This window comes from Neopelma chrysocephalum, unplaced genomic scaffold, assembly GCF_003984885.1.
Source record: "Neopelma chrysocephalum unplaced genomic scaffold, ASM398488v2 Primary Assembly neopelma1_147, whole genome shotgun sequence".
In the NCBI taxonomy this organism is placed as follows: Eukaryota; Metazoa; Chordata; class Aves; order Passeriformes; family Pipridae; genus Neopelma; species Neopelma chrysocephalum.
The window spans coordinates 13,335,160-13,406,602 of NW_020897809.1; the positions used below are offsets into that span (position 1 = coordinate 13,335,160).

At 43.5% G+C, this 71,443-nt stretch overlaps 2 protein-coding genes across 2 annotated transcripts; one reads left to right on the top strand and one right to left on the bottom strand.

Moving 5' to 3' along the window:
• Window positions 1-1,316: 1,316 nt before the first annotated feature.
• LOC113976041 (2-epi-5-epi-valiolone synthase-like) lies at window positions 1,317-6,062 on the bottom strand. The gene is made up of 4 exons (XM_027700796.1): window positions 5,376-6,062; window positions 3,541-3,774; window positions 2,613-2,865; window positions 1,317-1,928 (listed from the first exon to the last, which is right to left on the bottom strand). The coding sequence occupies exons 1-4, from the start codon at window positions 6,060-6,062 to the stop codon at window positions 1,828-1,830; spliced, it is 1,275 nt and encodes a 424-aa protein (XP_027556597.1). The 3' UTR covers window positions 1,317-1,827.
• A 2,433-nt stretch (window positions 6,063-8,495) lies between these two features.
• On the top strand, window positions 8,496-44,413 carry LOC113976048. The gene is made up of 11 exons (XM_027700804.1): window positions 8,496-8,508; window positions 15,101-15,260; window positions 16,895-16,986; window positions 18,024-18,256; window positions 24,766-25,002; window positions 26,348-26,407; window positions 27,610-27,847; window positions 32,120-32,328; window positions 32,851-32,923; window positions 37,989-38,106; window positions 44,218-44,413. Exons 1-11 carry the CDS (start codon window positions 8,496-8,498, stop codon window positions 44,411-44,413), a joined length of 1,629 nt encoding a protein of 542 aa, XP_027556605.1.
• Window positions 44,414-71,443: the final 27,030 nt, after the last annotated feature.

A 71,443-nucleotide genomic window follows, 5' to 3' on the forward strand; every position in this document is an offset into this window, starting at 1 on the left:
CCTCTTGACACCCTCCCTTCAGATATTTATGTACATGGGTCCTCCCTGACTCCTGTTGCACTGTCCCTGTCTGTTCCAGCCAAGGCTGGCAGTGCCAGAGGATCCCTGCGAGTGGCAGCGATGCTCTCCCGACTCGGTGGCTGCAGGAACCGGCTGAATGAACCTTTGTTTGATGGTCTGGAAAAAGGACACAAGTTCACTGATATCCTCAGCTCCAGGCTTATTTAACTTGGGGAATTATGGGATTATTTCTCTGGGAAGTTGTGGCTCTAAGGATGTGCTCCAAAAGCTGCGTGCTCCTTGGTAAGATGGTACCATCTGTGTGAAACCCTGTCCTGAACCTGGAGAGATGCACTGATCTGGAAAAGGGCTGAGGAGGGCTTTTGGTGTATTTTTAGGCACATCCTCTGCAGGCTCAAGTGCAAAAGGGGATTTATTATGCCAGCTCTATGCCTCACTTCTCCAGTCTCTTTCTGTCTCTCAAGCATGTGCAAATGTACCCAGGTACACACTGCAATCATTATTCCAAAAGTTTTTAAATTTTAGTAGCTTTTATTACTTTAGCAAAACAGAAGTCAGCACATCAGCACAAACTGGTGTGGGGAAAAAAACACCAGCGGGGAAAAAAACAAATAATGCTGTAAATAATTCAAAGGCTGTTTGTTCGTTGCAATTCCTTTGATTGGACCTCCAGGGAGAAGGATGGCATTGCCTTTATATTTTTCACCATCAGCATCCAATATATAGTCTGCTCTGAGTCTGCCAGGATCTTGAGACGTGACACTGAGGCTGCTTGAAGATGATAAACTTGCCTGGACTTCTCTAATTTCTCTTGTTTTTCCCCAGCTGGCCTTAATCTAACCAGAAAGGGCTGTGATGGGGAAGGAGCCTCAGACAGATAGGTACAATGAGAACTGTGGCAGATGTTGGGACACTTGGTGGTTCTGCAACACAGCCAGGAGCCCGACTTTTTTCATAGGCACCACTACTGCAAATTGTGCCCTATTTGTCAGTCCAGGGGCTTACAGGGGTTACACAGTGAGACCACTGCATACATTTGGGCAGCAAGAAGGGCCTTGCCAGCATGTCCTCAGTATCTGAGAGTCCCAAGACATAGAACTGCCATGCTGTCAAGATACAGCTCCCATTGTGATTCACAGCAGCAGTATTCACTGATCTGTGGCTAGTGATGGTGCCTGTAATCAGAGTGTGTCATGCAAAGGCTGGCAAATGAGTTTGTTTTTTTGCTGGTTTGAGTGAGCTGAGAAAACAGGAAGAACACCAAGAATAAAAGAATAATGCCAAAACCAGCAAAGGAGATAATATGATCTATATTTTCTATGAAGGGGATAATTTTGCAGAGCATGAAGATTTTGCATGGTGCCATGCCATGGTCTGTGAGCCAGCTATACCCACACCATGGCTGTGAGTCAGCTACACCTACCCCCATCAGGGGTCCAAGCACAAGCAATGGTGGGATACCACTGGGAAGGGCTTTGGCAGCCCCCAGCTTGGATTAACCAAATGAATGAATAATCCTGCTCACATTCCCCAAGAGGAGACATCTTGCTACGAACTACACTACAGGCACTTGGTGGTTTCACTTGTGAGTGATCACTTCTTGAGCATCGATAGATTCCCTTTCAAACAAAGCAATTGAAAAAGGTAAATGGGGTTAGATGCCAAGATTCTTCTTGTTCCATGCTCTGGGGGTGTACACAGTTTCACAGGTGCTTCTCTGTTTGTGTTGTTTAAAATTCAGTTCTGCTCACTAATTTACAGTGGCAAACAGGTGTGGGACAGGACATCAGCTTGGGCTCACGGCAATCAGAGAGCAGCCGGCTCTTCCTCCAGCATCGTCCTGCAGTCCCTGACCCACAGCTTGTATGCTTTCTCCAGGGTCTCTTCACTGGTGTCATTGAATATCTCTGGAAAATAAGAGTTGTAGTTAACAGAACACCCAGAGGAGCTTTTCCTGCCTGCACACACTGACTGAGGGAGACAGTCACTCCTCCAAACAGTTTGTGAGAGTTTGTTGTCTTGTGGGTGTGTAGAGACTGAGCTTCATGGAAGTAGTCTGGATGGATATTGATGCCAGAGTTCACAATCTGGTCCCTTGCGTTGCTTCTGTATTAGGGATTGGTTGGTTTTTATCTTTAAATCTTATAAGTAATAATATTTCATCCCAGATACTGAACAGATACTATTTAGTTTTCAACTATTAGTTCTAGGCACAGTAATACACTAAATTCCTTTTGCCAAGGACTATTTAACTAATCTTTTCAAGTACAGCAAAGGAATTTTTTTCCTTTTTGATCTTGCTTTGTCTGCCAGAGCACTGTGTTTACCTGTTGGTTTGCAAACACCTTTGCAAGGTGAATTGGTTAATTATAGTGCAGTTAATTAAGCCTCAGTCCTTAATGGAGTTCTGGTGGTTACACATGAGACAGATCCCGTCTCTCAATTGGTTTATCAAGACATGAAGAAAAGCACCAGAAAACCCAGAAATGCACAGCTGCAAACCACAAGGCACGTTTTCCAGCATGTCCCTGTGGTGGGATGTCCCCCAAACTCCCACTCTGGCGGCTCCCTGGTGTCCCTCACCGCCGTACCTGCTACGCCGAGGCCGGTGGGCAGAGGCATCCGGGGCTGTCCCCCGCTGTGCTTCAGGCGCTCCCTCAGGGCTGTCTTGATGAGGGCCCAGCTGCAGCCACTGTGCCAGACCGGCAGCTCCAGGCCCCTCATGCACTGGAGGATCTGCTCCCTCTCCTCTGCGGCAATGAGCCCCCGCGCGTGGGCCACGTACGTCATGAACGCCATGTCGACGTTCACAGCCTCCCCGTGCATCAGCGACGGCAAAACCCTCTGGAACACAGCAAAGGTGGGTGGCAGAAAAAAAAAGGTTTGGGCTGACAAAGAGGAAGTAAGTAGGGTTTTTTTCTAAAATTGCACCTGAAAGTTGACGCTTGACTCGCTGCGCTTGCTGGATGTTGGCATCTTGTGGTTTACGGGTTGAGAGGGTGATCAGTTTTACATGTGATTAATTACATCTAAAATCTCCCATAGAGATCCAGGATTTAATTCTCCTTCCACCTAAATTACTGATAGAGCACCACAGGATGGAGGGAAGAGCTCTGAATCTTGTCTCTGAATAAGTCATCCCCCTCATTCCTCTGTGGCAATTTCTCCCCAGTAATATGGGCTATGGTCTCTATGCCTTTGTGCTGTTACAGCTCATGTTGGTGATTTCTTGTGGCTTCACTGAAATCTGGTTATCTCTCTGCTCCAGTAAATTCCCAGTAAGAAGTAACAACTGGCCTGAGGTCTGAATAGGAAACATGGGTGGAGGTGTGGGGGAAATAAGGGAGGAGAAAGGGTCTCTCTGTCCAACAGGACCAGGCTGCTGCGTTGGCTGATCTGGAGTAATGTGCAAATCTGGAGTTTAGCTCAGCTCCTTTTCGCAGAGTTTTCATGCTGCCAATTGAAATTTTAAATTTTTTTATTTAAAATGGATGTTGTAATGTAAAGTCTCTCACTCACCATTTCCAGCTCTGGGCTTATAACATGACCAAAATCAACCAGTCGGTCCAGGTCATCCTCCCAGAGGTTGGGAGCCAGCTCCTCCAGCATGGTTTCAATGGCAATCCTGGTGGTCTGCAGTGCAGCGTCCCCGTGGTCAGCACAGCCACTGCAGGACTGGAACTTGGTGTCCAGAAGGTATTTTCCATGGTTCTTGAGCAGGTCAAACAGCCCTTTGTGTTTCATAAGGGCCATCTAGGACAAAGAACAGAAGAGGTAATTAAGGACAATTGTCTGATGTGCTTTTGGAAACTTGAGTGTTTCAGTAGATTGGATTGTAATATCATGTTATACACTAGCAAAGAAACACCTGCACACGTGGTACATGAAGTTCTGCCTCTGCAACCCGAAAAAATGTTTCTGCAGACACAGTTCCTGGTTAGCTTGGCTGTGTTTGGTGTGTGTCCACCAGGCCTCTAGGGAATGTGACCTGGTGGTGTTGCACATGTTGTCAGCTGTGGCGAGTGAAGGCAGGTGCAAGAGTCAGTGTGGAAATGCCCAGTGGGACTCTGGCAAAATGCCAGAGATTATGGGAGTACTGGTGTGCAAGTTCCCTTGTTACTGGGCAGTTCTGCCCGTGCTGGGAGTTTGCTACGTGCTCCCACATCCCAGCAGATGGTTTGGAACAAGCTTTGGTTATTTGTGTACCTGGAAGGAAACTCGAGACTAGATGGTGGCCACCCCCAGGACAACTCACATCTAATCCTTGGGGTTGCTTTTCAGGCAAGGGAAGGTGGGAAAGCACTGCAATATAGAGCATATGAGGGTTTAGAAGTGATTTACTTGTTAGAAGTACATATTTCCCCCCCCCACCCCTGACTTGGGCATTAGCCCCTCCTGCAGTGGGGAACGGTGACCTGCAGGTTTCCCAGTGCCTGCCAGAAACCTTCAGATATCCTCGGGACTTCCCACTGTGCAAGCACTGAACAATGCTGATGATGAACTCATCTCTAATACACTTTAATAGCTTGAACTCTGCTTTATCAAAAGTTTCCAAAGCTCTCCAGGCATAAAGCCATTTACTGTGCACTTTCCAGGTAATTTTAGGAGTAGAATTTGCCTCACAGGAGATTGATTGACCACACTTGACATACCCGGCGAGGTAGGTGCAAATGATTTTGCAGATTATTAATCTCCAGTATAATGAGCCTCAGATTCTCTGCCAAGAGTTCATTATAGAGTGCTATGGATCAGACTCGACAGGAAGATATTCCTGTGTCTACACCTGGTCGTGAGTTTTGGAGTGCACTCTGCAGGATTAGCCCTAGACATTATGTGTGAGGGATGTTCCAACAAGTTTAGCAGCAGTAAAAAAAATATGAATGTATAAACTCAATGAGAGTTAAAAGTCCCTGTGCAGCCTTGATGGCCCACCTTGGTTTCTCTAACGTTGTTTACACAACACCATGAATGCTGCTGGACGTTTTACCAGCATTTCAATACTTAAAAGGGGCTTATAAGAAAGATAGGAACAGACTTTTTAGTAGGGCCTGTTGTGATAGAACAAGGGGTGATGGTTTAAACTAAAGGAGGGTAGGTTCAGACTAGATATAAGGGAGAATTTTTTCATAATGAAGGTGGTGAAACACTGGAACAGGTTTCCCAGGGAAATGGTAGATGCCCCATCCCCAGAAATATTCAAGGATGTGCTGAATGGGGCTTTGAGCAACCTGATCTAGTGGAAAGTGCCCCTGCTCATTGCAAGGGTATTGGACTTGATGACCTTTAAAGGCCCCTTCCACCCCAAACCTTTCCATGATTTCAGTTTCGAAAGCTGCAGTTGCAAGAGCTCCTACCTTTAAGATTTCCCCGAGGCCGTTGGAGATGTGCCGCCGGGGGATGCTCTGGATGAAGGATCTATCCAGGAAACTGGCTACCGGGGGGGTGTAGCCCCCGAGCTTGTTCTTACACTGCAGGAAATTCACCCCGGTCTTCGCCCCCACGCTGGCGTCAACGTACGAGAGGAGGGTTGTTGGGACCCGAATGTAGGGGGTGCGTCTCCGGTAGAGCGACGCGGCGAGTCCCACGATGTCCAGGCAGACGCCCCCTCCAATGGCAATGATGGGCTCGGTTCGCCTGTCGATGCTGAAGTCTTGGACTTCTTGCAGGATGTTCAAGACCAGGTCCATGGATTTTGTTTCTTCGGTGGTGGGCAGGGCGAGGATTCTGTGCTGAACGTTGTTCTCTTTGAAGTATTCTCTGACTTTGGAGCCGTAAAGTTTGTCAACGACTTCGTCTATGACAATAAAGCGCCTCGGTTTCCTCTTGCTGGTGGTGGCAAGCTCTAGTTGCTGGGGGTCGGTGATGTGACCCCAGAGCAGAGTAGTGTTAGAGGGATCCAGAATATTGTATGTTTCTACCACCTTGTAGCAAAAATAGATGGGAGCTTCAATTGTCCAGGAAATCCCGCATTCAGAGACGCACTCACCTCTGGTAAGGAGCAGAAAACAAGGTTTGAAATCATTATATTTTGTCCTTTGCATGTCTGAACTAGTTTAAGGATGTAACTGGGAGGTGAGGAATGTGGAGTCTCCTGCCCATGCACTGCTAAAGTGTGGGGCTCTGAGGGTGGGACACCCTCCTGGGTGTCAGGGCTCAGCAGCTTTAGTGCTGGAGAAGCTCTTCCATGTCTTAGTGAACAGTCAAATGGCTGAATTCCTACAGGGCATTGGAAAGGTGCAGAGCAAGAAGGGCTGGAGCATGTTTTCCATGCTGGAAGTTGAAAACCCCATAAAAAAAACCCAGCTCAATCATTTTAGCTTCCAAAAAGGGAATGGGAAAGGGAAGAGGTGGCCAAAATTTTCCGAAGTTTTTATGGAGGAAGCATCCTCTGATGGTATATCTGGGTGACAGGAGTTGATTCCTTCCTATCTGTCGACACACAGCCACACATCTCCCTACAAAACTGTGTTTCTAAAATGCTCCTGTTGAACCAGTGGATCTCTACCTCAAAACAGGTATGACAGAAATAGGAAGTGCTCCCAGAGAGGGAAAGAAAATTATTTGAGGGTTGTGAAACTTTTCCAAACTGGAGTTTTCAAGATAAATAAAAGGCAGCATGCAGTATCTATCTAAACCAGTGAAGAACAGAGCCCTACAACCCAATTATTCCTTCTGTGGGATGGGGAGGCAGGGGAAAAACAAGCTGGGAATCAGGAAAGGATGGAAAAAAAAAGGGAGAAGGAAACAGCAAAATGTATTTTATACAAGACCATTTCTTAAGCTGCAGTTGGGTAAAAATGAAAGTTTCTGTGAGCTTTTGTTTTGTTTTTTGAGTGAGCAGCTGGCTCAGATAATCAGATTTCCCTACATGTCCAATTTCTTTTCACATGCCTGAACATTCACTTATATTTCTAAATAGATGCCTCTCTGCTTTCTTTACTAATTGTCTCTAAGTCTATCCTTAATCTTTATAGCTGTTAAAGAAAACCAGTGAGGATTTACACCTTCCAGAAAATCTCTTCTGGGCTTTTAAAATGCAGCATTACAAAAAGCATCATCATGCACATTTTAATGCAGCTACCTTATAGCTGTACCTTAACTGCACGCTCATCCATCTCTGGTGTGTGACCCTTCTAAGAGGCAGGATGGTTTGGAATGTTAGTTGGTGGAGTCAGCTTTGGGTGCTGGATGGCACAACCAGTACCCCTTGCAACCCCCTCTGCTGGGTGAAAATCATAGTGAATTTGAGGCTGAACACTCCCTTGCTGGAGTATATGTCAGCTGAGAATTTTTCTGGGTGTTCTTAGGCCCTAGGTTCATCCTGCTGTTGTCTGAGCTCCAGCAGACTGCTTTTGGGTCTGCTAAAGTCCTGCTCCATCTGCTGCAGCTTTGCCTGAGTGATGGTCGTGCACGGTCGCTGCCCACTGCCAGCGCTGGTAAAGGTTCCTCTGACCTCACTGAGAAAGGGGTTAGACTCGTGCCATTAAAATCTGAGCATGACAAATGCTAGAAAACTTCTGATATGCAAAGCAGGGATGTATTAAGAAATATCTGCATCACAAATGGGGGTCCATGTGCTCATGAAAAGGAGTATTCTGTAATTAAAGGATAATTAACTGGAGAGATGTAATACCAGCAAAGAGCTGTATGTATCCCTGGGGGAAATTTGTCTCTGCTCTGTCTGAAGCAGCATTAGGTGACTTCTGCGTTTGAGAGATGTGTTAAGGGTTTTGCTCCTGTTAGGGGCTGTTTATTTTTTCCAGCTACCCATTTAATTTATCTTCAACCACCTCTATAAACTCGTCTATCTCCCATGCCTGCACATCAGCTTTTGCACACACAGATAGCAGGTGCACAGGTGGCAATAAAAAGCCCAAGTGCAGCACGCAAAAGTCCCTGCATAAGCTTTTCAGAAGTTTGAAGAAACTTCCCAACTACAAAAATGAAGGGTGTTGAAAAAATTCCCTCTGCAGCATGGCCAAGCTGTGCCAAGGAGAACAGCAACTACCTGTCCCTGTTGCAGATGTTCTCAGGGCCACATTCACAGGGTCGTACACATAGGGAGGGTTGGATAGGGCTCTGAGCAACCTGGCCTGGTGGAAGGTGTCCCTACCCATGGTAGCAGGGTTAAACTCAATGACCTTTAAAAGTCCTTTCCAACCTGAACTATTCTGTAATTCTGGAACAGTGGGTTTAAGCCGTAACGGTGCGCAAGATGGTTTTTCCCACCGGGAAGACCACCAAGTTTGGCCAGCCAGAGCCATCCAGCGCAGTCGCCAGCGAACAGCACGGGCTCCTATACTTACATTTTTGCCTCAGAGAGAGTGATCTCGTCCTCACCATTGGAAAAGGTTTCTCCTTTCTTGATGCGGCACCACGTGCTCTTGACTCGCACCAGCTGGAAGTCTGTCTGCCGGGGCTCCTGGGCCATGCTGGCTGGGGCTGCTGGAGCACAGGCCTCCTCCGACACCGGCATGCCTCCAGAGGGTAAAATCTCCCTGTTCAGGGTTCTCCCATCACTGAGTGCCTCTGAGGTTCTTTTTAAAGGCTCCAGGTGACCAGGCATTGGAAGGGGAGGTCTTGTCTCCACGGGAGAGACTAATTACAAAACTGAGATTATCTAATCTGGGATGCATGTGAGGGGTGGCAGGAACGTTTGAAGACACGTGAGTGTACCAGGATGGGGTTGTGTAATCAGTTGGTTTTATAATGCTTAAGATGTATAATAGGAGTGCATATATTAGCTTCCAACATGATGCCCTACAGCAAATTTAAGGTTATGAAAGGCAGTTTGTGCGATTCTCCACATCATTCAGGAACGTCCTTTGCTGAGCAGAGCCTCTGATCTGGCTGCAGCTCTAAGCTGCTCTTATGGGGTGAGACAGGAGCAGATACCAGCTGGGGTATCTGGGGATTGATATGAGCTAGTTAAACCTCTTCTGAGCTCACATTCCTGGGATTCTCTTGAATTGAGGAACAAAATTATATATACATATTTTAGCCTTTATGGTGAGTTTAAAAAAATGATCATAGAGAATTTATCTCCTGAAGGGCTGCCTGGGGCATGAGCTGAGTTTTGATCCCCATATGTCCAAGGGATGCACAATTCACTTTTCCATGTAATCTTCCAGCTGGGGCTTTTGGAGGGCCCCGGGCTCAGCTTGCCACACCAACTGTACCCTTGGTGTACAGTTCTGTGTGCTGAGCACGGGAAGATCTTCCTTTGATTTCACCAGCAGTGCTCAAAGGCAAAAACCTGTCTTTGTCACCTTCTTGGCAATGTTTCTGAAAGCTGTCCTTGTTGAGAAACAAAGATCAAGAAAACCAAAACCAGATGTAAAAGCAGAGGTTGGAAAAAAATGGGTCTTTAAGAACCCATTGGACAAGACCGCTTCATTTCTTAAAAGGCTTGATTGCAGCCAAACTCACTTAGGAACCTTCATCTGTCTCAAAATCACTCTTGGGAATGAGCTAGAAGAATAATCTCCAAAGCCACATAGCCCTGCTTCAGGAAGAGTCTAACTCCTGACTCTAGGTCTCACTTCTGGGTTCATCTCCACATGACAAAGAGCTTTGCCAAGAGGACACTCTTATCCCCATTTTACAGAAGAGGAAAATAGACTCATAGAAGCAAAACAACTTGCCCAAAGTCACCTTCAAAACTAGTGGATGTGGATTAGATGGCATACTAAAGCTCTTAGCCTGTTTACAAAATACTCCTCTGACATTTCACTCCCAATCTAAACACAATTTGGATTGCTTTCTGCAGGAACTGCAATTCTAATGCAGCTTGTTGTTTACTAAATCATAAAATAGAATAATCTCAGGTATACCAGGAGGTCCATACTCTTCATCTTGTTTATTTGTTTTAATTAATAGAAATCCATTCAGCATTGGGACTTATTTTATTTGCTTTTCTTCTACTCTTTCATCCTGTGCATTTACTTATTTTCCACTTATACTTCTGTGCTCTATTCTGGGGGCACTGAAATGTCTTCTGTTTCATTTGAGAAGTTGACAAATTAATTTTCCAAAGTCCATCTGCTTGCCAGCACCAATGACTGCCGTGTTCCTGTACCATCCATCCTGCAGAGGGGCTGCCAAGAGCCTTGTGTGAAGACCTGTCACCTCCCTTGTGCCAGCCCTGGGCTCTCTCCACAATCTTTGCAGGTACATTGGGTTGGTCCTTGACTAAATGAGCTCAGGGTGACACATCTCAGAGGTGAAAGATGCTGTTCATGTTATGGGGGAGTCCATAATTCTCCATTAGCTTCAGTTTGTGCTTCATCTGTGTGAAAAGGAGACGATCGACCTCGGCTCCATCAGATGCTATTTCATGACTTTGCTTTAGTTCCTCACCAGCCTTTTCTGCCCCAAATCTGCTGCAGGCCAGTGAAGGCTTTTGGATACTCTGGATGCCTTCACTGATTCCTCCTAACACCTCCCTTGGCCCGTGCAACCCTGACACCCTTTCTGGGGGTGCAGGTCAACTGGTACCCCAGTGACACAACCTGCCCCAGCCCATGCAGAGACCTGGACCCCAGAGCAGGGGTTGCTCTGGCTGCACGGGGCAGCAGTGACCGTGTAGATAATCTGGGGTTCAGAATCCTGGGACTTTTTTGGCTTCATACCTGGTTGTTCAGCTGGGAGACATGTCTGTGGCATGCAACGAGAAAGTTATGAAACCGCCGATTATCTCCTGGAGAGCCAGCAGCTTCCCAAGGTCAGGATGTGAACTTATGTAAACCAAAGGCGTTAAAAGTCGGCTCTTTTCTTGTTCTTTTTCATGTCAGGTGCTGTTGGATCTCACCTGCTGCCTGTGGTCTGGGTGGGACAGGCGGGTGCAGCTGGGGCGGGTGCAGCCCCCGCCCGGGGCCATCCTCCCCGCGCAGCCTCTCCCCAGCGCTGGGGCTCTGCCCGGGTGATCGCGGGCAAGTCCGTCCCCTCGACGGACCCCTGAGCACCGACCTGCGGCTCTGCGGAGGCAGCAAACCCACCGCAGCACCCTCTGAGGCCGGGGGACAAGAAGGAACATGCATAATCCTGCAGGTAAACTTCCTGTGTGGGGTGGGGAACTCCAGGAGAGATGGTGTGGCAGGAGGGGACACCGCTTGGTGCCCCCGTCCTGGGTCTCCACTTTCCCCATAAAGATGTGACCTGCAGGGTCTGTGGCTTGGCAGAGAGGAGCAGAGGGCAGGTTTGTTGGGGAGAGGAGAGAGGCTGAGCAGGGGAGATGGATCTGCAGGAACGTGGAGTAGAGGGAGGAGGATGCTCCCAGGAGAAGGAGATGGGGTGGGAAGGTGAACACAGTGGCAAGAGAATTTTTGCTATGACTAATTTCTGATGGGTTGGGATGCTTGTTTTATAAATAATTTTTCTCCTTAATGGAGTACTGGAGTGATTCAGCTTTTCTACTTCTTTTTTCTACCAGTAGGATCTGTAGAAAATGTATCAGCTGGTGTATATTTTCCTCGCTTTCCCCTGAAGTTCAGTCAGAGTTTAGCTTGCTGGTTCCTGCCACAGGGCAGCAGCTTCCCCACTCCTCTCCCTCTTCCTCCTTGTGCTTCCCACTCCACCCCTTAGCCACTACCTGTCCCCAAGCCATCACTGCTGACTTTGCTGTGGGCTCTGGCACTAGGGATGCTGAGGCTGAGCTCTGCTTATGACATCCTGCAGTGTTCAATGGCCATGACTTGGGTTTGGCCCACCCTGCCACCCCACCCTTGTCCCCCCCACATGGGCCATGACATGCCTGTGCCCCTGTGCCTTGCCTTTCCTGGGCTTGTGGGTGGTGGGTTTGGAGCCACTGAGCAGCCCCAGATGTGCAACAACCACACTCCCTTCTGCTACAGCTCCATGCATACAGTGGGTGTATCTCACAGCTGGTGTTAATTTGTTTGGGTCAAGCAGTAGCACAGGGTCTCCTAAGAGGCTGCAGTTCTGCATGCAGTGTTCTGGTGGGGTCAGGAAACAGCTCAGGCAGTGCATGGTGGTTTCCATAATGAGGATCTCCTGATAAAATGCCACAGCTGAGGTGTATTTACACACTAAAAGTGGTGAGTATTGTGATAAGCTGTTGTCAATGCCTGAGGTGCCTTGGTGAATATGATGGCTGGAACTGTTCCGGATGATTTTATCAGACTGGATTTCCAAGTGTTTAGCACCGACCAGCTCCTGCCAAAGTGCCTGGCACTGGAGCACCGAGCTGCCTTGGCAGCAAAGTGCTCAGGTGGATCAGGTTCAGTGCTCTGCCCTGGCTAGGAAGGGGAGATCTTCTGGAAGTCATCGCTGGGGCTGCAAAACAGATCTAGAGGCTGGAAGGTGAAATGAGGATAGCCCAAAAATGGGAACCAAGGATCTGGCCCTACATCTTTGAATGTGGCACCTTTGCTTTGGTTTTGCCAAATCCAGACTCTCTTCTTGTGTGCTTGTCTCCTTGCCTCTTCCTGGGCAGCCACTTGCAAATTGTAAAGGGTCTTCCTCTTTTCCCCACCCAAAAAGTGCCATCTAAGAACAAGCTGCAGGGTTTAATTTCACTTCTGAAGCAGCAGGTCCCTCCATGGCAGTGCCTGCCTGCTCAGGGGAGACACTGATGTCCCACACATACAGTCTAGTTTAGTACTTATTACAGTCCAACAGTTTTGCTGGGGTTGTGCAAACTATGCACTAAAACGAATCACTTTTCCTGGAGTAACATTAAAAAAAAAAGAAAAAGTAGTTACATAAAGTTTAGCTCACGTTAGTGCTCAGAGCCTTGGGCTGGGCAGCCAGCCCTGAGCTCTGCTCTGACTTGTCTGGTGCTTGCATAAATGAAGGCAATTCTGACCTCTGCTGTTGGCCCAAGGCATCACCAGGCTGCAAAAAATGCAGCATTCCCTGAAAAGGTTGTGTAATCTTGGATGGAGAGCTGCTCTTGGCATGCCCTGCCATCCCCAGCAGCACCTCTTGGCACTCGCGGTTGGTGTTATAACACAGGTTACGAAACAGCGGGAGGTAAGTCTTGTTTGCAGTTGTGTGTCAGACAACCCTTCTCTGTTACTCATTCAGCAGGATAACATTAAGATTACTAAAATCCGACAGGGATTATAAACGTGTTTTTTCCCCCCTAAATTAACAAAAACCTCAGAGTGCTTGTCAGGGAGGATAAGCAGATCCTGACCTCCAGCATTCTCCAGTGGTGCAGCAGGAGCCTGTGGATACTCCCTCATGTGGTTGTGAATGGAGTGTGTGTCCTCTTCACTCAACATGTAGCTGGACTGAGGGCAGCAACTAACATGGCTTGGGAAGGGAGTGGTTATTCTTGCACTTGCAATTAATTATAGAACTGCTGAATGAGACATAAACTGCCCCTTTGCCATTTGATGGCAAGATATTGGGATGAGATGTAAATCATTGCATCATAGAATAATAGAAAGGGTTGGTTTGAAAAGGATCTTAAAGTTCATCTAGATCCTACCCCCTGCTATGGGCAGGGATACCTTCCACTATCCCAAGTTTCTCCAAGCCCTGTCCAACCTGGCCTTGAACACTTCCAGAGATGGGCCAGCCACAGCTTCTCTGGGCAACCTGTGCCAGGGCCTCACCTCTCTCTGTGTAGAATTTCTTCCTAATGTCTAGTCTTAACCTACCCTCTGCCAGTTTAAAGTCATTGCCCCTTGTTCTGTCACTGCATGCCTTGTAAACAGTCTCTCTTCATCTTCCTTGAAGGCTCTCTTCAGGTACTGGAAGGCTGCAGATGTAAAGCATGTCCTCATTTCACTCACTCCACTCAGTTCTCTGCAGTTTTTCTGTCGTAGGGAATGAAATCCTGCCAAGGGCAATCTGCTCCACCCCAGTTACACTCACAGCCTATTGCCCTGTGTCTCTGACATCTGGTCTTGCAGATGCTTTCATAACCCAACACGTGCTCTTACACTTGAGGAGTGGGGGAGTTTCTATGAACTGTGTCTCTCTCTCTCTGGGGCCATGTCTCCCTGTGGTCCATGGTGGCACTGCTGCCATAAGGGTTTTCTGGGGTCTCAGGGCAAGTTTAGTGCCATAGGCAGCATTGCTTTGGCCCCAGGGCAGGGTGATCTACATCCTGGAGATGTTTCTGCAGCCTTTGAAACACTGATATATTGTAGTGTTGTACCTGTTTCTTTTTACCTGAATAATCAGCTTTTGGCAGGGTCTGGCTCATGAAAAGGTACTGGCAGTTCTGCCATATGGGGCTGGTGGATTCAAGCATAGTGAGGTTTGTTCCTCAAGAAACAGTGAGTTCAGGATGGTGCATCACCACCCAAACTGTTGTGGCAGGCTGAAGGCAGGAGCAGGGTTAGGAGGTTGTGTTCCTGCATGATTGCTACGTGAACCTGCTTAAAATCATTAGTTGAAGACTACCTTTGATTTTGTGCCATCATGGATCTGGCACAATAGTTTTTATCATGAAATGGTTTAGGTTGGAAGGGACCTTAAAGATCCTCTAGTTCCAAGTCCCTTCCCCTAGAGCAGTGTTTGAGTGTTTGTCATTTTGGCTGCACTAGGACAGGTGTAATTTTATTTTAGCATGAGCATCATGGGTTGCTCTACAGACTCTGTGCACAGCAGCCTCCATGGCACAGGCACATATCAGGGACACTTGTGCATCCCATTGACACACAGGTAGTGGAGATCCTCCTTTTCACAAAGCTATATCCAGTGCCTGCATCTCCTGGCTTAGAGGATCTGCCTAGTTTGGGAAGAGCAGTTTGGGAAGAGCTCTATTTTATCCAAGGACAAAGCTACCTAGAGGAGTGGGTTTTGTTTAGTGTTTGATGTTTGTCTCAGAGCTTCAAAAGCAAAATTCACGTTTTTAAAAGGTTCTTATCCTTGATCAGCTGTGCTGATCCCCCAAAAAGGGAGAATGCGTGTGACAAAAATCTGTTAGAAGTACACTATTTTTTCCATTTGAAAAGGTTTCCATGATTGTTTTCATAATAATTAAAAAACCTGTATTTTCTATTTTAAAAAAAGTGTACTTGTTTTTTTGTACTCTAAATTCCTCTTCCGCTGATTTGAGCAGTCCCAAAATCATTATTCTTCCTGTTATTTTCCATTTCAGAAACCCCTGCTGGACACATTGCTGAGAACCTTCTCAAAGCCAAAGAAATAGCCCTCAATGACTCCCGTGTACCTGAGCAGCTCAGGAATTACTTACAAAAAGCTCTTGATGTTGCTCTTGGACTAGACCCTTACCTGGATGCAATGGCAACTTCTAAGAGGTACCGACTCTCCTTTGTAACCCTGTGCTTTTATTTGGGAGTGTGTGAATCTGTTCTCAGATTTTCTGTTCAGAACATGCCATAAACATGGGAGGAAGAAGAATGAGAGTTCTAACTGCACCCAAATATAGAGCAAAGTGTGCATGGATGTGTGTGTCTGTGTGCACATATGGCCTAGAGGAGAGGAGGTGAGAACAAGAACTCCTAACTCTAAATTTTGGGAGATATTCTCCCAGCTGACTGTTAACTATGGCAATGTCTTTGTTTGACCATATCCTGGGGAACACCAGCACACAGGAAGCTGAAAGACTGAGCCCCTCAGTCAAATTGGTGCTGGGATAAATAAAGAATAAGGAAAACCTGCACCTCTGGATCCGCCCTCTAATAACAGCCTTTATATGCAGCTTTTATCTCCAAGCACTCAACAAACATTAATTAATCTGCTAACTAAATTACTCTAGTAACTAAACTAATTAATTAAACTAATTTAAGGTATCATTAATTCAGAAGTCCAACTGATACCCTCATTATTCTTTTTTGAGCTACAGTATATTACCTAGCCATGTGGGGTCTGCTAAACAATTCCCATCTATCAGTGCACATTTTGATATGTGGAAAAAGCCAGTTCTGTCTAAAATTGACAATGTGTAAACTGTTCCAGGCTGTGGATTATGGGAAAGCTGAGTGTTCGTTCTGTTGCTGAAATAATAGCTGATAGTTGTTTGACTTACACTTGCTGTAGGATAATAGCTATACATTATCTTATTAAAGTTGTTAAAGCATTTGTGAGGGGCAGAAAAGAGGTTATATGAAATGTTCTACTCTTTAAGTCTTGGATTATCTGAGTGTGGCTGACACGGGTTATGAATTCTTTCTCATTTTACTGAGGAGTAGGGAGGGGGAAGCTGGAGGGAAAAAAAAAAAGCTGAAATGTCTCTAAATTCTGGCCTGCAGAATAATCACCATCCATTTCTGATGGTTACTTTCTTTAGATAGGGTAATCAAACCTGTCTGGAGGCTATGGACTTCTTCCAGTCATCTGTTGCCTTCCCTGTGTAATAGGTAGCATCTCACTTCATCCAGATACATTGTCAGAGGCCTGGCTTCTGTAAAATAGCATCTGGAGACACCCTGTTTTCTCAGTAGTTTGTGTGGAAAACCATGTTTTTTCCATCTTGCAAAACAATTTAGATTTTACGTCTTTTCCCCTATTCTGTAATGAAACTTCTTTTTTTTGGCTGAAAAAAAAAATCATTGTAGAACTGAACAAAACCTGGCCAGGGTAACTAGGGTAATTTACTCCAAACCAGCAGACAGATAGAGACCTGTCTAGGACTGGCTGGAAATGGGAAGAATCTGGGATTGAACAGTGGGGAATGCTTTCCTTTGGTCCCATAGCCCCTTCTTCCCAAGTCCCTGTGGCTGGGGTGGCTGCCAGCATTGAGATGGGCTTATTGCCAAGCCAGGTCCTCTTAGGACTGGAATTTAGGATATTTGTAATGCTTCTGGGCTAATTTTTCATGGCCGTGCACAGCTAGAGCTTTTCCAGGCATTCCCTTTTAGTTCCTGCTTTTTATGCAGGACTCTCAGATTTCAGTTGTTACCGTAATGTTGAAATTTATTTCTTTTTCCAGAAAAACTTCACCTGACCACGTCCCAGGGGATGCTGAAGGAGCTGGAAGCAGAGTTAAGCTGCAGGAAGCACGTACCTCTGGCTCACTGAATGGCAAGTTGGTCAACTGAGAGGATAAAATTGCACCAGATTGGTGTAAAGTTTATCACTGACATTGAAGCTATAATTCTTTACTTTGTCTGAAGTGAGGAGAGGTTGAATGCCATGGAAATGCTCAGAAAACATGGGAAATTGCTAAAAAATAAAGATATGAGCCTCCTGTAGGCTTTGATCTTCCTTTGGCATGAGTTTTCCCTGTCCCATTCCTCCTGTGCCCTTGTACTCACACACACAAGTCCACGCACACGCTTGTGAGTGCTTTAATTCACAGTGCCAGCCCCATCTCTTAGTGAGCAGCAAAAACATCATTAGTCTTGTTGGAAGGGAAAGGATGGGAAAAATCATTTTGGTTGGATTTGGAGGTGTCTGTTAGGGGTTTATGTGCTTTTTGTGGTGGAGGTGGCCCGTGACCAAACACTTGTACCTTTACAAGTAGCAATACCCAGGCTTGTATCCCCATATAAAGCCTATTACACTGAATCTCTTCCCAGATTCATTCTTCCCAGATGTTCCCATCTTTGGAGTAATATATCATCCCAGTGAAGTACTCTTATAATGTATTACACTAATACATTGTTCGAAGGACACCACTGATGATAAATTTCTTAAATGATGGTGCTGTCTGGGGATAATGACTCTAAGAGCAAATGCAAGGTAATGTAGTGATTTTTTTTTTTTTTAACTGGATTCCAGAAAGAATATGGAGCCATCTCAAAGCCATTTTCATATGGGGGGAATGTTAAAATATGCAATATTTCAAGCACTATTTAACAAGCACTTGAACAATAGCAGCATTAATGATAAAGGTTCTACATTTAAAACCAGTCCCTTTATTCTGTTGTCTTTTAGCTGCATTTTAGATGAAATTTTGTCAGATTCTGTTGTTAAACCCTTACTTGAAAGTGTTTTAAGATTAGGGGTTTTTTTCATTTTTAATGATCACTTAAAAGGCACATCTAATTTTCATTGTGAACAGGGTACCCTCTTTCCTATGGCTTTATTTTTAATTTTTCTTTCTTGTCTTTCCACAGGCCAAATTTTTAGGATGCTCGTTCATATGATCAGAGCCAGGAAGATTTTATTAATTGGCAAGCTTAAAGGTTACAGTATCCTTGCTATCGCTGAGGAATTGCCAGACGATGGCAAAATTCTCGCGTGTGCGGAAGCGCCGTATCTCGGAGTGAACAGCCAGGAAGCATTTGATTATTCTTCAGATGGCAAAAAGATAAGCATGCGAGTGGGACCAGTGGCAGACACCTTGGAGGTAAAGTCAGTTTGGAAGGGGAGTTTGGGAGCTCTTGCGCAGAGCACATTAAATAGTTTCTGGAAGGTTCTATTTCCCGCACGCAAAAAGCTGGATGGTGGCCCCGGTTTGCTTGCAACTATGTGAACACATGGTTGCACTGAGGTTATTTCTTATTCGCAGTGTACGATGGGACAGCTCTATCATAAAGGATAGGTTTTTTTTCTTTTTAACTAAAATCCTGCAGCTTTCTGATCAGAGGAATCACGAGCTCTCAACGTAGGTCGATAGGCTTCAATGGCAGTTTTGCTTGATGTCGGTTGTTTCGGATCTCTAATTCCAAATATGACAAACAGGAAGAGTGTATCTGTACCCTGCTGAGCCAGCTCTTGAGAAAGACAGCTTGCTCCCAATGTTCACCAGAATCAAGAAAGCCTTGGAGAAGTTTCTAATTCAGCCACAACTTCTCATTATTTTCCCCCACTGCAAACTCTGTGGGAAATTAAACCCTAATTTCTCACTTCCAGAGCAATGTGATGAGCTTGACACAAATAAGGCATTAGCTGTATTTGTTTCATTCTGACTAGTGACTTTGTCCCAAGAAAGAGAAAAGCTTATGATTGCCAGTAACTCACATTTAATTCCCATTTGATTCTATTTTCAATCTGGTTGTGTCAGTGTGAGCTTGATTGTAACTTTACTTGCATTAACAGGTACCATATTTATTTCTAAAATGAAATGACCAGGAGCTTTCTGACCTTTGGCTCTCATGACCTCCAAGTTTGATAAGAAAGAAACAAAGAGCTTTGCCAAGTATATGAATAACGAAATGTTACAGATCACCTGCAATGTGCAGCATTTAAAATCCCAGCTCCCCGCAGTGAGTGTGAAATTAATTGAATTGCTGTTGCTCTCTAGTGCCCATTCTGTGCAACTGACTTACTGTGACTGAATTAAAATATCTAGAGGCAGGCAGAATACATGCTGTGTAGAGATTAAAGAAGGGAGCAAAGACATGAAAATTAAATCCTTAAAACAGAATGTTGCAATTGATTTTATATCCTCCAATTGCAACATGAAGGCACATCCTGACCCTGGTTCTGCAGGTGCTCAGGACTTCAAATACCTCTCAGAGCTGTTGGGAACAGAGATTCTTGTGTTTGGCAGGAGAGAGATCCCAGCATGGGGATACCTCTCTGTGCAGGATTTCTGCACTGGGCTCTGAACTTTTTTTGCTCAGTGTGGCAGATGTTTTGTCATTGGTATCAGGACAATCAGGATTGTCCTACAGGTCTAATCCACAATGGGTGTAAATGCTGAAGCAATAATGTGGTGGCCTCTCTGGTACCTTGGCATTCTGGGCTTTTTGAGGTTTGCCTGGTTGGAGTTGGGCAGCCACGCGGGAACACAGCTGGATGTGCAGAAGAGGCTCAGGCTGTGAACAGTGTGCTGTCTTTTCCCTCCCAGATGGCTGCTTTAGTTTGGAGACACAGCAGGCTTCCTCTCCTGCCCCATGGACATGCTGAAAGGCAGGAGGACAAGGCAGTCACAGGCGGGAGGTGGGTGAGAGATGTCACCTCTCACAGCTCAGCTTCATGGAGGAGTTGGAGAACAACATTTCTGTCCCCCATGGTCTGCAGGGAGGCTGATCTAGAGCAGAGCTGGCTAGTGTTTGTTGAAGAGCACCATGAGAGTCTGGAGAGCTAGAACAAGCTCTGGCAAGGATTGTCTTTGTTGCCTACGGTGTCTGCAGCCCGAGGTTTCATTCTTGTCCCTTTGGAGAAATTAGAGAGCAGAGGTGATCACCCACCACTTGCTCTTTGGAGGTGTCTGCTGCAGTTTTCTTGCTGTGGTGATGATGGCTGAGTTTTGCTTCCAGTCTGAGTGCAACAGGGCAGGATCTCTGCTTATCTGCTGCTCCTCAAATTTTCACAATGTTAAGGCAGCACATTCGTCCATAACAGCACCTTGACCAGGCTCTGAAGATGAAGAACATCTCTCTTGATGCTCCTTTGTCTCATCCCACAGCACTGGAGGAGTCAGCCAGTTCCCCTGCCTCCTGTCCCAAATCACAGCCAGCTGCAAAATATCTGAGATTTTGACCAGTCAAGGGATGCTAAGTATCAGACAGGACCCACAGAGCTCAAGTAGACACTGGGGTTCATTTGGCACCTGAGAGTACAATGATAAAAACCCACCTTTCCCACATGTGAGGGATAGACACTGCTGAGCTAGGTGAGGTCTCCACCAAAGCATGTATCTCACATAAATAATGGCACATGCCTCTGTGCCCAATGGCCTCAATAATTTCTACCTAATATTTTGAAGTGTGGACTGAGGGGAAATTTTTCTTGAGTTCAGTCTCAGGTGCTGGTGCTCTTAGTGGGAATTAGCTACCTTTTCAATGTGTGCTGGGCCAGCATTTAAAAACATTTCCCAACAAGGTCCTTAAGTCTAAACTCTGTTGTGCTGTGCCTGGATAACGTGCCTTGCCATGCATCCGCAGCCAGCAAGAGCCTGATCCTGCACAAAGAGCTTCCTTCAATCCCCAGTGGACTTTTCCTTGAACAAAGGCTGCAGGATTGAGTCCGGACAGAATGCAAACTACCAGGAAATTATTCCCATCCATGATTTTAATCCTTCCATTTTAAATTGAAAATGTACCACAAAAAATAACACCGTGTTTGCAGCCGATTCTGCTGATGGCAGGGCGTTGTGTAAGCATGTCGGGGTTTGCTTTCTTCTTTTTTCCCTCCTTTTAGCAGACAGAATAGGTGAAGAGGTTGAGCTGCAGATCTCATTTCTCCTGTTTTGCTGCTTGTGAAGTCTGCCAACAGAATCCACCTTGACAAAGTCAAGGACTCTGCGTTTAATGTTGAACTGAGTGAATAAATTATGCATGAAATTGTGTCGGAGTCTCTAGTGTGCTCTAGAATTGCTCCTTTTGATATGAAAGGTTAATTCAGAAAGGAGTCCAAAATAGCTGGAAATTGTGGGGATAAGTGGATAGTATTCACTGTTGTGAGCTGTTATTACTAGAAATTGCATTCCCTCTCTGGCTTCCCCAGAGATTTCGCCTTGCCGGTGAATATAAACTGTACTCAATAGAATAGCATTTAGGAGTAACAAGAGTGTATGTCCACATACAGTAAAATATTCTAATGGTGTTTTAAAAGGAAGCTGTACTTTTTCATGTATTCTGTGTGCCCTAAGGATGGATTGCTATTACATTTAGGTCAAGAACAAGGCATAGGGAAGGTAATAAGTTTTGAGTACATCTTTATTACAAATATGCTGACTGTATGATCCATATCAAAGGAACTGGGCAGTCATTTTTTTCCTGATTGAGTTTGTATGTGCCTTATGTTGTCTCTGAGAAGGACTCCAATCAGGTTTTCTCTGAGCTTTGGCAGAAGATTCATTCATGTTTTTATTCAGGATGTCCTCTCCCTGGCCTTTTGCTGTATCTGTCAGCAGTGCTGCTGTGCCCTTTCTCGTGGTCTCTTTTGGTGTATCTCCTCTATGGAATGCAGTGTTACTCTTTTTTTAATCCAAAAGGAAGTTAATGACTCACTGTAATCAAAAGCATTAATTTTAGCCAAGTTTGCTCTGAATTAAAACTCTTATTGCCATCTGTTACCATCTACGATGACTCCATAGCAAGGAGCAGGGATTGCACTGTAAACACTCAGGAAATTAGTTTCAGCAGGATATTTTGCAGGCAGATTATTTCCTTCTGGATCTCATCTTTCCTCGCAGTTGGAATTGTCTGGGTTCTGCCTCTCTCCAAGCAAAGGACAATGGAATCTTCAGCTTGCTGTGAGGTCCCAGGCAGGGCCTGGCCCAGACTGTGCTGGGAGGGCAAGGATTGTCAATCCATCTTCTTAAGCCCCCTCATCCATATGGGACAGCAGGGAGTTGTCCTTTTCATCACTGCACCCATCTTTCCAGTGCCTGGCTCTGCAGTCAGAGCTACCAGTAGAGCAGTTTTTTACCTTTCTGGCTGTCTGGGTTCAGCAGCAGGTGCTGCCAGTGAGGAAACCCTCTCCAGTGTGGGGCCCTGGCCACAGTTACCACCTGTCTGAGTGATCCCTGCTCTGCTAGCCAAGGAGCTCCAGGAAACAGGGGACTTTCCCCTTCCTGTGGCTGTTTCTCTCCTGCTCTAGAGGCAAAGCTGGTTCAGGGAATTTCATGGATTCCTCTTGGAGTCCTGGAACTGTTTCCAGCTAAATATGGAAAACTCAGCAGCAATTTTGAAGCTGTGGAAACAAGAAGCTCAAATGATGGCAGGTCCCAGCACAAACTCAGGCAGTTCCTTACAGGTGTCAGATACTGGGTATTTAGAAGAAATGAAAGGTGCCCAAGTGACCTTCGTGGCTGGTCATTCAGGGCTTGATGAACTGGCAGAAGAGAAATGTCTTAGAAACCGTGGCCTTGCACACCCAGGCAGGGCAAGGACAAGGCAGGCGTGTGCTGGATACATATCCAACCCAGGCACCCTCCAGGGATGGAAGCTGTGGAGTTAAAAGGCGGTTTATCTGTGTCAGAAGACAGATAAGAAGGAGATAAGCTGTCAGCAGGTAGGCAGTATGGAAGGAGGGTTGAAATGAGAAGTCCAGCTAATATCCAAAGAGCTACATATGGACCTAATGAAGCCAATGCATAAAAGTGAGATTCTTTTTCATTAGGGAGCCATACCACAGAGCAGTAGTAACATATGTTCAGCAATGGTCACATCTGCTTCTGAATGTCTGCCCCCCACCTCCTCCACCCAGGAAGGTTACAAGTCAGAAAGTAGTGATAAGTCACGATAATTACTCGAGTTTGGCTTTGGCTCTTCTCCCTGGGGAATGAGACCTCTAATCTCTCTTCCTGATGGGCTCCTTGACCCAGCTTTCATCTTCTGACCCTTCCTGAAGTATCTACATTGGACAGACTGACTGAGGTGCAACCTGATAGAAGGTGGTCTTCCACAGTAGCAAAAATGTTCCTGTTGCTTTCCTCCAATATGGCTCAAGAGGGAACCAGGGCAAAATTTTCTTTCTGCTAGTGAAATGAAAAGATGAATCCCAGGAAACCAGATGTCCCAGTTTCTGCTACATTTATTATAAACCAACATATATTTGGCCTTAAGGTCTTCTTTTATTATAGTATAGCATCAAAAAGTGTCCTAAATGTGGACTCATGAATGCTTTTGGCAGAGTTTCTCTGCTATTAAGTATCTGCAGTTAAATGTGACTATCCAAGCTTAATTCCCTCACCACTAACCAGCTCACAATGACACCAGTTTGCACAGTAGAGGAACTCAGAGCTTCGATAATCCACTTCCTGCTATTTTCTTGTCTGAACCACACACTCCCCACCTCAGAAAGGCTCCTGAAATCTCTGTTTGGGAACCATCAACCTCACTCCCCAAAACAAACCAGTCTTCACATTCTGTTGCCATTTGTTGTTGATGCTTCTGCTGGTACGTCTCAGGGGATCGCTCATCACTCATTGTGCACAGTGTCTCCAAACACAAAAGGGAAATCTGGATGCAAAAAGTACCATTAAAAGTTGTGATGGAAACAGTGAGTTCTGGAAAACATAATTGTTTCTCTTTTCACTTGAAATGCCAAGACTTGAAAGCATTTCTGCTTGCCGAGATAGGTGGATGAGCTGTTGTTTCATTGCAACGCACACAGATGCAGTTAAATAGTCCCAGATGGAATCTGAAATATTCCATAGCAGCCTCTTGGGCAGCAAGTGCATTAACTGCCACAGGAGAAGGCTGTAAAGGCTCCCATCTGGTCATCCATCAACACTTTTATACATTATCATCAGCAGCCTGCTTGGAGGGAAGGTGTGCCACATTTCTGAAAATCCAATTAGATGATAGCAGTCAGTTCTCTTTTATCCTCTCTGTTGCTGAGCCATCCAAAGCATTTTTTTAGATTAAAGAAACATCATTTTCCTTCATAGGGTCTGTGCTGCTTTATCTCTATTGTGACCTGTTCTTTTATGTGCTTTATAATTCTATTATTAATTAGGATTTCAACCCTTTTCCTGCTACTGAAGTGGGACTCACTAGTTTGCAATTCCCAGATCTGCCTTATGCCTCTTTTTTTCGCCGGAGTGATATAATTGCCACTCTTCAATTTGTTGATAGTTGCTCTTTTGAGAAGAGATAAGTTACCGTGGCCTGTCAGTGGCAGGTTTTGATGCCAGTCCTCTCCGTTACCCTGATGGATCAATTTGCTTTGACTTGAGGTATGCAGATGTTTCTGTTGTGACTCTCAACACCTCAAGCTGGGATGAGACATCCTCTTTTATATCCTGATTTTCTTTGAGAAGTTCAGGGATTTGTTGCTGTAGAATTGTTTGCAAAGCATGGAAAAACTCTCAAGATCTCCAGAAGTAATTCTAGCAGTGTTACTTTAAAAGAAAAAATTTCCCTCTGGTTTGGGCTTTATATAAAGGATATTTTAATGGCAAGACTTTAACTTTCGGGTAAATAATTAGTGTTTTCTCCAACATAATTTTTTTTCCAGGCATTACATGCTGAGGACGAGCACTTTGATATAGTCTTTATTGATGCTGATCAAAGGAATGCTGTTCACTACTACAGCTTTGTCATGGATAACCACTTGCTGAGAATGGATGCAGTGATCTGTGTAGAGAATACACTCATGAAAGGACAAGTCTACCTGGAGAATGTATCAGATGAAAATGTACTAGCTGTCAGAAAATTAAATTCAGTGATTAATTCAGATCCTCGTGTTGAGCAGGTTAGTGCAATGCCATTGGTTAAGGTGCCCGTGGTGCTGTGTCTATGGATTTTGCAAAGCACTCTTCAAAATGTTTCTTTTGTTGGTGCCATTATCCAGAGGACCTAAAATGAACTCAGATTTTATTGTCATTCACCTCACTTGAGCTCTAGGTATGAGTTTCTACATTCAGGGACAGTCCCTACTCTGTCTACATCTTACAGAGTGTTAAAGGCAAGATAAAAGGGGAGCACTTAAGAGTGAATAATCAGCTCTACAGCACAACCAAGGAACCGCCGCTCTGCTTTAAAGGCTCTGGGGGCTGTAGGGCACCACCAGCACAACAGGAGTCAACAAAGTCCTACTCCAGCAGGAAAGAAAAAAAAGAAAAGAAGTAATAGGATGCACAAACAATATACTGTGGTTTCAGAGGCAACATTAAACACGTATCCTTCAGGGCTTTAAAAGCAGGTGTGAGTGGTGCTACCCCAGGACAGCAGCCACCGGTTCACCCTCATTCCATGGCTGCACCGGGATGGCTGGATCCCTGTCTGCCCTCCTGCACTGTAAGGCTGGGCTCGTGGTGGGACAGGGCAGGTCTGCCACCTCCCACACTCCCCCCTGCCACAGCTCTCCACGGCACAGAGGTGTGCAGCTCGTGCCCAAAGTGTTTTGGGGTCTCATAGGCTAAAGGTCTTTCTCTACCTGTAGGTCAGACACCTCTGAAGGTACCTCCTGTGGTTCTGTATTTATTCTATCATCAACACAACTAATAGACAATGTTCCAGGAGCATCAGCTTTTGTTTGTAGATGGGGGAAAGATTAATCACAATTTTCCGTGCCCTGAATCTCACTGTTAGTCATTCAATGTAAACAGCATGTGGATTCCACATCTGATTTTCTAACACTGTGATAGTGGTGTTGAATTTACAAAACTGAGTGCAGGTTTCCTCATGATGATGCATGTCCTGCACCCTCATCTGTGGGTGAAGGACAGAAGTTCTATCAAATGCTGAAGAACACCGAATTATTGCTATTGTGGTTTACTGTAATATTGGACTGTCCTCATGACAGCCTTATCCAGGCAGTGGAAATCCAGCAACCTCAGCAGCTGGTACAGATTTAGAAACTAGAGAAATAAAATTGTGATTTTTTTTCCTGTCATTTGTGGAGGTAATGAGTTTGAAAGAGGCACGTGAGCAAATAGAAATGCCTGACACATTTGTGTTGGAAGGAAGTTCACGTAAGAATAGGAATAGAAGAAGAGCTACTATGGCCTGAGGACTGTCCTTCATATCAGTGGAATCTGGGTGACAGAAAGCCAAGTACAAAGCAGTTGAGAACTGTGTGTGCATTATATTTGCAGGTAATTTTACCTGTGCAGAGTGGACTGAGCATCATTCGAAGGATCCCTGTACCTCCAGATGCAGTGATTGAATCCAAGGTGGGTATTTACTCTCTGTGAGTACTTCTGGGAAACTTTTGACTCTGCTGAGGACAAGGACAATATAATTTTCAGGGTTCAGTGGCAAGAACCCAAACACATAGTGCTGTTCATCATGGACATATCAGCTTAGGGCTTGGCATTTTTTAACCTCACTTGTCCAGGTTACACTAAATGCTGATTCCTTGCAAAGTCTTTTGGGTCAGCTGGTCCTGTGATGAATCTCCAAAGTGCCTGGCATGCTGCTCACTCGGTGTGTGTGCCTGTTGCTCTCCCATCCTTCCCATGCAGGGGAGTGTGGGCAGATGGAGCTGGGGCCCAGCTGTAGTAATGAACCCATACAATATTTCTGAAGTAGCTCTTTTTTTGCCCAAAGGCAGCACACGATGCCCTCTTATGCTCTCTGAGCTGAGTATTTTCATGACCATAGATTTTGCTTGTCCTATGGAGAAAACAGGGATTTTATCTTTCTCCATTTTATGTAGTGGGCATCATCCAGCTGTAATGAAATTCCCATCTGGAATCATAATGACCTAACTCAGCAAATGCAGACTCAAGCAGCCTGATTGTTTTGCAGTTTCTGAGTGCTCCCAAAGTTACACCCACTGGTAATTCCTGGCATTTCAAACTCAGTATTTTAAACATCTTGTATTTTCCATTTTGATTCCAGTTAGGGGGAAATGATGTATGGCAGCTGATCAGATGACAGCTTGGTTTAAGTTATTGGCTGATAATCTTTATTTGTGCACCAGCCTTGTGAAGATATTTTGATTGCACTCTGCTTGAGCAAAATCCTGACTTTGGAATGTTGTTCTGTGTCTTCCTGGAGCCAGCTGAGCCTGAGGCAGGATTGGGCTCTGGGGGTAAAATAGCTGGAAGACTTAATCAGTCAACTTCTAAGCAATATTCCTGATCCATCTCCCTGGGAAGCCAGGCTGGGAAATGCCATACCCTACTGTCATGCAAGTGGAGTGGTCAGAGCATCTCCCCAAAGCACAGCCCTTCTGCTTCGTTGTCTGGCATTTAATGCTCCTTTCGAGACTAATATTATCTTCAATTAGTCATATGTTTTGTGTTAATTAATGGGCAAGAAGACGTGGATCCCTGTTCACGCTCCTGCCTCGTTCTCACAGGCAAAGTCCTTCAGGGCTCTCACTTAGTGAGCTCTGCCCCTTATTGTGCAGTGTGTGTATGTTTTGTTTCAGAAAGAAGTGGTGAGGGATGATGTCTTCTGGGGCCACAACAGGCGGCGCATCCTGGACCGGCTGCGTTTGGATGGCAAGGTGGCCTATGTCACCGGCGGAGGGCAGGGCATTGGCAGAGCCTTTGCTCATGCCCTGGGGGAAGCCGGTGCCAAAGTGGCTGTTGTGGATCTGGTCCTTGCCAAGGCAGAGGCGGTGGTGTGTGAGCTCAGCCTCAAAGGTAAGCATGGGACTGACCTGTCATGAGCACCGTAATGGGCGGCTTTCCTTCTTCAAACCTGACCCGTTCTCTGCAGTGGAATTACCTTCCACCCAGCTCTGATAGGGAATAGATTAGAGCAGAAAGTGTTCATGCCATGGTCATGAAGCTTCTCCTGCCCTGGCGGTGTTGTCTCAGCAGTCATCCGTATGACACCGTCTGCAAGAGTTATTTATTAAGATAAACTTAACTAGAGGCAAAGTGACCCAAATAAAATTCCTTGCCAAGGGTGCCCAAAGGAAACACAGCAGTGAGCCATGACTGACAGGGACAGAGAAGGGTCACCCCTTGCGAGTGAGATCTGCATAACCAGCGTTGAACAAATAGAGATGGTGTTTCTCAGAGTAAATCGTGCAGCACCTCAGGCTTCACTAAGGACAAATGACAGACATGGACTACAAACTCACTTACCCCTTCCCTGGCACCTCATCCATACCTAATGTCTGGACCATGAGCCAAAACACCAAAACAAGGTAGATGTGTGGTCAGTCTGAATCTCTCATTGCACCCTCAAATTGAAGCAAAGTCATTTTTGAAACCCTCTTTCGAACATACTTGCAAGGTCAGATATAGGAACAAAATATTAATAGATGTAATAACTAAAATCCCCAAGAAGAGGTAGCATCCTCTGCAAGCCAATTCTGTTGTAAAAACAGAAAATGTAACATAAAATTCACTTTCCCCCTATAGTCGTGATAAACTGCAATTATAAAGGGGAAAAAGAAAACTGGCAATATAATTTTAATGATAAAAGAAAGGAAATATTACTCATTTTATAATTTCTTTTGTGAGGTTGTACCTGAGCCTTCTTCAAAGTTCAGTACTTCATTGTCTCTAAATGTAGAGCTTTACCCAGGAAATTTTCATATTCCCATTTTGGATAAAGTCAGCTGTATTTTTTTCCATTCTGACTTCCAAAAGGGATTGGGCCATTAGAAACCATATTCTCCAGCAAAACCAGCCCCTGCAGATGCATTTGTATCACCCAGTCTCAGCAAGGGCAAGGAATGGTACATTTCTGGTTTTGATACCATCCTGAGTCTCCCCAGAGAACTTCTAAAACAAAATATCCCTGTCTGCACGATCCCAGCTCTGGTAAGCAGGAGACGCTTTACGCTGAGCATCAGTGCAATGGTTAAAGCTCTGATCTCAAATAACGAGCTAGAATAGAAAGTGTTCAGTTCCTATTACAAATTCTTGAGTCATCCAGTCCCTCCCCTCCTGAAGCTTGTCATTCCCTTATGCACCAAAGCCATATGGCCTTGGCACAAAGTAGCTTTGCCCTACACGTTAACTTGCCTTTTGGACGTTTTTTCCCCGTGAGATCCTGCATATCAAGCAGAGCTATTCAGATAGAAATGGGCTACTTGACAGAGCCATGAGACTTTGGATGCCAACAGCCTATTGGAAAACTAACTTAACTTATCTCCAGGGCATTTTTTCAGTAGGAGCTTGATCATCCATCCTTCAATGGCTGCCCTACATCTCTGCTCCTTCAGCGGTGGGTTGCAAGCCTGGAGGAGGTGGGGGGGGGGTGTTCCAAAATGCAGTCGGAGAGGTCATGAGGCATAGCAAATATTATTGCAGTCTAAAGTAAAGAAAATCTCACTTCTCACTCTTCACACATCTTTATCCTTTGAGGTCAAATACTATCTATCAACTTGACCAGTGCAGCTGGTCAGGGCACATCTATTCCATCTCATGACAGTTTTTGAGGTTTCAAATTTATTGTCATTCCCTGTTGGAACAAAACCCAAACTTTGTAATGCTTTTGTGAAAGGGAATTATAACCAAATGCCCGTTTTTGGAAAGGATCTGAAAAGGTCAGGTTTTCAATCTCTTTCTCTCCAGAGGTAACTAGAGAGTCTAGCCTGGACCTCAGAAGCTTTCCCTTTAAAACTTTTGTTGAAATCGATGTATTTCCATGAAACATTTTGGCTTCAAAGAAGTAACGTGCTCAGTTGGAAATAAATTTTGACAAAAAGGTTCAGCTAGCTTTACTCTGAAAATATTCACATGAGTAAATTGAAGACATCATAATATTAATACATATTTTCCCTGCTATAATAAGGACAAAGGAGCTGTGACTTTTTTTTTTTTTCCCTTCTAGGGTTGTAGAAATCTCTAAATCAAAGTTGGAAATGCAGTGCCCCAAGTCATTCCCATACTGATACTTTTTCAAAACATTTTGCTTAGATTGCTTAGAGCTGTTCTGCTTCTTATACCAAGGAGTCCTTTACTGCCTTTTGGGATGGTGCCATCATTTCATGATGAGTTTTAAACATCAGAACCTCTGTGATCTCAGTTTTAGCTTTGTTAGACAGCTCGGGTGTATGTCCCTTGGCTACAGGGGTCTTTGTTTAGAGATCCTGTGTGAATACCTTTTTCAACAGTTGCTAATGGAACCTGACAGGAGAACCAAAAATGATGAAACACAACCAAAAAATCCTAAGGGTTACCTTCCACAACACACACCTCTGTCTTCAGGGGGAATCGCTGCCTCTACCCTAAGGGAAGAATTAGTCTGATGGGATTTTTAAAATGTGCATTTTCACTGTAAACTATGCAAATGTCTTGTGCAATGTCACTCCTGATCTTCCTGTCTATATGCAAGGTGTTACTTCCATTTATACCGAGAGACCAGAGATGAGTCCTGTGGCAGGGGGACGTGTACATGTCCCCTGCAGAAGGGCACCTAGGGTGGATTTGACATATTGGTGTCTCTGCACCACAGAGCAACTGGGCTCCACTCCTGCCCCTCTCATCACAAAACTGCCTCCACAAGCATCACAAACCAGACTGAGGACTGTGGAGAGGCACTGGCTCTGTCGTGCATGCAGCAACACAGTCATGTGTTCTGTTTCTTATCTCTGGCTCTGTCTATAGAGTTGAAGCTATTTTTCCACAGTTTATTTATTATTTTTAATAGGTTGTTTGGGGAGACAGTGGAGAGACAGAAAGTGGGTTGTTTCCCCTCTCTGTCTGAGTGCAGGGACATCAGCTGAATTGATTAAGGTCAAATGTGGGACTCTGGTTTGAAGTGAGTGTGTCTTCACTGCTTCTTCGCCAGACACTCACGCGTGGCACCTTTTGTCTTGTTTTTATGAACTATCTTATAAGATGAAGTCGTAAATGGGGTGAGAGTTGGAGGGCAGGTGAAGAGTCTCTCTGTTACCATTAGTAACACGCTTGCACCCGTTTTGTCTGTAAATTGAGAAAGAAAGATTGCAGCAACTCCCTGTGCGTTACACATCTAGATAACAATTAGGAGGAGCAACGGGGGCTGTCTGGCTATTCTTATTCTTTCAGCGTATTTAGCATAAAACCTGCGATAAAATAAGAGGTCTGCCAGTGGCTGCCTCCCTCCTCCTGAGTTAAACCCATTTCACCACAGCCCTTACTGGTGTAGCCTTGTTTGGCTTTCTGGATGGGTATAATCCCATTCACATCAGATGCCTCAGCAGGCTGTTTATGTTGTTTAATAACAAGGGTATATAAAGCTGATTTTTAAAATAAATTAAATGAAATTGTTTATGGATCAGCACTGGTGCAAAAGTCAACAGCTGGATTTTTTGAGGAAAAAATCACTATGGCATGTTTCAAATCTGGTAAATCTCTTAACTTCTGACTGTTTGCACTATTCTGGCAGTGTGATTTGCAATAAATAAGGCCAGGCAATGTGACTACCATACCTATGCACCTGAAGGTATTCCCAGTTAGCTCTCCCACCTAAAACTGGTTTGGTTTTGTCTGAGGCTTCCAGCTGTCTGGATGCTGTAGTTCATCCAGAGAGCACTTCTGGGACAAATTAATTTGATTTCTGGAGCATCTCAGGGGGACATGGCATAAAAAAAGCATCTGTAGAGCTGCTGATGGATGGGAAAGCTGCAGTTGAGGGTTTGGACAGAAGATGGTGCAGTGTTCCAAGCTTCGTCCTGCTGGAGTGGCAGCCTTCGCTCCCGCACCTGGGCTTTAGGTTGGTCTCCAACAGGCAAACCTCGCACCAGTCAGCAACTTTATAATAACACTATTGCAGTAACAAACTCACGCTTTGCTACAATTTGTGCAGCAGTGAATGAAGGTGGAATTTGTAGGCAATACATTTATATATAAAAAATACATCTATATATAAAATGTCTCTATATATGCATTGATAAATAGTCATAAAATAGATTTTTTTTTTCTTTCCATGCAAATTCCTGTGCTGACTCCATCGCTCTGATGTTAACACAGGGATTAAAAGCCTTGCCCTGGCAGTGGATGTAAGCAAGCCCGAGGATGTGCAAAGGATGGTGGATGCAATTGTGGCTCGCTGGGGAACGGTTCACATCGCGTGCAACAATGCAGGAATCAATCTGAACTCTGCAAGTGAAGAGACTTCTCTAGAGGAATGGGACAAAACTTTTAATGTTAATTTGCGAGGATTATTTTTGTGCTGTCAAGTAAGTGTGATATGCTGCACTGTTTGGTTTTGCAGATGGGTAATAATTTTTTAAGTACTTACTTGATCAAGACTTAATAACACTTTATTACTAATTATCCTAATAAAATTGGTCCTAGTTTGGCTGGAGTTAAGGAAAGACTTGCAGATTTCAATTACAGATTTTGGTCAATATTTCCAAAAGCAGCTGGTACTTACCTGCCCAAACCCATGCATTTGAGAATGGCCAAAATTTTTTGAAGGGTCATTATTTGACACATCCTGAAAACCAAAAAGCTTTGTGGAGGCAGTCCCAAAATTACTGATTATTTTGAAAAAATATTGCCAAGAGCAAAGAGGTGTGAAATGGCAAAGGGATTTTTCCTGCATCAGCCATTTTTATACTAAGTTTTTAGATCAAGTGCTTAAAAAAAATGTGTTAGCACATCAACTCTTCTGAAAAGTGAAGACTAATTTATTATCATGTCATTATTAGCACAATCACAGAAAGGGTCACTGGTCTTTCCTTTAATTTCTGTCACAGGCTGCAGGCTGCATTATGCTGAATCAAGGATATGGGAAGATAATTAACACAGCATCTATGGCAAGTTTAATAGGTGAGTGATGAGAGCTAACAGTTGTGCTTCAGAATCCATATTTTAATTACTACCGATGCTATTTGAATCAATTAAACCTGTATTGGGAAGGAGTAAATCACTGACATTTCGTATTAGAGGAAATGTACTACAAAATTTTTATTGATATCATTTTTCAACATTTATCTGTCCTCAATGTTTTAGAGCACTTATTACTTTTTATAGAAGAGGTGGAATCACCTTCTGTGACTCCATTGCATGGATGGCATGGGAAAGGTGCTGGTAATCCTCCCTACTGTTCCAGGCAAACTCCTTGATGTGTGGGAAGCCGAGCCCCCGAGGTGTTTAAAAGGCACCCAAAAGATTTAGTGCCAGTTTTTGCCCCAGTACCCACGGGTTTTATAACTTGCTGTTACCAACAGGTGCCTGCACCAGCGCTGCTGAATCAGCAGTGTCATCAAAAGCACCAATAAACCATTGTAACATATGGAATGAAATCCCTACTGCTGAGCTAATCTGGAAGGCAGTTACATGCTGGTGAGCTGAAGCCCATGTAACAAAAATTGATCAATTACACGAATTAAGCATAGCCCTTTAGGAATTTATTTTATTGGTCTGGACATCTGTTGCAGTATTGTCCAAATCCAAAAATCAAATGGTGCCTTGGGTTGCCAAGTTAGGCAAGAAAATCTAGTAGCTATAAAAGTACAACTGAAAACCCCTGTATTAATATCATGTCCATCTGCTGAATGTTACATAAGTATGCAGTCTTTATATTTTCCTTTGGAATAACGTTTATTTTTACTGTGCCCAGTTTGACATTCTATGACATTCTGCTCAGTTTATTGCGCAGTAACTTTAAATGTTTCTTCAAAAATCCATTTACAATGTTGTTGTTAATATTTTTTCAAGTGTCTTTACCAGCTGTTTTACTTTTGCTTAAACACAGGCACCATCCCTCTGCCCCAGCTTTGTAAAGTTACAAAATCTCACAAAGAAAAGTAGTTTTGAAAAGAATGTAGGGTTTTAAATTTCAAATACACCAGGCTTTCCTGCTCTGCACTGTGCAGTCGGGCTCTGGTCTGTGCTTGGCTGTCACCATCCACATCACTATCACCAAGCAAAATTTCCTGGGAGGTATTCCACTCTGGAGAAAGTTAGGAAGCTCTGGGAATTGGCACCAACTAGGGATCAGTTGGTTTGGCACACTGCTCCCAGTCTCACTGCAGCCCAGCAATGGTCTCCACTGCTTAAGAAGAGGCTTTTTCCAACTTTTCTGTCGGGCCTTGGCACAGCTCTGCTGAGCTGGAAGGTGATGCCATTCCACCACTGCATCCATCCCAGCCCCATTTTGGGACTGCATCTCCTTGGCTGGTGAGCCAAGCCCAGAGATTCACCTGGGGATCACATTTGAGGGAGTACTGGTCTGGAACAGGAATGAATGTTGGAAAGCAGCCCTGAGAGCAGCCTGGAAGGGTCATCCCAAGATGCATTTAAATGTCAGTAAAAGTCAATGTGTGCTAGGCCAAAAGTTAAGAGACGAAGAGATGTGTTTACCTTCTGAACCTGTTTGAATCTTGGCATTGAAAAAATCTAGTAGTTATGAAACTACAACTGAAAACCACGATGTTCATATCATGTCCATCTGCTGAATGTTAAATAAATATGTTGGTTGGTTGGTTATTTAAGTATGTTGGCCAACTGGCATAGTATGAAATGTTTCTAGAAATAGTTAGGGGATATTTTTTTTGTTGTTGTTGTAGGTTGAGTCCTTCCTCAGAGATACAGGAAAATGAGGAGACACTTAGCAGGATAAGGAGGTTTTTGTTTGTGATTTTTCCAGATTCACTGCTCAGAATCAGTTTTAATTAATTGAAGATGAGCCGCATACATTTTGCATATGTGCATTTTGATTCTGGTATTTCACTGGAGTTATTCCAGGCGTACGCTCCAGCAGCGGCGGTGAGGCTGCTGCAGCTCGGCGGTTCACACAGGTGTAACTCAGAGCTGTGATTTTTACAGTGAATATCTTTGGTGGTAAGTGGTCTGCTCTGCTCTGTCTGTGTGCACCTCTCATTAGCATTACGTAGCTGCTTCAAGGTCAGTCTGGGAGCCTGATGCGCTGAACGAGGTTGCAAAACCAGAGCGTCAGGTTGTTGTGGTTTACACCCCACAGCCCTTTGCTTGCTCCCCCGTAGGATGGGGGAGATAATCTGGGAAAAGAGTTAAAACCTGTGGGTTGAGATAAAGGTGGTCTATTAGGACAGAAAAGGAAGGGAAAATAATAATAAGGATAAAAGAATATGCAAAACAGGTGATGCACAATGCAGTTTCTCACTGCCCACTGACCAATACCCAGTCAGTCTCCCCAGCCAACTCCCCCTAATTTTGTTGTTCAGCATGATGCCATATGATCTGGAATATCCCTCTGGCCAGCTGGAGTCAGTCATCCTGGCTGTGTCCCCTCCCAGTTTCTTGTACCACCCCCCAACCTCCTCGCTGGCAGGGCAGCACAAGAACTGAAAAGGCCTTGATTTAGAGCAACAACTAAACCATCAGTGTGTTATCAACATCATTCCCACCCTAAATCCAAAAATTTGCAGCTACTGGGAAGAAGATTAACTCTATCCCAGCCCAAACCAGGACACAGGTGTTTAAAACGTAATGCAGCTGATGTTGGCAGAATTATATCTGGGTCCTCCTGTCATCTCAGTCTTGAACAGGAGTGTGTGCCCTCACTTCCCAGAAGCCTTAACCATTCAGATTTTTTTGGTGACACTGCTGGAGGCATAGCTTCATTCACAAGCTCTAGCCCTGTTTTGTATGAGTTTGAAGGGTTGCAGATTTGCTCTTCTGTCTGTAAGAGACCGCTGTAGGTAAGGGGAGAGGAGGCGGTGCAGGGTGCTGAGCTGCAGAAAGCCCATCCAGTGCCAGAGCCTTGCAGCACCTGTTGGCTTCTTCTTCAGCTTTTCTAATAGAGAGGGGCCAAGTGTCTCAGAAGGAGGAGTTACCTTGCTTAGATATTCTTACAAAGACAAAAGCATTTACAAGGAAGGACTCCTGAAAATCCTGTGTCAGCACCCACCCCATATCAGAAGCTGGTTCTCATAGCTTGCAGCAACTTGTTCTCACCCACATGCAGAGCTGGTGCCAGAACTCCCATCCTCTTAGCAAACACCAAATGATTTATCACAGAGAGACATGTTTGGAAAGTTTAGCAAAGAACTGCTTTTGGGAGGTTACAAGGTTAACTACCGAAGTTGTATGTAACTTGGAGCTGGTGCATGGCAATTAATCAAGAAATTACATTCCACATCTTTTTGAGAGCCCCCACATGTGTCAGGGGGCAACAGGCACACACGGAGGGTAAAGCAGTTCTGCTGGTCAAAATGCAAAGTATTTCATATTGAACAAAAAAGGAACACAGAATAAATGCTGGCAGAGGAGGGCCATGGTGTGTAATGCTCTTTGTAGCAAGGAAAACGCCTCTGAATTCTGAGCAAACCTTCAGCACATGCAGAAAAAACCAAAACACTAATTATTGCTCCCATCACGTGTGCTTTAAATCTATTCACAAACATCTATGTTGAAGGCAAAGGTCCTTATTCACATGCTCAGTAATTTGCAGCAGGGCTTTAGGCTCTTCCAGAGTTCACATAACTCAGTTATCATCTTCTTTCCACCCTTTACATTGACATATGCAAACCCAATAGTTTTAGTCAATAAAAGCAAGTGGGTGTGTTGGGATGCCATGGGTGGGAGTGATCTAGAGCTGATGCATCAACTTAGTTTATTAAGACCAATTTAATGCCATCTACCAGTGCTGCTTGTGTGCTTTTATGCTGTGAGTTGGGGTTTGCCTGCTGAACCTTACACAATCCCAATGATTACCTTTCTTCCAGGGTTCAGTATTATCCAACCCCACAGGCTGGAATTGCCTGCCTTTGTGACTACTGATTTTTAGCCCTGATTTTCCCCTCTCTCCCTCCATGAGAGTCAGCAACTCAGTGACACTTAGCACTGATATGGAGCTAATTATGGATTGGTGCTTTGCACTGGATTTGTTTAATGAAGTCCTAATGGCAGCCAAAAAAGTCCAAGGAGAGACACTTTGTGAGTGTAAATCCCAACAGCTGGGCTGACTTGGTTTGACTCCCATGGGTTTAAAGCACTTTACACCCACTGGGGATTTATCCTTAAGTAGCTTTCAGGGAGCTGGTGAGGGGCAGAGCCAGCGAGCACACAGCACTAGCAACCTTGAACATTGCAATTAGCAAGCCGATCATTTTCTGTCTCTGACTGACATGTGACACCTCTGAAACATTTTCAAAAGCTTCAGATTTTGAAAGTGGTGGGTGTTCTGAATTTTTGGGATGCACCTGTGATCACATCCACACAAACACCAGTTAGATAATGTGATGTATTTGCTTCAGACTATGGATAATTTAAAAATTAGGGAGAATAATTTGTTCCGAGAGGCTATATATAATATGTTATATAAAATCTATTATGCACTTATATCATATTATATAGTATAATGTCATATCAAACAATTTAATATGTTGCATTACATTATATCATACCATATAATGTACTATATAAAAAATAAATAATATTTGTATATTATAACAGACAGGACACATAATATAGTATTAATTATATAATATATTATCATTATATGATACTATATTAGTATTACAGTGCACAAGTATATAAACATATATATGTGTATAATATATGAATGTGTATGATTATTGATCTTTCTTGGGAGCAGCCAGGTATTGCATATCTATGTTTAATACATTGGGTTTGGCTTTGCCCCAAAATGGGACCTTTTATATTTCTTTATTTATTTCTATTTTTGTGATTTTTTTTCAGTAGCCCAGTTGCTGAGGCACAAATTTTAGATGGCAAAATACATATTTAGAGTTTTGTGTTGTGAGTGGCTAAATTCTTGCTCTTCCCTACCTACCAACGGGGAAAAATGTCAAATAGTTCATCTCAATGCAGGCAATTGTCTGTGTAGCGCCTGAGCTGTCTTAATTTGGGAAGAATAAATGATTTTCTCTTTCTGAACCCCTTGCAGTCCCACACCCACAAAAGCAGTTGGCGTACAACGTCTCCAAAGCCGGGGTCGTAAAATTAACACAGACGTTGGGAACCGAGTGGGTTGACAGAGGAGTAAAAGTCAACTGCATTTCCCCGTAAGTAAAACACAGCCTCATTCTGGAGCTACAAAGGGAATGAAATGTTCCACAAAGCTCATATGAACACTATCTCAGCAAATAAAGTTTCTAATTAGCAGGTGGATTGCATCCCTTTTTATGTTGTCTTTTCCTTAACAAAGGTTTAAATACTTAGAACCAAGCCTGCTCTGTTGCTGTGTATACTCAGGGATTTAAGGAGAGGTTTTAGCATTTGATAATAGGTTTTCCAATAATGTGAAGGGTAGTTTTTAGCATTTCTCTTCTAGATGAAATATTTCCTTAGTCTGCCCAAGCCTTCTGTGGTTAAAGAAAAGGTTTTTGACACTTAATAGACAATACTTCTTTCCCCTTTTCACTTAAGGCAAATATATAGGTGCTTTAAAAGCTACATTGTATTGCTGTAATTGAGCTACTGTTCAACTCTGACAATCACAGAAGGACAGGTGTAGTTTTGTACATATGTATGTGTTTATTACAAATTAAACTTTCCTTATTTTTAGAGACTTCAAGCTCTGTGTTTTATGGTATTTATTCACAAAGGAAAGTTTTCTTACTAGACATACTTCGTGTCTTCCTGTTTCTCACACACATACCCAACCCAGTCATTTTATTAAACAATTAACAGTGCATGATAGTGCTGAGCAGAAACCCAAGTGGGTAGCGTTAATTGGAAGCGGTCAAATTCCATAGACCATTGAAGTCAATCAGACTAAGTAAGAAGGGCAGGATTTTAACCCAGGAGTTAAATTGTAATAATGAAGATAATAATGTACATCAAATTAGGGAAAACAAATTACATATTTTAATCCATAAAGTGGAGTAAAAAAAAAAATAAAAGCACAGAGCTCAACGGCAAGTGCTTCTGTTTTTACTGCTGGTCTGCTCTCCCCTCGCTTGTGCTAGCTGTCTTCCTTATGATTATTTATTACTAATTATACCAGTGACTCCAGCCATCACTCCATGTGATCCACAGATTCTTTCAACAGCATCTTACTTCCTAATGGGATTTTCCCCATGCCAATGCTAGCAGCACTGTTATAGTGTTCCCACAACTAGTGCTAGTGAATTTACACTGGCTTTCGGGAGCCGGAGGAGATGAAGGGATTAGGGAAGCTCAGCAGGACCTGGCAGGAATTGTATCTGAAAACACACAGGTAATCTGTACCAACAGAAGTGGGATAGTAGAGCCACATTCACAGCAATTACAGATGAGAAGGCTCTTAGAGGAGGAATTACCCATTTTGAGGGGGCTTACATAAATTAAAAAAATAGATACCAAATATCAAAATGCCTTGTTTTGTACGATTTGGGAGCATACACTCATACTTGAAGAAGTTATGTCTCTGGAGGCAGTTGTGAGAGCATGGAGAAAAAATAATCATGTTTCTCTTTCTACTTTTCAAACCAAAACAGGGTTGCATTTTTGATCATCCCTACCTGTCTTAAACTCTAGCTCTGAGCTCAAAATCCTACAACAGGAAGGGGTGTTTCTTTGTGGAGGAATAGCCAGGCAGGGTACACAGAGGACAAATGTTTTGCTGACTCTGAGGTCCCCTGTTCTGGACAGAGCAGTTTCCCCTAATGCAGCTGGGAACCTGGACTGATCCACCCCAGAGCTGGACAGTTTTCCTCCTGGTAATTCAAAGTTCTGACTGAGCCCCTCATGACAGGGCTGTCCTGGGGAGCTCTGAGCAGCGTTCAGAGGAAGGAGCCTGTAGTGGTTCATAGAGCTCAGATACCTCATCACCATGAGCAAGAGCCACATATACTTCAGAGTGAATAACTACTCATGTTTACCTTTCTACCCATGTGAGATGTGAAACTGCATTTCAGTGCAGATTTGGACCCATTCCCAGAACTGTGGACCCTACCAGTGTCATTGTCTCTTGACGTGACTCACCAAGGCACAGGGACATCTTCAACCCACTTGATCTGGGTACCCAACGCTGGGCAGGAGCCACAGGGCAATAGCACATGTGTCAATGCCATTGTAGTTGAAACATCTTCCAAAAGCACAAGTCTTGCTGAACATGGATGTCCAACCTAGCACATAGTCATCTTATAATGGGAGAGGATTTTGAGGAGCATGAGGAACACAGATGTAGATATAGGGCATGATGGTATCCCAAGATCATCTCTGGATAAGTAAAATAGAATCTGTGTCCTTAAGTACTTTGCCCCTCCCACTCACGATTGCAGTAATGTTTCAAGGCTCTCTGTCTGAAGGTCCAAATGCTCCAGTCTGGCTTTAGACATTATTTCACCATGCAAACCTTCTGGCCTTTTCCCCCTCTTCCTATCTGGTCACTTTTTATCAACTTAATTTCTTAATGAGTGCATAAAACTTATGCAGAGCAATGCATAAAAGTTAGCAATGCATAAAATGTTATGGCAGAGTTCTTAGGATGATTTATTGCATTTATAAAATTGAAGATTCAGGCTTCTCTTGTTAGCCAAGCAAGCCTGAGGAGAAGGTGGATGAGACTCCCTGGATGTTTTGGCTGACTTATCCTGTTGCTATCGTGGAAACTGTGTTCAGTCCTTCTGCCCATCCAGTGCCATTGCCTGTAACCTGCTGAACAGCTGATGCCAACAAAATTACTAAGGTGCTGGAGTCTTTCTGGAAGGGATGTGAGGGTCAGGCTGCAGAGGGAACATGGCTGTGAATAGGGACCTTTACAGAGCACTGACTGCTGGCTGCTGCTCAGCTGCCCCCACGTGTTTTAGTCTCCCAGCACATGTGAAGTGTGTTGAGTGTGATGGAGGAGGGGACTTTGGAGGGTGTCTGGTTTTTGGCAAGTGCAGCATTGGAACACTTCATTTTTCAGCCATTACACTGAATCAGTGTCTATTTTTTGTGGGTAATTGCTGCTTCTTTCTTGATTTGCAAGACATAAAATGCCATAATGTGATGACCTTCCAGATGGGCAGCTGGAAGTTGATCTTGAGGTCGACTTGCAGCCAGGCCAGCTTGTTGGAAACCCAGTGAAACTCAGCAGTCCTGAGGGATGAGCCATGTTCCCCACTGATGGGCTGCAGGGATTTGGGTTGGAGGTGCCATGGGCAAAGAGGGTTTGTGTGCCCTGTGTCCTGCCCTGCTCCTCTGGGGCAGCATGAAGGCAGCTGAACGATGCTGTAGCAGTCTTGTAGCATGGTGGGTATGAGCAGTCAGAGAGCAGGTAGGGCAGGATCACTGCAGGTTTTGGGTACACCCCATCAGGGGGGACGGAGAGACAGAGCTGGCAGGAGAAGGAGCACCCCAGCATCACCTGAAGGCATCCCAATTAGGCAGCATTACTATCCCCATTAAGCAGCAGTCGTTGCTGGTAAGTATCTTTGGACTTAAATCTTAATTCCTTGGGAGATGTCCCAATTAAGTGGATCTTGTGATTAAACACTTCCTGATTAAGTGGAGTGTACTTAACTCATTCAAATTAATAACTCATCTGAAAGAAATCAAGTTACACACAGATGGAATCTTTTTTTGCTCTCATTTGGGGATTGAGTGCACGTAACAATTCCAGTTAAGTATCTGGTAAGTGATATTTTTCCTAATGTGTCTCTCGAAGTGGAAATGTTTTAGGCAATTGTTTTTTTTTTTTTTGGCGGTCTTTTTTTTTCCCTTAATGTCTCAAATTGTCCTGTGTATCAATAATGAAATATTGATGCTCATATCTAATGTTAAGGAACCAGCAGTTTGATATTACATTGACGTGCAACAGAAAGTACTGATAGGCTCAGCACTGCATACGAGATGAGGTAGGGAATTAATGCATTGGCAGTTGTCTTTGCTGGAACTGGTTAGAAGCCAACTAAAATCTGCCTAAAAGGGTTCGACAACATTAAATTGCCCAACTTGGCACCAAAGCTTTCCCAGAAGATGTGTAGTATCAATGACATGCCTAATATTTATAGTGCCATCAGTATGTGTGTTTGCAACTTTTAAGTTTTGCGCTATATTTTTTTCTCATTTCTATAATAAAAATTTGTGATGAAGTTTGGTTACACATCTAAATTTTTGCTTCTTGAAGTGAACATAAAGAAAGGTCCAGCGGCAGCCACAATGCAGCAATTCGCAGGCTGCAGTGATCAGACCAAAGATCATTTTTCTGAACAGATTGAAAAATGTCCTCTTTTTAGCAAAATCTGTTGTGCTGGAGGACTGTGTCTTACTCCCTAATCTGCATTCCCTTGGGGTTAAAATATATCTGTAAATGGAAAAAAACCAACCCCAAAATCATATGGATCTTATTCTGGTCTCTGATACTGTAAAGCCAGAATGATGATGATGGGGATGGTTTTGTAAGCACAGTGAGAGGCACGTATGGAAAAGGAGTCCAATATATTTCATGTCCGCTGCTCAAAGCACGTTTCTCTCTGAAGAAAACCAGTTCTCGAGGAGTTTGGAAAAGCAAGGAGGGAGAGCAGGAGGCTGTGCTTAAAGGAAATAAGTCCACAGTTCTATACTGGAATGTGCTTGGTTTTGTTACGTTGCCAGAACTTAAACAAGCTGCATTGCTCAGTGTTTCTGAACTGTTCTGCTCTTTACTGACAATTACAATAAAAAATAAAGCTGATATTTAAATCCTGCCTGATTAGTGCAAACAGAAATGTTTGGGGGAAAATCTGAATTAGTTCCACTTCGTAACAGAGTAAATAGGAGATTTCAGCCTTCATTTAAAACAAAAGGTAGATCTCATACCCAGAATCCAGTCTGTCTCAAAAAATTATTTCCTTGGAAGTCTAAATTGGGATGCCAATGAAGTTTCAGAACAAAACGGGTATTTTTATACTTTGTTCATTTCATATTTATCACTAGCTTGTTTGCTAATTTTCATTTGCAAGAGGCAATTCTTCCAGCTAACTGGCTGCCTCAATGGGCCACTGATTTCTTTGAAGTGACAGTCTGTAAATATGCATAAAAAAGAGATGCAATTAGCGTGTGTGTGGTTCAGTGCAGCCTGATTTCATTGGCAAGTTTACCCACAGTGTTGATAAGCTACATTATCTAGAAAATTGGCCGCTGAAAAACAGCACCTCTGATTGCCAGCAAAGGTTCCAGATAACAGGGTGCTGAAGAGAAATATAATTGAGGTTGAATATGTTAACCAAGGTGTCACATGCTCCTTAGAAGCGCTAATTTATCAGCATGTTGGAATTTTTATTAACATTTGGAATGCATTTCTACCACACTAATGAAGTGGAATTGGCAGTTCAGGTTTTAGTTATTGTCATTTCTGAGAAGTTAAATGTAATTTCTCGTTAGACACAGTTATGTAAATATATTTGTTCAGGGGCTGAAAAAATTATACATTTTGCAAAATACAAATATGTTGTTAAGGAGGAGTATGACAAATCAGTCGCAGTTAAAGTCAGAAAAACCAGCCAAATGTTCGCCCTGCATTGTGCTTCCTGCAGCATCACTCATTTTTAGGGCACCTGAAAAAAATGAACTCAGCAGAGTTTTAATACGTGGTGGAGTCACTCATTGATGTAAAAGAGGCAAAACAGGTAAATCAGTGTGATTTGTTGGGGTGTTGGTTTAAGGGGATCACACTGGTTGTGCTGTGCTTATCCCTGCCTCTCCTTCTTTGTGTGGAGAGGGTCTGGTGCCCGGAAGGGTGCTGGCTTTTGTTTCCCTCATTTTTTGACATATGGAAAGTTGGTCTGTTTTCAGTTTCTGGGCTGTACACAAACGCTGTGTGACATTATGCTACAGAGTGATGAGAAGAGAAATTAGTAGAGGGACGACGGTTCCCAAGAGCCGTGACAGACCCTACTCAAGATGCTTTCGGTTCCGATGCCATGCTTGTTTTCTAGAAAAAAAGATTAAACCGGTGACCTTAAAGTAAGGGGCTTCTGCTATTAGCTAAGCAGATAGTACCTGTGCACTTACTTTAAAGGACACCTCTAAGCTGCCCCTCAGCAGTGAAAGGCAATGATAGGAAAGTTTGCATCATGACTTTCAGCAGAGGCAGAGCAGGTCTGATGTGCTCATCTCATCTCCTTTGTGTTATGCCACAGTTTTCCTTCTGAATTAACATCTCAAACACCTCTAAGTGCTGCCTTTTCTTCTTCCTAAACTCTTGGTGCGTGCGCTCCTTGCAGGGGCATCGTGGACACTCCGCTCATCCGCTCCAAGGAGCTGCGGCCGCTGCTGCAGCGCTGGATGGGCGACATTCCCGCCGGGAGGCTGGCTCAGACCACCGACCTGCAGGCTGCCGTCGTCTACCTCGCCTCTGAAGCCTCTGACTACATGACAGGCCACAATCTGGTCATCGAGGGCGGACAGAGCCTGTGGTGAGGGGCATCCTCCAGCCTCCCCTCTCAGAGACACACAGGTCACTTTGGAAAGTGCGTATTAGAGTTTAGCCTAGGCCCAGCTTTGGCTTGTGTGACTAAGTAGCCATCTAATATGAAATTATTGTTTTCTTCTTTTGGGTGTTAATTTGGAGACTTGTATAATGCAGAGGGAAAAAAAGGCAATCTTTCAGTTCCAGCATTTTCATGTTTTTCACTATGCAGTCACACTTCTGTTAAATTAGTATTTAATGATATAAAGGCACATTTACTGCAGTGAGATTTGGCTATTATTTAGTTTAACGGGGGGCATTTTTAAAGCAATCAATATTAGCTGGTCTGTGTAGTTTATTGTTCTTAGGCAATTTTTTTTGTATTCAAGTTGTTCCAGTGACATCTGTGCGTGGTGAAAAACAGTTGGATGTAGTGTTAAAAAAAATAAATTAGTTCATTACATTTGAACCTGAACATTGCCATTTTATATTTACTGGTGTTCTTTAGTTTTTGACAGTGTTTTTATACAAACACCCACATAAATGCCCCTGAAAGAACCGTACTGCTCTTAATAGAGAATCAGGGTCGGTAATTATAATGGCTGTAATCCAAAGCCCATTGAGGTAAGTGGGGACTGCTCATATACTTTAAGTTAAACGCATGTTTAAGTGTTAATACAACTGGGTCTTTGTTTTTCTTGATAGACAGATGTAAGCAAAGGTTGTCTTCCATATAATTTTTTTCCTGCTGTAAAATTCTGAAGACGAGACTTGAGTGTAAATCAAGGCCAGCTCAGATGATATTGATACAGTTGTGTTGGCTGAAGACCTCATTTTGGTGATAGTGTTGGGTTCATTGCTTATAGGCAATAAAATGTGGCACAACAACCCCACTGCTTTGATATCAGTCTGGATATACACAGACTTCCATCCTGAGGGCCCTTAAGCATAACCTAAGGAGAATTTACGGGAAGAAATTCACTTGCAAATCCTCGTGTCATTTGTTTTGCATTTGGCAGCTCTTTGTTACCATAACATAAATAATTGTGGATGGATGTCATTACTTTGATTAAGTGCTACGAGCCCATGCATTGGCTGGCCATTATTGTGGTGAATTGCTATAATGGCTTCAGACTTGACATTCACTGCCACGTTCTAAGGTATGCGCCTCGCTGACGTACTATCATCGTTATCGTGGATAAAGTGCAAGAAGATACTTGTCTTCATTAAATTTTCTATTAGACCATTGATAATTAATACGTATCTCATGTTTCATCTCGAGCCGTTTTTTCTGGGGAATGTTGCTGTTAAGCGACTCAGGGCTAGAGCTTTTTGGCTTGAAATCCTTGCCTTGTGTGCATGATCTAATTTATTGACAATGCTCTGCAAACTCACAGGCTTAAGGAGAGCTCGATTTTGGATAAATCTTCAAGAAAAACAATTAAGGATTTAAACATTTTATTATTTTTTCTGGGCTCACAAAACCTTTTCTCTCCTAGCTCCCACACTTGCATCATTTTGTGTCATGCTCTGGAGGGCTCGGTGGAGTTCTCACATCCCTCTGGCTGGCTTTTCACCCAGAGGTTAATGTGCAAACATTGGTGAACTCATCTGGAGCTCTTTCAAGGGATCCTAGAGGGGCTTGTATACTATTGTTTGGACTGCTGGTGAACAGTTTGTTGCAACTCCTACCTAAAGTGTAAAATAATGAACTTTAGTTAATTTGAAACACAAACTGCAGTTGGCACAGGAACTGTGACCAGTGTTTTCACTTTCTCAGTAGAAAGACAAAGGACTCAACAGACTGCTGGGGCTGAACAGACTACTGAGGCTGAATTCCCATTCCCTGTCTGGAGATGGTTGCAGTTCAGCACCAAAAGGCGCTGGCAGGGCATTGCAGGAAGCTGAAGTTCATTGCTCTGGTGCCGACTGGTTTTGAGAAGAATCCTTTCAGCCAGCAAGGGTCATGCTGTGACTTCCACAAGCTTCAAGTTAAAAACAAAACCCAGACAGAAAAAAAACACCTAGACTTAAAAAAACCAACCTCATATATCAAAATTATCTCCCAAGTAAGCAGCCTCTGGTGTTTGGACTAGAGTGTGTCTCACCCCATTCTGTTTGCCCCAAGGCTCTGCCTTTGAAGGGCTGAGCGGGCAGAGCAGAGGAGTGAGTTTACCTGCACAGGCTGATGTGTTTGAAGACATTGCCACGTGCCCACGTTGGCCCTGGCTCTGCCCCATGCTGGCCCAGAGAGGCTGATGGAAGGGGCCATCTCTCCCTTCATTACACAGGAGGGACTCGGGACTAAGCAGCCCAAGGGAATAGAGCACTTGCTGCCAGGTCCCTGGGATGATGGGCCGATACTCCCCAGCACTTTTGGCTTTCATGGCATCCTCCCTTTGGCCAAAGAAACAGATCCTGGAGGAGAGCAGGTGTCAGGAGGGAAGCGTCTCTCCCCCTGCATGTGTGAGCTGGCCTGTCTCCTCCTAAGGACACACTTTCATCTCTCTCCTCCACACTCCTGTTGAATCATAAAAGGGTTTGTGTTGGAAGGGACCTTAAAGATGATCTAGTTCTAACTCCCCTGCCATGCCTTCCCCTACACCAGGTTACTCAAAGCCCCATCCATCCTGGCCTTGAACCCAGGGGTTCATCCATCTGGGAGCTCCAGCAATGGCACTGTGGCTCTTCATGGTCTCAAATGTAATTTTCTGAGGGAAATGAGTGATTTCCACTCAAGGGCAGGGCTGTGCCTGTGCTGTGGTGCTTCAGTCTGATAAGGACCAAACTTGGCATTTGGGTTGGGATCTTTGAGGTGGCTACTCCCTGGGTGTGGGGGTCCCTGCATGCTGCCTTGTGCTGAGAGGGAGCCTCATTGATACAGCCATGGAGTCTCTTCTGGAGACACCACCCTAAAGCAAGTGGAAGATGCAATTTCCATTTGTGAGGGGAAAGCAATGCTCACAGATTTGTGTATATCAGTGTGTGTAAGTATCTGAAGGGAGGGTACCAGAGGATGGATCCAGGCTCTTCTTGATGGTGCCAAGCAATAGGACAAGAGGCAAGGGGCAGTAACTGATGCACAGAAAGTTCCACCTGAACATGGGGAAGAACTTCTATCCTTTGCAGTGACCAAGCACTGGAACAGAGACCAGAAGGGTGTGGAGTCTTTCTCACTGGGGATATTCCAGAACCATCTGGATACAATTCTGTGCCACGTGCTCTGGGATGACCCTGCTGTAGCAGGGAGCTTAGACCAGAAGACAGACTGTGGTCCCTTCCAACCAGAACCACACTGTGATTCTGTGAAGCAGGATGTGAGAAAAGACTTTTCCCCTCTTAGCACTGAAGATCTCAGAAAAGAACAGGAAATACTCGTGGGGAAAAAAAAAAAAGGAAATATTTTTGGGGAAAAAAGCAGCTTTTTGGGGAATGCGGATGAAGCTGAGGAATGGCAGCATCTGTGACGAGCGAGGTCGTTCAGGGCAGCATCGTGCACTCGGCCCTGGCGGAGCGGGGGGATGCTGTGAGGTGCCGTGCGGGCGGAGGCGCCGTTCCCGGCGGTACCTCTAGGAGGAAACCTCAACCTGTGTTGTGTCTGCGGGAGACGGGCTTCCCGGCTCTGCTATTCAACTTTTATATCGCAGCTAAGTTAGTACTTTTGATATTTCTAAGTTTTTTTTTTTTTTTAAACATTTATGTAGAACACCACATAATTGCAGAAAAGATAATAGTCACATACCCTAGGGCTTGGTGTACACTTATGTTAAAAGTACAGCTTTTATTGGCAACTAAAGTAATAACCTTTCCATGTCAAATTGCTTTAAATTAAACTTAAAAAAAAAATGCTGGCTGATACCCACACTTAGTAATTGTCAAACATTAGCATAATGTGGAATACTAAAGCTGCTTAAATCTTGGGTTTAAAAATAATTATTTACTTAGGTAAATTCTCTATTCAAAAGCATAATATTAGATTTTTTTTGACACAGTCTCCTCGATGTATATGTTAAAATGCAGACCTGAGCTTGACATGGAAGTAGGGCTGAATGTTACTGTGGCCTCTGAGAGAAAAAGGGGGATTTTATACCTTTAGCTCATCCTTCCATCATTGGTCACCCTGAAATAAATGTTTTAGGGTGACACCTCTGAAGGCAGAGGTGCTGTGGGTGACACCTGGTGACCCAAGGACAGTGACCTGCTGTACTTGCTGATTGTACCCTGTCCTGCAGCCCTGGAGTGCTGGAAGACATCTGGGAGACATCTGGGAGACGGGTGTCTCAGGTATGTGGGTGTGCAAGGCCAAGGGCAGCTGGTCAGCGAAGTGTTTCATACAGGTACATTTTACGTTTCTGTTTCAGCACAGAACTGGAGCACATGTGGTGGGAACCATTTAAATTTCCAGGGCGAAGCAGGAGAGGAAATAATACACTGTGAGATGGGGCTCTCAGGGCTCGCTGCCGCACGTGAAGGAAACTGAACCTACCAGATGCTGTGAGGACACAAGTCCTCATGGTTTTCTGCTTTTAGAGAGGCCCAAGCTCTGACATGCCCAGCTTGAGGACTCCATCCCCTTGCTAGGACTTCCCTGTGAAGTCCACCATGGCACTGAGTCTACCAGTGCTTCCTCAGAAACATGCCAATATTTTATTGGAAGTTCAGCAAAACCTATTTTGGGACATTTTCTTCAAGAAATCAGCAGTGCCCTTATTAGGGCAAAAGGTATTTTGTCAAATTCCTGCACCTTTGGAGAGCAAAGTTAGAAGGGGACTGGCTTTCTCCCTCCTTTAGGGAGCAAGAAGATCTGGGAGGCTCTTGTTGCATTTCTGGCAACTTTCTGGAGGAAAAAAATGGAGCAGTAGCACCTGGTAACAAGAAAGTTATGAACTTCAAGAGAGAGAGTTTAGCAGTTGTTGGGAGGGGAAACACAAGGAGCTGAGGAAAACTGTGTCATTTTCCCAACCTGCCTAATATCATGTGTGTTTTAGACTGTTTAGGCTGTAATTATGGATCTGATTATATATTAATTTCCACACTATTTCAATTCTTTAAAGGGGGGAAGTAAAGTAGATGCTCTTCCTTGGAGAGCCCCAGTTCAGTCCTACAGAATATGCCTTCTCACCACAACAGGTTGGAATTCTTCAAACAACAGTGAGTGTTTGCTGCTGGATTCTCACCTACCTGCTGTCTCTTCTCCATTCAGCACCTCTTTCCTCTTTCTCTAGCGCTCTCCTTTCCCCACCTGTCCTACCTGACCCCTTTCCCCTGCTCTGCTGCCAGCGCTGCTGTTGTTGCCCAATTGTACCAAGCGAATGAAGAAGACTGGAGAGGGACTAAGCAGAGTGCAGGTTACCCAGAAATGCCAAGGCCTGGATTTAACCTTCATTTATTTGCACCCCAAATGACTCCATCATCATCCGTGGAGCTTCTGGCAGCAGGACTTCATCGGCCGCAGCAAACACAGGAAGGCTCTTGTCAATGGGTGAGTACAAGTAACTCCCACCTCACTCCCTTCCCATTTGAATACACAAAGATATTCTTGAATATGTGCTGGGCATGGGGACAATATTCCCTCCCCTGGGAGACGTCCTTTGGGACACAACCCCGTGCTGCAGCTGCAAGTGCTCTCTGCCATGCCCTATTTGCTCCCCTCTCACCAGCGTATCTTGCTGTGTAAAGACACACTTTGTGTCTTTAGGAAGCCTCATTAATTCACGAGATACATATTTTTTTTCTCGACAGTTTGTAACAGCTTCTTAAATGTGTAAACTGGCATTTTCAGATTTGTATTAAAATACCGACAAAGAGATTTATGTTTCCATAGGCTACTTCCTGTGTCTGGAAGACTGACACTACCTTACATGTACAGATATTGCATAAATGATATGTTAATGCATGAGGGAAGCCATTCACTTGAAACTGTTCAGAATGATTAAGGGCTTTAATTACAGCCCTGATCGAAACAAGGCTTTTGGTAAATAGCAAAATGGCAAATGCTATGCTATGCCACTACAAGCCTCTCTTGATGACGGTGTGGTTTATCTCCATTGCTTCTCTTATATCATTCATCCAATTCTGATGTTCAAATCCCACCTAAGAAATGGTAACAGGCTTTACTTCAATGCTTACCTTTGAATAAGGTGTTGGAAGTGTTGATTTACTTTTGATAAAGCTGCACAGTGCCTATGCTGTAACAGAGGAATTAGCTCTGGAACTAGGCTCATCACTATATATGACTTTTTCCAGGTCTCAGATAGATGTACTCAGCATCTTGCATGAAACCACGTCAATGCCTTTCAGCAGGATTTCTCAGGGCACTGTGATGTTTGGGAGATCAGTTTTCTCCTCCTTTGCAGGGGACTGTTGCCTCTGGTGGCAGAAACGTTGGTTATATTTAGAGCCTCCAAGCAGCACCACACAGAACACAAGCTTCAGTGAACTTCAGCATCTTTCTGTCCAAGCATTTCACATGCTCCTGAATCTTCTGCACAAGAATTTTTTTTCTTTATTTCTAATTTTAAACAGATCTTTCACTGCAGAAATGTTGGGAAGACTCTTCTGAGTGCTAGAAATGGCTTGAGTGGGTCGCAAGTGCTAGGGAGTCATCTTCCCTCCCTCTCTCCTCCGGTACTTTCTGGAGTTAGTCTAGTAGTCCTGAATGAAGAAGCAAATCTTCTCTCTTCCGAAGCTCCTCATAAATGTGCTTGCAGTTAATATGAGTCCTTTTATATTCTCTCCCTTCAAATTCTTTGGATTAAAACAAATACCGTCTGGTTCTTTTAGCTCTTTTGATTATGTATTCAGAACTATTGTGTATCCTGGAAAATGAATTCTTTTCAGTTTTCACTTTTCTTGACAACAAGCTGAAAAATTTCCCCAAATGAAAATTTTCTGCAAAAGTCTTGGTTTGTTCCAAGACCCATTTTTCAAATAAGTAACGTTTTGATGAAAAAATGCCAACCTGTTCTACTTAACAACTGTTCATAGAACTGACGAGAGAAAAACAAGGAATTGGAGAAAAAAATTACCGAGTCTTTTATGTAGAGTTAATCTTTGAATATTCCTGTTGTTTCGGTAACAGGCAAGATGTTGGTGCAAGTAGATGAATATTTAAACATTAGAGTTGACACTGACTTATCTTCTCAATAACATATTGATCTTGTTCTTTCTATAAAGATTATTCTGGACTTCCCAGAGAGTCGAGGAGCAGCTTAGTGAAGTCACAGGCTGGATGTTTACGCAGGTATTTCCTTAGAGGTTGGTTATACAATCTGTGCACAGAATAAACCCCCACAGATGCACCTTAAATGCAAAATCAGTCCATGTTTCTGTCTTTTTATCACCACAAGTGTGTGTGATTAGGTAGAAACGTTGGTGTTGTGATGCAGTCTTGGCTCAGTATCTGTTATTCATTGGATTTAAAATGACCAATAGCTTTTCTCTTTTCCAAGACATCTGGATGCTGATTTAGGCTGTCCTTCCCAGGGAAATTGATGTTTTTCAAGCATCAAAATGATGCCCGAGAAGAGAGAAACTCTTCCCGTGGACACTTATAAATCTGTGTCCATGCTTTTGAGAAGTCTCTGCAGGGTGCTGTGCTCACAAGGGTGTCCCAGTGCGAGAGCTGACACCAGGTGAGAGGATGACTGCCAGGCAACCGTCACTGCTACAAAATCTAACGGCCGTGGAAGTGTCCCCCTTGGATTAATACAGGATCTGTGTTGTGTTAGTGGCACCAAATGAATTTTGCAGTGGATGAAGATGTAGGGAAAGAGAGGTTCTAAAATGAAAAACATATTTATTGCAGTAGGATATATGCTAGTGTCTTTCAAGAGAACTTTTTTAAAAAATGAACTGTACTAGGAAGGAAAAAACATAAGTACATAATAAATTATGACTCAGAGCAAAACTCTCATTGACTTTTAGAGGAAGGCAGGATTTAATTTTCACTGTAGTTATTAAGAAGTGCCTCTCGCTGACATGAAGAAGAAAGGCAGAGAACACTGATCTGTGGGACAGTGGAGAGTTGTTAATGCCATTAATATTTAAAGTATGTTTGTAGTTATTCTTATAAATAGCTGCTTTTTGCAAGCCTTGCAAAGTCATGCAAGTGCTCCAAGAGACTAAAAACCTTCAAAGAATAATTTGTCAGCTTCACATTTCTCAGCCTCTCTCTCTTACAGTTCTCACTGTCATGCAAGGGGGCTTATTCCAAGAGATGTTCGGGACAATTGCAGTTTTGGAATGTTGAAATTATTTTTGCATGGGAGGTGCTCCCCATGAGGTTGGAGGTGTCCCTTCTTGGTGGGGTGGGTATCTCCTCTCCCCCTTAGTACTCTGGGGAACAAGTGGGTAGGTTTTCTGAAGCTGGGTGGTGTGGACTTCCTCAGCATGCAGAAATGGGTGTACTTCCTGAACGTCAGCTTCGGGCAATAGGAGAGGCTTTATGTCACAGGATCACTCTAAATATAGTTCACCAAATTGTCTTCCTCATCTGGGTTCCATACAGACATTTTTAGGTTTCAGTACAATTAGGTTTACCCCTAAGTTGAGCTCCAGCCTTGAATGAACCCTATATTTGGAGTCGATCTGGAGATGTATGATACAATTTTTGATAATACAAGGACCTGAAATTTGGACAGTGCCAGAGTAAATGCATATATTGATCCAGGGTTGTTTTAAATTAAACTGGGTTCCCTTAAAATATTCATGAACTGGAAGGGGTCAGTTAAAAGCTTCAAACTGTGAGATTTATAACAGACTTATCAAAGCAGATGCGTTTTGCATCATTTCTAACTTTTGACTGGTGAGAAGTTTAGATTTTTTTATAAATACATATACATTTTCTCTAGCAAATGTGTGTGTATATTTATATAGATATAATTTTTTTTTCAAATACATCCCCATATGCACCCTCACTCTCAGAACATTTTGCTTTTACTCTCCCGGCGTTTCAGTAACTTGCCTCAGCTGTGCGCTGTGTTGCCTTCCAAATGCAATGCATCATAAATTCATGATGGTTTGCCAAGTAAAAGAGGGCATTGAGCTTCTTTATGAAGAGGATATTTTTGCAAACTGGACCTCATCTACATCCCAATGGAATTTTCTGATGCTTCCCTATTACTCCCGTACAAAACTTTTAGGGAGTTATAGATCAGACATCAAAAACAGTAATTAAAGTCCAACTTACTCCTCTTCAATATCTGTCTATCCTTTTCATTAGGGAGCAGAGACATACCCTTCCTCTCCTATAACAGTCAGTTTAATGACCAGCAGTGCTTCTGCTTCTCAGATTTCCAAACCTTCTGGGTTGGAGGATATTGCTTGTGCTGCTGTGTGTCCTGTTAGGTGTATGTTATCTAAGTTCCCCACCACACAGATGGATATTCCAAAATATTGCCACATATACAATTAAGTGCAAAATAGCAGCTACCAGGTGACCAGTTTGGTTTTGTGCTTGAGGCCTGGATTCCAGTAATGGATGTAGGCTGGTACCTGTTTGCTGAGAGGAGTCACAAGGGACTGGGAAATTCTTAAATGTCTAAAGTAAGCCTGGTCTCTTTTAGGGGTGTAATTTTTTTCAAGCATATTTTGAAAGCTCACAGAGTGAAATAGACCTAAATAGGCCCAGTTTGATACTGTAAGTCATGGCATTGCTGCACTGTTTGTACATGTTTGCACGTGGCATTTGCAGCACTGTTTGTACCAGGTACTGTACACTACACATACATGTCCTGCTCCCATGTAATTTCCTCTCCTCAGCTCATACCACCCCAGATCACCACCTGAAAACCTACTGAAAACAATAAGCATGAGAACACAGCACAATTGTCCTGTCAAACACCTCTCCTGATTTTTTGGTTGGTGTTGTTTTGTTAGTTTGGTATTGGGTGTTGGCAGGACCTCACTGCAATGACTCTAATCAGACACCCAGATGCTTCAGCTGATTTTGAGTTGGAGGAAGTTTCTAAAAAGCCTGGAGAAAGGAGAAACCTGCCCATAGCAATTGGTAGGCCTTGTTCCTGGAAGTGCTTCAGTGCCTTATGGAAAAAAAGCCACCCTGGGAAAGCAATGCAGGTTTTGCAGATCTGGCCTCACACATAGGAAGGGTTTGGCTGTGTAAAGATGTCATAGATCACTAAAACCAACTTTTAACTTTGGGAATGAGGCTGGGAAAACTCTGTGCAATGCAACAGTCTAAAGTGTTATCTGCATTGGTCTCAGAAGGAGGCACATGATGCTTTCCAGAGATCCTGGGTCTCCCTGCTTCAGGAGCCAAGAGAACTGTTAGCACTGACAGATGAGAGCTCACACAGAGTACAGCCGAGGATTTTTCATTAGTCTGTGGCCTCTGCTTTAATGACCTCTGATTTAATGTCCTCAGGAGCAGAGAAACTCCTGAAGCTCTTGCTGGGATGATGGGCCTTTGCAGAGATTTGGCTCTTTACTGCTATTCAAGCCTTGGAGGGGTAATTATGCTACAACTGACTCACAAGCAAGAGAAAGCTTGTAGGCTTTCAGCTGTCTTTAATTTTACATTAGACAAAAAGTGATAAAGAACTTGTTTTCTGTAATCTATGGATTTAACTTTGAATAGCAGGTGGTAAATGTTCCAACAAATATGTATATATATATCAAATCTGTGAGTGCCCAAATATTTACATCTTCAGCCAAACAAAGGCTGGAGACTCACGTTGCCTGAGGGGAAGATTGTTTTAGAGAAACAGGTTGAAAGGAAATCAAGAGTGGGAATTACATATCTTCTTTCAGAGATGAGGGGTTGTGGTAGGGAGGAATCACGTTCCTGATAGATCTCTGGCTTAGAGAGATAAGCCGGCTTGTGAAAAGGGGTGTCCCGTTGTCTTTTGGGCCACGGTCTTGTTTCTTTGAGTACTGTGCACATTTGAATTAAAGTCTGTACAAGAAGCACGCCAACATTAGTCAAAGTTCGTACCAACTTTCCCAGCATGGGCTGTCAATCTGGTTATGTGGCAAGAGGACGTGATCTGTAGCTGACGTATCTGTGTTAGATGGCAACACTAGTAAGTCTATCAGTTCTCCATTGCTGGGGTGGGAATCCGTAGGAACATCAGTGGATTTAATGATGGCCCATGAGCCCCAGAAGTCTGGGAATTCTCACATTTGTGATGTAAAACCCAACAATAGGGAGACATGAGATTTTTGCTTTTCTCTGTGGTCTGCCATTTACAATCTAAGAATGGCTACAATGATGATGCGTTGAGTTTACCAGATGGCTGCTAAGCAGAGCTAAAACTTCTCTGCACAGTGAAATTTGTACAGGTGTCCAGTCTCTTCTTGAACCTCACAAGTTTGTAGGTTTCAAGGACTTTCTGCTGCACTCGAAGAAATTGGGAAAATATGAGTAACCATCAGTTTTTAATTTCCCATTTTTAATGTTCCCCTTATGTTCTGACTCAGGGAGAACGAAAGCCCTAGTCGATCTCTATTACCCACTTCTCTTGTATGCCCTTTTCTTTAAGATAAACAATCCCAGTCCTTTTCCAGCTCTTCACATAAGGATTTTTGCACAGCTTTGATTATTCTATCACTCACTTACAAACTACTTCTGAGTAATTCAGGTGTTCTAGCCCATAATACAGGTTCTGATCCATACACTGGAACTGTAATTCACCAAGTTTTGTGGTTTCTTCTCCAAAAGACTGTTCATCAATTGCATATGCAGAAGTTCAGTTGGACTTAGAGAACTCAGAGGTGTATTTTATTCCTGAAAACTCAATTTTTTTTGGGTAGTGTTGCATGTCTCTGTTACCAGATTGTTGCTGCAGAGGACAAAATTTTGTGTGTGTCTGTGCACTGGTGGGAATTCTTAATCTCCAAGAAGGTTTACTGGAGTGTCAAGAAAAATACCACTAATATATGAGGCACAAGGTTTAAAGACTGCCTTTGGCCTTTGTTTGTGGGCTATTTACAAGGAGCTGGAACAGACTCACACTGCATTGCCTGAGCAGTGCAAAAACGAGGCAAGTGCAGGATAAATGCCAGGACGAACAGGTACACTTTGCTATGCCTTGGATGTGTTCAGTGACAGATGCTGAAGCTTGGGGGTTTGCATGGGTATGTGTCACCTGTCATGAGCTGCAGATAGATCCAGGCCTTTTTTAAAGAGTTAGGGAAATGCAGGCAAGCACAGTACTCAAAGGCAGAAGGTGAAAAACAGTGAAGAATGTCACCTCTCCTCGCATCAAGGCTGATGTAGCCTCTCCTGTACATCAACACACTAAATTTCTCTTGTCCAGACTTCCATCACCTTTTGTCTCCTCTGCTGTTGCACCTTTTAGTGCTGGACACAAGCTGCTGATTTTCCTATTCAAGGCTCCTATTGGTCTGTCCTGATCTATGAGTTCATCAGTGGAATTCCATGATTCCACCAGTAGATAGAGATGGGGCTTTTTTTGCCAATTTGATATAATAATATAGAGGCTTCCTTGTATGTTGGTTGAACACTCTGTAACAATGTACAAGTCTCCTTTTCTTCTTCTGGCTCCTTCCCTTGCTTCCATGCTTGCAAAAATAGTTATGGCTGGAATTTAGGGTTACCCACTCATTTCCATCCAGGAATTATTGACACAACCCTTACAGTACTGAAACCTGGTGTTTCTTGACCAGTATACCTGAGGTAATAAGGAATGTATCAGTAATCCAGACATAAATTTAGGAGTTTGCATCATATAAAAGTAAACTTGGACTTCATTTACTGGCCATGTCACATGGGCAGGATTCTGAATAGCTTGGTAGAAAAAAAAGAGTGGATTGAAAAATGAAATGATTAATTATTGTACATCTCTGAAGTACAGCGAGTAGAAAAAAACCTGTGAAGTTAAAGGGACATTGATTTTTTTTTTTTTTTTGGAATGAGATTCCACTGTATCTGTAACTTCATGAAAAGAAAGATAAAAACATTGTGGAATTCAGCTTTTCAGTTTTCTATATTTTACCATATGATTGAGTTTAAATGTATTGGTGTATTGGATATGTTTTTTCCATTTAAAAAGCTCTTGTAAATGAACTATTTATTTACATGAAAGAAAAGGATTCCCAGTGCAGCCCACAATACTTCTCCCTCCAAGCCTGCCTTGAAAGAAAGTTGCCTTTTCATATTTGGCTCTAGCTTTCAAAGTCCTTAAAATTAAAAAAAAAAAAAGTATTCTTAAAACTAAATAAAACATATATATCAGTATTACTGGCTGAATGAATAAGCACTTCCCCTGAACAGACCTATTTGAATGGCTACTCAATGTTTTGTAAGAAAAGTATATTAAAAAGTTGAAACAGCCTGCTGAATGAAGGTGAGGAGAGAAACAAAATATAAAATGTGTCATGTTAAAAAAGAGCCCCTTATCCAAGAAGATCTTGGTAAAACTTTAAATGGAAAAGTGACACTCATCAAACGATTTCTATATCATCTGCACTGAATAATTTACTTTTGGGTGAGATTCACTAACATCATTGCAGAGGAAGTGTAATTGAAAATTATGAAAGCTATATCTTTATTGTGTATTACAGCACATGCCTTTGATATGGCGTTATGTCTGCCACAGCGGGAAGTGTTTTTCAGAAAAAGTCAAATCTCTGGGACAGATTCTCAGTGGTGTAAATCAGTGTTACTGACAGCATCTCATGTGAGCAAGCTTCTGCCTGCTTCTTACATGGCTAGACCTAGGGAGGAGCTCTGCTATTTTGTTTATTTATAATGGACAGCTCCAACCGATTTTAAAATTTCAGGGTCTTCTGCTCAAAATTTATATAAATATCTATTTTTTCCCAGTGAATTTAAGTAAGCCTCGTTAATGATCATTATACAATGTCACAGGTCCCTGTGGCACCATGTACATCCTCGATCTAAGCAGCCTGTTATTCAAGGTCTTGACCGTGCACCGGCTTTGATAGCACAGACACTTCAGCTTCAAAAGGTGCTTCAGAAGTAGAGTCTGAGTAGGAGCCAGTCTGAATACAGAACTGATGTCTAAATCAATGCAGATATGCTGTTTAAGGACTTGCTAAATGTCTTTTACAGTGTACATGTCAAGTCCAATGTACTTCTTTAGTTCCTTCAAGAGCATCTGAATGGCTAAGGCTCCATCCCCAAGTGATTTAGAGAAATCCCCCCCCTTGCCAAGGGCTGGCAGGAAGGGGCAATGTTGGTTTAAAGCACTTAAATGATGTTTGAGCAAAGTATTTTAGCCTGGCTCTGTGTGCCTGGGTGAGCTCCGGCTGGGCAGAGCCCCAGTGCCCCGGGAGAGTGCCACCAGCTCCTCCAAGCTCAGCTGTTTCCCAAATGACTTGTGCTGGTGGAGAAAGTCTGCCCAAAGTAGAACACCATGAGTGACATTAGCATTCGGAGAGCATCTGTTCACCCATCCCCAGTTAGCGTATGACTGTCAAACTGAGACACACGTCTATTCCCAATCCAACTCCTTAACCCCTGCTTTGCCTAACCCACTGCCACGTCTCCCAGGGCTGTTTCTCATGGGAGAGGCAGGCCAGTGCTGCGCTGATCCACAGGCACATGAATTAATTATGAAGGCCTGACTACCTTATTAGAAAGTATCTTGCTTGCCATTGCAAAGAGAGTGTGCCTGACCCCCCTGTGAACAGCTCTTTGATGTACCATATATCTGCCTTTCTTGGCCATACACCCTATGCTGTTCAGGGTTGTGTTTTTACTGTTCTGAAGGAAAGGTGGGAATGTTGGCAGCCTTGAGGTATTAAACATCATGAGCGAAAATCTGTGAGGGTGGTGTAAGAAGCTGGACTCAATGAGGTGCAGATTTCTTCCTGACTTCTTCAGGTGAGCCTTGGCTAAAGAAAGGCCAGCAAGCCCTCTCTTAGTCCACGTGAAACAGTGCCTGAAATGGCCCAGAAAGCAGAATAGAACACCAGCATTTCCAGGAGTTACTGGTACTTCTTCACAAAGGGCAGTGGCACAAACCATTTTTTTTAAAATGCAGGTTTCCATGTCTCCTTCGTGCAACTTCCTTTTCCATGGCTGAAAGAAACCCTAATCTGTCCTCCTCTCCCAAAGTGTGTGTGTATGTGTAGATGAGCAGAATCTGAATGTTAATTAACATTTGCATAGTAGTGGAGAGCATCTCATCAGCAATTGTGTCTTTGGAAGAAAGGGCAGTATTTTTGTTACTTTTAAAAAGAGTTTGATAGAGAACTCCTCTTACTGGCCCTGTGTTGGAGGTGACTCCAGTGCTGTCATCATTTTACTCTCAACATTTGCCAAGAAACCCCATGGAGTAACCACAGGTTTTGCTGTGCTACCCACCATGGAGTGCTGGTTTCCCCAGGAACTCAGTGCAGGATTAGGACCTGCAGTATTGATCCAAAGAGAGTTTTGGCTTTCAATATCCTTTCAATGGCAGTCATTGACAGTCCAGTGAGACAGGCCAGTGAGGATGTTCAATTAGCAGCTGCCTTGTGGTGGAGTATTGGATTGAAACCCTCAGGGGTGCAGGTTTGACTATCCAAAGGCCACCCTGTGTGACCTTGGGCAAATGCCTTAATCCCCCTGCTCATGTGACCATTGTCACCCTACCCAGATGTTTGGGGAAGTTCTGGCCCATTTGTGCCCTGATCTTGTTTTCAGCTCTTGGGGTGCAACTGTGACATGAACGTCAGTGCTTAGAAGGGTGCATTGCATGCTTTACTTCTCTTTTAAAGAGATTTTGAACTTTCTATGAGTTCATTTATTTATTAATACAGAATGTCTTTATAATCAACTTTGCTACTTAAAACTTTGCAAGCAATTAAGTGGGTTTGCTCAACAATGACAAATTATTATTTTCCAAGACTTGTGAAAAATTCCAGTGTGCTTATATTCCAGTCCCTGAGCTGTTAAAATACCATTCTCATAGGTGTTTTAAATGTAATGCATTTTCAGATACCATTTATAAGTGTCCAGTGGATAGAATTTTATTTTTTTTTTTTAATTTCCTTCATCTGATCTAGGTCTTTGATAAATACTACAGACAAACTGAGTGCTGTAGGATCAATCTTGACAGTTCTTCAATAAAAGGCTGTGTGGTTCTTCGTCAGTGTCTTCCTTTCAGTGACAGCTGCTTTGTTCTTTTTCAGTCAGATTTTCTAGTTAACACATCAAAAGTGTATCTGTGTACACCAAGTACTGAGAAAACAGTTCAAAGAGGCAGGAGATTCACTTTTAACTCTTCGCTGCATCTCCCTGCACTTGTCACAGAAGATAGCTTATACAGAAAGCTTCAGAACAAGGTGAGTAGTTCACCAAGGAGCACTGTGAAGTACAGCACATGTGGATTACTCTTAAAACACAAACTGGTCAGTCAATCCACTTACCATCCCAAATCAGCTTTCTTTTGAGCCAAGCCATTAAGTGATAAGAAGTTTTCAGGTTTAGGCAGCAAAAGGCTCACATAGGACACAGATAAAGCCATATGTTTGATCCAGCACTGAAGTTCTCTCTGATGGTTCTTGCTGTGGTGTCAATACCTTAAAACTAATTAAACTGAGTTCAGTGTTCAGTTTAAACTCATTTCTTTGGAGAGCTGCCATCAGCTTCTACACCAAGGTAAATAGTAAGGACAAGCAACTGCTTTGCATATCACTTCTCTTATCTATTGTGCCTGAAAACTTATTTCTGACTGCATTTTTAATTGCCCACGCTTCACCCACCAGCTCAGCAGCGTAGCACACAACTTGAAATGCTCTCTGCTACTTTACGGCTATTAAGCATTGCTCAGGTAAGGAGCCAGATCAGCAGAGAAAGTGCTAACTCAGGAGAGCATATTCCAAGCATCTTGTCCTAGTCCAAGCAAGGTTTCAAACCTGTGCTACAGACCGGTAATCTTAAGTCTTACAGGAAGATCTGTTTTTGAGTGCCTGTTCTCATGACATGTCTCCTGAATAAGACCAGGGAAGGTAGTTGTGATTAGCAGTGATGGAAGCTTCCTCCAGGATTTCTCTCAGCCTTATGTCACTGCAACAGTCACAGCTGCAAACTGTTGCTTGTTTGTCCCCTCAGGCAGCCCTGGGTAACTGGAGAGCCTGTTTGGCTCTGGGGCTGTGACTCTCAGGCATCAATGGAGGCAGCAGGATAATTCCAGCAAGTACTTGTGTCTGGTGGTGGGAATTATTCACCCATCATGATGCTCCACTTCAAGCCCCGTTGACGGGCTGGCTGTGCCATTGAGTCTCTGCCTCCAGTTTGGAGACCAACTCCTGCCTTGGCAGGTAGGGGTGGCAGTGACACCCTGTAGTGTGGGCACAGCAAAGGGACCCACTTCATGGCTTCCTTGCCAATACCCAGGGAGCGAGCCCATCCCCTACCAGCTCAAGCTTCTCCTTTTCCTTTTATTGTTCCCTTCACTTCTCCTATTTCGCTCTTTCATCCTTGTATTAATTGTTCAGCAGTCTGGAGCACCCATGTGCCTTTGTACTTAAAAGCTACTCTTTGTATCTTAAGCAGGAGGATGTGCCACACATTGGTGGGAAGCAAGAGATCTCACTGTCCCAGCAGTGCCAGGATGCAGGAGGTGAGCAGAGACCCCACCCTTCCTTCCCTCCCCATCCTTCACCCAGCACTGTTCCATTCCCCTGTGTGGTCTGTGGCTGCAGGTACGGGCAGCAGCGTCTGGTGGGGAAATTTCCTGTCCTAGCCAGACCTTGCCTGTGAAGTGTAAGCTGTTAAAGGCACACAGGAGCTGTGTTTGTTCAGAGACAGCTCTGTTCTCCCTAGCTCAGCACTCCCCATCAGCTCGCTATGACATGTCCTCTGTTTGACTCCTGCAGATAATGGGGACCAGAAACACGCGTCTTCCTGGAACGAGCCCCACCAGACAAGCTCTCCTCAGGCTGCCCTTGTTGTACCCTCCTGCGGGACGTACAGCCTCAGACACGAGGCGACAGAGTGTGTGGGAAGACAACATCAAAGCCGGTGCTTGTTACAGACCCTTCCTCGGGTCCTGTCATCTCAGGAGTGGGCTGGATACCCCGGTGGCAAAACCACCACATTTCCACAGGATGGGATTTATGCAGTCTGGGGATTTGTGCAGCAGGTCTGGAAGAAGCCATCAAAGGAAGGACAGCTGGTTATAGGAACAGATAAGGAGGTATGTACCACAGAGGAAGGATTCTTCCAGGAAAACAAGGGGGGTGCTGGTGATTTATGTGTGGTGGAAATTAGTCATCATTAAAACAGATGGGTTGCAGGAATGAGAGGGTGCAGTCCTGGGAGGTGGAGAGTGAGTCCAGCAGACACATTCTCCAGGAGAAACATAAAACTGTTCTGGGCTCCTCTTGGGTGCAGAGGAAGCAGAAACGTGCAGAAGAGGTCCTCTGGATCTTAGCACATGGGAACCTCCGTTTGCTCTACAAACACCAGAGAGGAAAGCACCACTGCCTTAGCAAGTCTTTATCCCAGTTTCTGATGGAACATAGAGCTATAAACAAGGAGACAACACTTAAATGACTGGAAGATAAAGATGGCCACATCTAAAATGTTATGTGGACATGTTTTCTTTACAGAGGAAGAGTAACACAGTGAAAATCATTATAATTAAAGACAAGAGGTGAAGAAAACACTAATGAATGGTACAGAGCCTCTGGTACAGAGGATATGTTTTCTATCAAAGAGATAATTTTTAACTTAATGTTTCTGGAATACGTTCAAGTAGGTGACCAGAAATCATTATTTGTGGAAATTAGGCTTCTCCCTCTCATCTATGCTGTATCACCAAATGTTAGATGAAATTTGCCTAAACCCAACAAAATTTAGGGAGGAAAATTAGGCACTGAACAGATGTTATAATTGATTTTAATATTTAGAAATGCCCAATCAAAGACTACCTTTGGGTAGCTGGATGTGTTTTTATGTATATTTGTTTTGCAGAAAGATGACTTGGCAACTGAGGAAATACCTGAGGAGCAGCTGAAGGAGGTACAGTAATGGGCAGCCCCTTCCAGAGAAGACATGTGAGTGCAACAAAGAGGTGCTGGAGCAACCAGGTCTGTCACTTTGTCCTCCCTTCACCAATTCTGTGTGCTCACGTTTCCCAACAGCTGGGAATTGTCCGGCAAGTTTGCATCTCCTTGGTTGGTTCCTTACACCCCCACCACCATCTTGCCTCCACTATATCTCATCACACTGGCTGAAATATAAAATCTTCAGTGCTGGCCCCATTTTAAACAAATTCCAGAATCCTTTTCCCACAGTGGAAAACGTTGGTGTGGATATCCCCATTAATTTCAGTGGTCCTCTGCCTTCAGCTGGCATTAACAATGGTGAGTGAAGGATTTGGAAAAATGTTTTTGTGTGCTGTCAGCCAGGTAGAAAGGTGGCAAAAGGAGTGCATTAAAAAAAATCTGCATTTATTTGTCAATATCAGAGTGTGCACTGTCAGTAACCTCTGGCTTACATTGTTTTATCATGTCAATATTTCATAGCATCATAATGCTATTATACGGCTGACTAATGGGAATGGCTATTAGCAGTGTTGATGTAGTTTGAAAATAGCAATCCATATTTTATGGACCAGAAAGAGACCAAGCCTTTACCTTAGACCTTAGCAAGCATAAAAAGGGAGATAATGTAAATGAAATTTACCTTCTCATTTCCATCTTCCCCCAATTAGTTCATAATTCACATATTGTCCGTCTGCTTTCATGCTTTGAATGCACTTACACAAATTAAAATATCCTGAAGAGGTCTGTTGAAAACTCATCCTTTTTTAGGTTGAGGTAACACAGACAGCTCTGCTCTGCAGCCTTACTAAATCACAGCTGTCCTTTATGTTATGGGCTAGGCAGTATTTTGAATGATTTACTAAAGTCACCAGCTGAGTATATGGACCGTCGCTGCGGGATGTCTTGGCAGGGAAGAACATGGGACCGTGATTCCCCAAGGTCTCAGCTGCTGACCATAATATCTGTGACCACAGTCAGGCTTGGGGCAGATGGAATAGTCTAAATGTGAATGCACATGACCCAGACCTTATTTACACATCATGCATTGCATTGGATGTAGAGTTTACTTTCAGACACTGGCCCTGTTTACCTGCCTGAGTATCCAAATATATTCAATGCCTTGGTGCCTAGCAGAGAAACACACAGTTCTGCCCAAAATCCCAGTTTCTCTTACCTGAAAATGTAGCTCCCCCTTAGCTTGGAGGACAGGAGGAGACAGACACATTACTGCTCTGAATCTGTGCTGGTTTCTAATACATCCACTGGAGAGGCCAAGAAAAAAAACCTATTAGGCTGTAATCGTCCATCTTCTGCACTAACCTGCACTAGACTTTCATGAAGTTAAATCTATGACATTAAAGAGAAGAGAAATGAACATTGCAAATGGCCTGTGAATAGCCTGACTCTGAAAAGCTGCCATAATGCGGTTTTACACAGGCCAACTAAATATACTTTAATAGTGACCTAATGGTGGAGCTAGAAATTAAATAGATGGTGTGTTAATTAGGTATTGGTTAATGCTATTATTTCACTTCATTGTTCCATATTCCACCTCTGAAAACTGGAGTCCACCCTGGTGCTGAGATGCTGGAGTTGTCCCAGTCAGTGCAGAGCTGAAGAGGATCCCATACATGTGTCTCTTACGCCCTATTGAATCTTTTGGTGTGCAACATAAGTGCATTTACTCAGTGAGAAAAACTGAAATAACACATCTGAACTTTGCTACTTCAACAATTAACAGTGTATTATTAGTACATTGTGAACTTTTTTCTAAGGAAAAAAAAGAAATCTCCCCAAGCTAGAAGATCATTAGTAAAGTATTTAGAGAAGGTGATGGGAAGCTTTCATCAAGACATCCCATTAAAATGTTTTACATTTTTTACCTTGGCCTTTGTTGTCCTCATTACACAGTATGCATTATTTATTAAAAATGCTGGCCACACAGTAGTGGGCAGCAAATTACCCTTTAAGCTAAGTATTAATGAACAAGTGTTAAAACTTCCTGAGAAGGGGAGGATTTGGAAAGCTGGTGGTCAGCCTGCTGCATCCCAGAGAGCCAGATGACTTGTCAAAATTCATTTTACATGATGGCCACGCTTCATGTGAATACGGTGGGTGGCCAGTGTTGAGATAATCTTGCTGGAAAGAGGGGTAAAGCAGCTTAAATTGGTAAAACTGAATTTATCCCAAGGCTTCTTAAAACTTCTCTGTCATGAATGTTTCCCTCTGGATCAAGGCTCTGACCACACACAGCATTTTCTTTTGGTACAGTCATTGATGGTCCAGTAATGGGCAAGATTTACACTGCATTGTCACAACAGTCAATTCTAGGAAGAAAAGGAGAGGAATGTAGAAGACAGTGAGGTTTTCCCAGGAGAAAAAGAAAAAAGTCTTAGGCTATTTGAGTCAGCATTATGTGTGCTCAAAGAGTAGGTAGTTTTCTAGTTGGATTTTGCAAAAAAAGTCCATATTTTCTTTTTTTTCACCCTAAAATCAGATATTTTTATTGTTCTGGTTATGACCAAAACTGGTATCTTTCTTTTGTTCCTTTTTTTTTTTTTCAGTAGTCATGTCATGTTTAAAAGCCTACACTTTCAAAAACAATTGGCGTGCCTTCACCTGTCCCTTGGGACGTTTTATTAGCTCCTGATTCACAGTCAGTCCGAGCCTTTGCTCTCTGGCAATCAATTCTCTTGGGCAGCCACCCAAAAAGAGCAACTAAACCCAGCAATCTTGTTCTGAAATCCAGAGTGATGTGCTGCTCATACCATCAGCTGTGCTGGGGAGGATTTTAGCATTGCTCTGGTGCCCGTGTGGAGGAGCTGCCTCCCCTCATGGGCTAACGTGGGGTCCAGTACCAGGGGACAGGACTCCCCACATTCAGTGACATGATTTTTCACCCCCCTCTGGTATCTGACCCAGCCTGAACAATTGCAGATATAAATTTGCAGGATAGGATGACCAGATTATTTTCTTCCTCGACTGTTTTGCTAATAATCCCACTTAAGTGTTTTGTTCCATGCAATCTATGTGACTGGATCCTATATTCTTTCCTAAACTTTATAAAAACATCCTTTGCGTACTTTAAACTTTCAGGCAAGTTAATTTTCAGTCTTTGCTTTGTTAGTCCTGGTTTATCATTTCCCATCTCCTGCCCTGACACAGCTACAAATCCTCTGATTCAAAGTCTGCACCATCAGAGACCAACAGCAGCTTATCCAAGCAAGAAGGAAAAGAACCTGATCTTCAGTAATTATTGCAGGAACCACCAGATCATATGAGACCCCAGGCTACAGAGGCATAATTCTGCAGGTAAAAATTACCCGAAAGAGCTGCCCTGGAGCTAAATGCAGTTTCTGACCTCTTTACAGTAGGTCAGAATGAAAGAGCAGGCCAAAGGAAATGCCTCCTCCTTGCCTCACTTTCTTTACAGGCTGGCACATGTCTTACATTTTAAGACATTTCAAACTCTTTCTGCTCTAATTATGTACAATGGTCACTCCCTCCCACCCCTCCTTTTTTTTTTTTTTAAATTTTGCTAAGATCTGCCTTTCAAGAGGATCTTTCTGTTGGCAAAGGGCTTTGTCAGCTGCTAACTGTGCAACATTCCTGTTTTATCTATTCCAAACTAGTGTTGCTCTATTAACACAACTCTATTGCTTTTCATCCCTCTCAACTAGCTGGGTTGAAGTGCTGAAGGAACAGTCTCGAGTGAGCTTTAAAACCATATGATTTAATCTAGAAAATTTGAATGAAAATATTTTAGGGCAATGTTTTCACTTCTTCTGGTAGTTGAAAGGAACTGGGAAATGTTAGCTTGGAGAACAGAGTGCAAATAAAGCATTTGTACAACACAGACAAATTATTATTACCCCAGTTCACTGAAACAGAAATCATAAGGGTTTTTTTAAAGGAAATTGTAAATATGGATTTGTAATCCAATATTTATTGGCCTAGATTTCTTCAAGATATATAGTTTCTAAATCTGAATTTAAATATTTATGCAGTAGCACATATTCCTGATATAGCTAATATAAGTAATATATTTATCTTTCAAGGCAGCAATATTTTTTCACTCAACCTTGACTTTTAGGTTTAAATATGTGGATAGGAAGTGGTGCTATCTAGAAATTGTTGTCAGTTATGTCTATGTACAAATCAAGATAATTCTGACTGCTTTTTTAAGAGATAGCATTATTTATTTCTGTGCTCCGTCTGATCAAGCAGGTTATGATGGTTTACTGTTAGTTTTTATTTTTCTACTTTGAGTTATACAGATTTTTGTATATACCTTCCAAAATGAGGGATTTCCACAGCCAGTGGAACTGCTGGGAAAAAGTTTAATGATAAATTATGCTTTTCCTTGTAAAAATCCAGGAAAAGGTTTTCATACATGTGAAGTCTGTCTTGCATCATTCTCACACTTTAAAGGGCATATGATGGGTATATATTTAGAAGAACATGAGAGGGATTTAGGGTAACTGAGACTCTTGTCCATATCTCTGAGTAGGTGGAAACATCTGTTTTTGTAGGACATTTTTGATAGATCCCTGACATATTCTTGTTTGGTATTAAATCCTGTACATTTATATCCATTTACCACTGCTGAGGAAGTGATCCCAAGACCCTCCACTTCTTGTGTTTCCAATCCTAAGTTTTGCTTTGGCATTGAATGTTCTTTTTATCAGATGTAATACCTAGATACAATAAATTTTGCTTTATTGTCCTAGTGCTCGACGAATAACTTTCTCCCCAGAGAGGCCTTTCTTCCATGAGTTTTTCTTCCTCTTCTTTGTCTCTCACCCAGTTGTACAGCAAAAGCAGGTGACAATGCAATATTTTTCTCCCCCTCTGGAATAGGCCACTTTTGCCTGCGTTGGTATCTTGATGACCAGGGGCCGAGTCATCCCTGCCTGGGGAAGGGATGAATCTGTGCTACAGCAGATGATTCACTGGGTACATGGGGAAGGAATGTGCCAAATGGTATCCTTGTCCTGGAAAGCAGCTTTGTCCTTTTTTGGGACATGGAGATGTCGGGTTTTTTCTTTTCTGCTGAGGAGGTTTGAGCTGGCTCTGGCAAACAGCACAGTCAGCTCTTAAAGAGACGTGGCTCCAAAATTGATCCTTGTCCTTATCATCCATGTAGCAGAATACGTAGGAAGTCTCATGTTCAGAGGTGCTGACCTGTAGGGGGAACTCACACTGGTTTTCACTGAATCTTTGAATGTGCAACCCAACAATTAGTCCAAGAAGAATTTCATGAGCTGAAGATTCTGTGACTGCACCTCATTCACTGTATCTTGAGCTCTTCATCCAGGAGGACAGCACTGAAGAGTCCTCCCTTCCCCCTTCCCAAAATGGAAAGTCTCTTCTACAGCAGCACTGCAAAAGAAGTATTATTCTGTCAATACAATGGCCCTTGGGATGTCAGTGCTAAAAGTTAAAAAAACCCAAGTCAAGAGAAAAGCCTAATACGGTTGCACTGACTTTGCATACACTTTGAATGAGCCATCACTGTGTCAATCAAGTGTCTAAGACAGAGCAATCTCACAATGTCAGTGCAAGCTCTGTGCTAAAATCAATGGCAGAGTTCCTATTAATATTTGGAATTTCTATTTTCTTAGACTCTTAAAGCTATTTTCATATCTTTTGAATATTCAGTAATGCATGTGAGAAATGTTGCTGCTCTTCAGCAGTCTTCTTGTTTTCTGCATTAGAAGTTGTGTGACAGTAAAGGTTTTTTTATGCACCCACTTGCTGTCTCCTTTTTGTACAAGGATGCCTTGAAAAGATCTCTGCTCAGCTCTGTGCACATATGCTAAAATAACAAAATGTTCCCTATGTGGTGAAACTCTCTGTGGTCTCTAAACCTGCCATCACTACCCCTTGCAAGCAAGAGTCCAAGCAACCTTAGAGAAGATTTAATTTGTGAAGGCTTGAGTGTTGGTACAGTCAGGCTTCTTTCTGCTCCATCACAGGTGACAGCCCTGACCTAAATGCCTGCAAGAACTCAGTGCATAAACCCAACCACCTGGAGATACCTGACTTCTCACGTAATTTTGTAAACTGTGGGGAGACTTATCAATGGCTTTAAAATCATTACCCAATGCCCCATCAAATCTCCCTGCAGTTGAGTTATAAGATGGGAAATAAGAGACAGACAGCAAGCAGAGAAAATCATTCCTTGGCATGGTAGAGCCACCTACCATACCAAGAGAGCAGAAGGAGAAGCAACACCGGATTTCTGGAGATAATGCCGGCACATCAGCATTAGGCAATAATGGAGAATGTATTCCTCATCCTTCTTCTCCCCCAGACAGCGAGAGGTGATATATCTTTTGGCGCTGTCAGCCTAATCTAGGTCAGTCCTATTGTCAGGCTCCTCAAATAGTACCTGTCCACAGTTAAAATTTATGTTGGAAAAGCATTAATGCAAGCTTTTAATAAGATGAAGAATTTAACAGTATGCTGCTATCTGGAGATGATATATTTTATATACAGGAGACATCTTTAATTAGCTTTCGAATAGTCGAAGTGTCTCATGCAGAGGCAGGCATGGCTGTACTTCCACCCCTTCCCTCTTGTAATTAGTGACTGCAAATGCAAAGCACATATTAACTTTTCTGGTGGCTGAGCTGCCTTGCGTAGACCTTCGCACACACTGCTACTCAAATATAAATTAGCCCCTGCGAAGTACACTCACTGGATAAATAAAAAGGAGGAAAAGGACTCCTTGAAGCTTCACTGTTAGGTAGCCGTAGCAAGGGAGGAGCCAGGAGCTGCACAACCTGTGGGCAGCTCAGGTCCTGCAGGGAGGAGGGTGACCCGAAGAGGTGGGTGAAATGCTCTGGGTTCAAGGCCCTCCCTGCACTCAGGGCCACCTCCACAGCCAAACTTTTCTCAGACATCCCTTGACGTTGTGAGCCTGGTGGGAATGCAGGGAGCTGGGCTGTCCACATCCTTGGTGTATTTTTCATTGCCTCCTGCTCAGCCTGTTTCAGAGGAGTGATGTACAGGCACTCATCAGAAGTGAGGGGGTCACCTCCCTCCTGCCTGGGAGGTGCTCTGGAGTCACCAGTGTGGGTGAAGCCAGCGACACCATTGACTGGAACTACCATTGATGATCCCAAGCAGGTCATTACAAGCACAACTTCAGCTGATCCCAGTTCTCTCTCAACCCTCCTCTCTTCCTCTCTGTGCATGCCAAAGCCTGTCAGGAAAATGCACATTTCGCTGCCGTGCGTCTCCAGAGGCCCCATGCAGAGCAGTGGCCAAGGGCATCCTTGAAACCCTGTGAGCATTTCTCCTTGTCACAGACAGCCCACACCAAGGTTTTGCTCTGGACTGTGGCCCACCTGTGCATCAAAATGAAGTCCACACAAGTAAGAAGGTTGCAGGGGTGAGTGTGATGCTAAATGATCCCACACTTGGCTTCTCTTCCCTTATCTTTTCCTTCCTGGGACAGGGTAGATACCATTCACTAGCAAGGTGATGTTTCTTTGAGCCACATCCAGCCCACTCACCCCACGTGCATATCCCAGGCCTCGAGGTACTCTGGGCCACCATGGATGGGGTCACATCTGGCAGCTGATGGGTGAGGGACTGCTGCCTTGGGACCCCACAGCAGTGTGACAGCCGAGGTAAGCACAGCTCTGCTGGGACCTTTATCTTTGGACAGCTTCCTGAGAAGACTAAACACTCTGTGAGGGACAACTTATTTGTTTTTTAATACCAAAACACTTTTTAAGGACTGGTGATAGCTAGCAAGTCTGTTTCAGAGGAGACACATTTATTAATGCATAGCAGCAAAATATCTGTGAAAAGTCAGGAAAAATACTTTAGTCCTCTCATAATGATGATACATATGAGGTTAAATAGACAAATACATTTTATAAATATAGTCTTCTAGGCTATTAAAGCTTTTCTCCTGGCTGAAAAGATATAAGAAATCACCATAAACTAACTAAATTTAAATGGCTTCTGTTTGAAAAAAACAGTTCGCTATTAATAAGTTGTTGAATAACAGGCATTTAAAGAAAGGCATAACTATGATATTA

What these genes read in the sequence shown, in the direction of transcription:
- LOC113976048 (XM_027700804.1), top strand. An exon ending in GCAATGGCAACTTCTAAGAG is followed by an intron (nt 15,261 to 16,894) that starts GTACCGACTCTC and finishes TTCTTTTTCCAG; the next exon opens with AAAAACTTCACCTGACCACG. An exon ending in CAGATCCTCGTGTTGAGCAG is followed by an intron (nt 25,003 to 26,347) that starts GTTAGTGCAATG and finishes TTATATTTGCAG; the next exon opens with GTAATTTTACCTGTGCAGAG.
- LOC113976041 (XM_027700796.1), bottom strand. Translation starts at nt 6,062, where the DNA reads ATGCAAAGGACAAAATATAATGATTTCAAACCTTGTTTTCTGCTCCTT. An exon ending in GCCTCGGGGAAATCTTAAAG is followed by an intron (nt 3,775 to 5,375) that starts GTAGGAGCTCTT and finishes TCTTTGTCCTAG; the next exon opens with ATGGCCCTTATGAAACACAA. An exon ending in CACCGGCCTCGGCGTAGCAG is followed by an intron (nt 1,929 to 2,612) that starts GTACGGCGGTGA and finishes CTTATTTTCCAG; the next exon opens with AGATATTCAATGACACCAGT.